The sequence below is a fragment of the Aegilops tauschii genome, chromosome 7, assembly GCF_002575655.3.
Source record: "Aegilops tauschii subsp. strangulata cultivar AL8/78 chromosome 7, Aet v6.0, whole genome shotgun sequence".
NCBI lineage: Eukaryota > Viridiplantae > Streptophyta > Magnoliopsida > Poales > Poaceae > Aegilops > Aegilops tauschii.
Genome location: NC_053041.3, coordinates 186,555,106 through 186,627,194, shown reverse-complemented (window position 1 = coordinate 186,627,194; position 72,089 = coordinate 186,555,106). Strand labels below are relative to the sequence as shown.

The 72,089-nt window shown below is 45.9% G+C and overlaps 1 protein-coding gene, 1 long non-coding RNA gene and 1 pseudogene across 2 annotated transcripts; all 3 read left to right on the top strand.

Annotated features, from left to right (window-relative positions):
• Positions 1 to 23,034: 23,034 nt before the first annotated feature.
• On the top strand, positions 23,035 to 24,291 carry LOC120969966 (uncharacterized). Its single transcript, XR_005764654.3, has 2 exons — positions 23,035 to 23,906; positions 24,016 to 24,291. It is a non-coding gene; the product is annotated as an uncharacterized lncRNA (long non-coding RNA).
• Positions 24,292 to 24,669: 378 nt separating this feature from the next.
• Positions 24,670 to 30,409, top strand: LOC109753879 (uncharacterized; annotated as a pseudogene).
• A 22,764-nt stretch (positions 30,410 to 53,173) lies between these two features.
• Positions 53,174 to 53,683, top strand: LOC109753873 (uncharacterized). Its single transcript, XM_020312796.1, has one exon. It carries the CDS (start codon positions 53,174 to 53,176, stop codon positions 53,681 to 53,683), a length of 510 nt encoding a protein of 169 aa, XP_020168385.1.
• Positions 53,684 to 72,089: the final 18,406 nt, after the last annotated feature.

Below are 72,089 nucleotides of genomic sequence, written 5' to 3'. Positions count from 1 at the left end.
ACAAAGAGGTGTCAGACTTTGAAGGAACAAAACCAAGTGTTTGCATTTTGTGATAGAGACAGGAGTACCATGCTCTTGGCGCCTGTTTCAAGCCATAGAGTGCTTTGTCCAACTTGCAGACGTAAGAGGATGCACCAGAGCGGCTGTTGGAGCTGCCGCCGCCACTGTTGCCGCCACCACCGTGTCCTCCAGACCTCCCCTTGTTGCGGGAAGAGCCATGGTCACGTGAGCCACCACCACGGCTGCGGACCGCGGCGTTGGCAGAGGAGCGGAAGCCGCCGCCCGAGTGGTTGAACTGAGCCATGCACTTGTCGAAGTTGCTGAGCATGGCATAGAGCTTGTCGAGTGAGACCGGCGTGACGCGGGCGTCGAGGGCGGAGACGAGGGGCTGGTAGTCAACGTCGAGCCCGTGGATGATGTAGGAGATGAACTCGTCGTCTTGGATGGCCTTTCGCGCAGCAGCAAGCTCATCGGCGAGGCCGCGGAGAAAGCCGAAGTAGGCAGCAACCATCTGGTTGCCCTTCTGTGCGTTGATGAGCGCCATCCTGATATTGTTCACACGGCTCATGGACTGCGACGAGAACATACCTGCCAACGTGGTCCAGAGCGCGTGCGCCGTGGTGACCGTGGTCACCGTGACGAGCACCTCCTTGGAGAGGGTGCTGAGCAAGTAGCCCAACACCTGCTAATCCTCCCTGACCTAGATTGGCTGGAGAGGGTTGGGCGTAGAGCTTTCTTTGCCATCCTTGTCCTTGGTGACATGAAACCTGGCCGGCTCCGGCGTGGTGCCGTCGACGTAGCCGAAGACACTGGCGCCACGCAGATGGGGAGTGACTTGCGTGCGCCACAGCACGTAGTTCGTGCGCGTTAGCTTCTCGGTGACCTGTCCATGGATGGTAGGTTGGGAGGCGCCGGAGGAGGAGGAGGAAGACATGGCTAGGCTCGGATAGATGGGATCTCAGTAGATGGGAAGAGATGGGGCTCTGATTACCATGTGCGAACTAGCGGAATGTCTTGCCTCGCTCAGGCCGACGGGTTCGTGTTAAATAGATGGGGCGCACCTCCCATAACAGCGCATATATGTGGTTTGGATTACAAGCTTGGAGATAAAGAAAGGAGATAGAGATAAGAGGTTACATGAGATAAACATGATACTCTAACAACCTAACTATCTCAACTATCTCCTATGAGATGCGTCGGTCACATAACGTGACATGTGCATGTTTAACACCCTTCCTTAATCACAACTGCATTAAGTTGAGATTATACTTGAAGTTTTCAAAGCTCTTGACAGGCGATGCCTTTGTGAACCCATCTGCAATTTGGTCACGGGAATGCACAAAACGAATGTTAAGTTGCTTTAGAGCAACTCTTTCTCTAACAAAATGAAAGTCTATCTCAATGTGTTTAGTCCTGGCATGAACCACTGGATTAGCTGAAAGATAGGTAGCACCAAGGTTATCACACCACAGACAAGGAGCTTGTTTACTCTTTATACCAAGTTCCTTTAGCATGGACTGAACCCATATAATTTCAGCTATGGCATTTGCCAGAGCCTTATATTCTGCCTCTGTACTGGATCTGGAGACTGTAGCTTGTTTGCGAGCACACCATGATATCAAGTTGGATCCAAAGGAAATAGCAAAACCACCAGTGGATCGTCTATCATCAAGACAGCCTGCCCAATCAGAATCACAGAAGGCACCGACAAGTGTAGAAGATGATTTGCTGAAATTAAGACCCATGCTTAATGTGTTTTTGACATATCGAACTATCCGTTTGGCAGCAGTTAAATGGACAGTTGTAGGTGCATGAAGGAACTGGCATACTTTGTTGACAGCAAAAGAAATATCAGGCCTGGTAAGTAGAGTGAGGTATTGAAGAGCTCCTACCAAGCTCATGTATTTTGTGTTGTCCTCTTGAGTCAAGAGAGTTCCTTGTGTTAGACATAATTTTTCTGAGATTGATAGTGGAGTAGGTGTAGGTTTACAACCTTGCAGACCAGCTTTCCTTACCAAGTCAGCTGCATACTTTTCTTGAGAGAGATGAATTCCATCCTTGTGCCTCTTTACTTCAATCCCAAGAAAGTAATGCAAGTCTCCAGGATCCTTCAAGGCAAAATCTGCACTCAAATCTTTCAAAAGTCCTGTGATGGCTTCATCAGATGAGCTTGTCACAATAATATCATCAACATATACTAGGAAAAATATGCATGTATTGGACTTGTTGTAGATGAACAGAGAGGTGTCAGACTTTGAATTAACAAAACCAAGTGTTTGCATTTTGTGATAGAGACATGAGTACCATGCTCTTGGCGCCTGTTTCAAGCCATAGAGTGCTTTGTCCAACTTGCAGACATAAGAGGGTGCACTTTTACTTATAAACCCAGGAGGTTGTTTCATATATACCTCCTCTTCCAGAACACCATGAAGAAGCGCGTTATGTACATCAAGTTGTCTGAGACTCCATCCCCTGGAAACAGCAATAGACAAAACAAGACGGATAGTGGCAGCTTTAACAACTGGACTAAACGTGTCCTCATTGTCTATGCCATACCATTGTTTAAAACCCTTTGCAACGAGGCTAGCTTTATAGCAATCAATAGTTCCATCAGATTTACTTTTGATTCTGAATACCCACTTGCAATCAATTAAATTTTTACCTTGCTGTGGGGGAACTAAATGCGAAGTTTTATTTTTCTTAAGTGCCATGTATTCTTCGTTCATGGCATTCTTCCACTTTTCATCACCAAGTGCTTCCTCAAGTGTATGTGGTTCACCTGGTTCACCTGTAGAACAAACCATACCATATTTGGTTATGTGTTTATAATTAACAGGATGTATTACCCCATGTTGTAGTCGTGTACGTCGTGACGGTGCGGCAGCAGGATCACCAGCCACAGAGAATCCTGGGGCAGGAACTCCTGTAGCAGAATCTGCTCCCGCCGGATCTTCTGTGACGATTTGGTCGTGTGCAGCTTCTCCGGTCGGCGCAGAGGATCCCGGGGCCTCATCATTGGCTGATGATGGCGTATCCACCTCGAGTCGGACGCCGGTCGGGAGCGTGGGCGCGCTGGAGTCCGCGCCGGATCCTGCGTCAAGCCTGGGCCCCGCGCAGGTTGTTTAACCAGGTCACGCCGCTTGTACACAAGCGGTTGTCTTGACGAGCCGCGTGTTGCCGCGTGCCGGGTGAGGATTGGCACGGAGGGGGACTCTGGCCGCCGCCACTAGAGAGGCGACGCGTGTCGCGCGCTGGGCTAGAGACAGCGACGCGGTCGGCGGGCGCTGTCGCTCTGCTGGGCCTGCCAGTGCGGATCCCGAGGGGGGTCGACTGGGCTGCTGCTGCGGGGCCGACCCCCGAGGAGGATTTGCCTCCCAGAAGCGGACACATGAGATATGGAACTGCCGGCGCGTTTTTTTCACTGATTTCTGCATCGTTTTTGCTGTTTTCTCTTGTAGCATCATCAGAAAACTCATGCACACCATTAGTAGCAAAATTAGTCAACAATTGATCATCATAATTCAGACCCCCTTGATCAATACTGGTGAGATGAGTGGGTAGGAGGAGAATTTCTTCTCGAAGGCGAGCGCCGGTGTTTGGATGTAGAGTTGCGAATGGAAACTTTTTTTCGTCAAAAACAACGTCACGAGATATATAAACGCGACCAGTGGATATATCTAAGCACTTGACACCTTTGTGTTGAGGGCTATACCCTATAAAAACACTGCTTGGAGCGGAGCATGAGTTTGCGTTTGTTGTATGGGCGAAGATTGGGCCAACAAGCACACCCAAAAACACGAAGAGATTTGTAGTCTGGTTTTGTGTGAAGAAGTCTTTCTACCGGAGTTTCATTGTTGATGACTCGACTAGGGAGCATATTGATGATATGAACAGCGGTGAGAAAAGCCTCATGCCAAAACTTGAGAGGCATGGAGGCCCCTGCCAGGAGGGCTAGCCCAACCTCAACTATGTGCATGTGCTTTCGTTCAGCAGAGCCATTCTGTTGATGAGCATGAAGGCATGAAACATGGTGTGATATGCCAAGTGTTTGGAAGAAGGAGTTTAGTTTTTCATACTCCCCCCTCCCCAGTCCGATTGCACTGCAATAATTTTGCTAGCAATTTTCGTTCAACCAAGGCTTGAAAGTTTTGAAAAACTTGAAAGACATCGGATCTCTTTTTGAGGAGGTAAATCCATACAAATTTGCTATAGTCATCTATGAAGCTCACATAATACTCGTGTCTACCAACAGAAGTAGGGGCAGGACCCCACACATCAGAGAAAATTAATTGAAGTGGTTTGGTAGAAACGCTAGTAGATATTGGATATGGTAATTGATGAATTTTGGCACACTAACAGAAATCACAAATAGTTTTGACATTTCGCTCACCAACAAAAGAGAGTTTATTTTTGAGGTAATAACACTAGTGATGCCTAAACTTGCCATCGATGTTCACTTTGGTGCCTAAACTTGAAAAATACACCAAAGTGGTTCTATAACTTGGCAGTATGGTTCAAATACGGTCCAATCACGTCTAGATGTGTATGTATTGCTGACTAGACATGCCAGTATGGCGTGAGGCCCACTTGCAGTGCCGGGACAGACTGCCATGAAGAGTGTGCGTCTCAATGACCATCGGGTCCCACCTGTCAGTGCACAACTGAAATAAACTAAAAAGTTGCAAAGCTGAGATTTGAACCGGCAAACTGTGCGCGGCGCAGGACATGCACCAACCAACTCCCCCATGTAATTCTGCTGTCTTTTAAGCACTGCAACGTTTTATACATCCAATACAGCCGTGGAGTTAAATGTGCTGCAGCTATTGCACCAATTTTCCACATGTTAGTTTTTTTTTATTTTAGAAATTACAGAATATTCAGGTAGTATATGAAGGGTCCATGCTTTTAGGAAATGTATCTCTAGTTGTAAAAAGTGTTCACTTGTTTTAAAAAAGTATATGTGTTTGTGAAAAGATATATTTTCGAATAAAAATAAATATTACAATATGTGTGAAAAAAATAAACAATGGCCTAGTGTTCCCCCGGGATTTTATACATTCATATATTTAAATTAGCAAATTTTAAACTATACATACATTTATCTAGTTAAAAGAACATTTTAATCACCTGCATTCATAATAATACGTAAATATTTTTTAATTACATTAACATGTTTTAACATAAAAAATTATGCATATTATTTCTAAGACAAGTAGATACTAGCTTTATTTTATTACCATTACAATAATTTGCATAAGTTTTAGAATTAATAAAAACAAAAAAGAAACCCACACGTCGAAGGGTCACGTACAAAAGGAAAAAGAACTAGTATGTAAACAAATGACCACATGATATGTTTTTAAAATATGAAGATTTTGAAAATTAGATTAACATTTCAAAAATGTATAACTTTAAAAAATTCCAAATTTATTTTATTATATGTGTGAATTCTTACAAATATTATGAAACCCTTTTGTTAATTATTTTTTATTATTTCAATTTTGTGGATATTTAAATTTGCATTAACATTTTTTGAGGGGTCATTAACTATTAATTCAATATTGTGACTATAGTTTGAATATTTTTCTAAAAAACGAAAAATAACTAGCATGTGGAAAATTGGCCGCACTGATTGCACTCTAGTTAGCTACATAAAGGTTAGTGATGCATAATAGTCAACTAACTTTCCCTGGTGATATGGTTTGCGCCGGTCCTTCACAACGCACAGGTCGCCGATTCAAATCACAGTCTTTTTTCGCGAATACGCAAAACTTGCGTATCATTGCATTGATAGAAGGAATAGAATGAGTACAGAGGGGGTACAACACATAACACGAACGCAGACATGCATGAAATGGTGCCTGGAGCAGAAGGAGAGGGGTGCTCGGCCCAAGCAAAAAAGGAACAACACAGCTAGAACCAACCCAACCCGAACCAAGACCGACAATGCCGAACCAGCGATAAGCCTCAACATCGCCAAGCCAACACTGGGGACACCACGAGCGAGCAAGATAGCGCCTTCAAGAAGGAACACGACGCTGAGACGTCTTCGCCATCCGGTCCGGAGCAACCGAACCTAGAGTTTCCCCCGAGCTCGAAGAGGGACGCAGCTGAAGGCCATGACAGCGCCTTTAAGAAGGAAAACGCGGGTACGAGGCCGCCGGGGCCGGAGCAGCACCAGGAAGGACCCATCGCGAGGAGCCCCGTGCCTACCAGTACCACTGACGCCTCGCCACCGCCGCACCAGAGCCATCACGTCCGCACGAGGGGAAGGAGGTGCCGCCGGAGGAGGGGATGGGGCGCCTGCACGGGGCAGGCCGCACGCATCCCACAACCCGGCGCAAGTCCCACGCCCAGCCGCGGACGGCAGCAGCACCAGGCCGCGCCGCCGGTGGGAGGGGGAGCTGCAGGGATGGATGCCCATGGCCGCGGCCATGGCACCACGCATCCACCACCGGACCGGCAGGGGGCGGGGGCAGCAGCTGGATGGGAGGAGGTGGGGGCGCCCGCGACTGCTATGGAGGAGCTCGGCGACGGGGGGAAGCGCGGCAGGCCCGAGCCGCGCGGAGGGGAAGGCCGACGAGGGGAGGCCGGATCCGGCCGCCCGGCACAGCCAGGGCTCACCTGCAGCCCCGCCGGACCAGCAGATAGCCGCGTAGGGGGGTCGGGGGGGCGAGGTGGAGCGCGCGGGAGGCCAGATCCGCCCCGCCGCCTCCTTCATGGGGTCCGGCGCGGCTTCGCCGTCCGGCCCTCTGGCGGCGGCGATGCGGGGGAGGGCGGCGGATGTTACCTCTAGCGGCGGCGGCGGCTACGGTTCCCCCGTGTCGCCAGAGCAGGGCGACGCGGGGGGGGGGGAGGGGGTCCAACTAACGAGCCTCCATTCAAATCACAGTCGTGCTTCATTTTTTTCCGGTTGTGCACTGACAGGTGGGCCCCGATGGTCATTTAGACGCACTATTTCCATGTCGGTCTGTCTCGGCACTGCAAGTGGGCTCCGTGCCACGCTGGCATGTTTAGTCAACAATAGATACATATCTGGACGTGATTTGAACCGTATTTGAACCATAACGCCAAGTTATAGAACCAGTTCGATGTATTTTTCAAGTTTAGGCATCAAAGTGAACATCGGTGGCAAGTTTAGGCACCGCTGGTGTTATTACCTCTTTATTTTTCCTAAGTAATCTTTCAACTAAAGAAAAAGCAGCATGCCCTAATCGATCGTGCCACCGTGTTGACGAGACTTTGACAACACCATTGGCTTGTTTATTGAGTCTCCTAAGGTTCGGAATCAACGGGTAAAGGCCTCGAACACATCTACCTCGATAGAGAACCTTCTTCGTTGCCTGGTCCTTGATCAAAAAGAAGTATGGATGAAATTCGAGGAAAACATGATTATCAAGGGCAATTCTATGAACAGAGAGAAGACTTTTAGCAGCTCTAGGGACATGCAAGATTTTCTTAAGATGAATTGGATGATGAGGGGTACGAAAAATAGAATGACCAATGTGACAAATCTGCATACCTTCTCCACTTGCCGTGTGGATGTGATCTTTGCCACGGTACTTTTCCTTCATCGTGACCTTCTCAAGCTCATTGGTTATGTGATTAGTGGCACCAGTATCAACATACCAATTTGTGTCGACGTCGTAGGATCCATCAGCCGCGGCGGCCACCTTTTCTTCATCTTGGGAGTCATCGTCATCTTCATCGTAACGATACCAGCAATCCTTCGCAGTGTGCCCTGGCTTACCACAAATTTGGCAGCGGGGCGTCTCTGATCGGACACGATTTGGACCGCCACCACGGCGACCGTGGGATGCACCGGAGCGGCCGTTGGAGCTGCCGCCGCCGCTGTTGCCGCCACCGCCGTGTCCTCCAGACCTCCCCTTGTTGCGGGAAGAGCCACGGCCGCGTGAGCCACCACCACGGACGCGGACCGCGGCGTTGGCAGAGGAGCGGAAGCCGCCGCCCGAGTGGTTGAACTGAGCCATGCGCTAGTCAAAGTTGCAGAGCATGGCGTAGAGCTCGTCGAGGGAGACCGGCGTGACGCGGGCGTCGAGGGCGGAGACGAGGGGCTGGTAGTCGACGTCGAGCCCGTGGATGATGTAGGAGATGAACTCGTCGTCTTGGATGGCCTTCCCCGCAGTAGCAAGCTCGTCGGCGAGGCCGCGGAGAGAGGCGAAGTAGGCGGCAACCGTCTGGTTGCCCTTCTATGCGTTGATGAGCGCTGTCCTGATATTGTTCACACGGCTCATGGACTGCGACGAGAACATACCTGCCAACGTGGTCCAGAGCGCGTGCGCCGTGGTGACCGTGGTCACTGTGACGAGCACCTCCTTGGAGAGGGTGCTGAGCAAGTAGCCCAACACCTGCTGATCCTCCCTGACCCAGATTGGGTGGAGAGGGTTGGGCGCAGAGCTTTCTTTGCCATCCTTGTCCTTGGTGACATGAAGCCTGGCTGGCTCCGGCGTGGTGCCGTCGACGTAGCGAAGACACTGGCGCCACGCAGATGGGGAGTGACTTGCGTGTGCCACAGCACGTAGTTCGTGCGCGTTAGCTTCTCGGTGACCTGTCCATTGAGGGTAGGTTGGGAGGCGCCGGAGGAGGAGGAGGAAGACATGGCTAGGCTCGGGTAGATGGGATCTCAGTAGATGGAAAGAGATGGGGCTCTGATTACCATGTGCGAACTAGCGGAACGTCTTGCCTCGCTCAGGCCGACGGGTTCGTGTTAAATAGATGGGGCGCACCTCTCATAACAGCGCATACATGTGGTTTGGAATACAAGCTTGGAGATAAAGAAAGGAGATAGAGATAAGAGGTTACATGAGATAAACATGATACTTTAACAATCTAACTATCTCAACTATCTCCTATGAGATGCGCCGGTCACATAACGTGACATGTTGCATGTTTAACATATGCTTCTTGCGGCACGCTTGGTGGAGAAGTTACGCAGCCAAGCCCAGTGGAATGAGCGGTTGTTTGGATGGAGTCTTATAGGAAGCTTCTCTCTCAGGCAGCAATCCTGACCTCGGGCCTCCAAAATCCAACGCCCGAGAATGGTGCCTGAGACAGGCATCTTTTTGTGAAAGCCAACCAAACAGCCATGAGTCTGAAGATTTCTAGTGACTCCATCAGCAATGGCTACCGACTTTGAGCATTTCAATCGCTCTCCTTGTCGAGGTATGCCGCTCATTCCTATCGTAATGAAAACAGAGCGGTTGAATTGAGTAAAGTGCATCGGTGGTTACTGAACTTATACTTATAGCTCACTTTAGTCATCGTACTTAATAATATGGTCAATACAGTCATTATATACGCATGTTGGTGATTATATGGTCACTGACTCACCGTATAGCTTCGTGTTTTGTCCGGTTGACCTGTCAAACAGTCCAAGTACGCCTCATCAGTCATCAGCTCCTTTTCTCTCTCTGCCTATGCGGGTCCCACATGTTAGTGGAGGTAAAAAAAAGTGTTGTCTCTGCCTATGTGAACTAGCCGGTTGAGCGCACAACCTTTTTCTGTGTAAAAAAAATGATTGATAGTCTATAGTATGAATCACCCACGACGCACACTGCACACAGGACGTGAACACTACTACCTACAGTACATTGTACGCACGCACGCTAGCACACAACAGGCACGCACACAACAAACACCCAGCACAATACTCGCACTAGTACATGCATGTTGTCTCGCGGACGGGTTGGGGCCGGTTGGACGTGCATACAAATAATGGATTTGATCGATGGATTGAACACACACTGGCTAGTGTCGACCAGCTCGGCTGCAGCCGCCGCGCGACGGTACTGTTCGACGGGCGACATACGTACGCCGCCAAGTCCGCGGCCACGCGCGCTCGGCGTCGACGCCGAGGGCCAGGGCAGGCGATGAGCTCGCCGCTGCGCCATGAGCAAGACACCGAGAGGTGATGTGCATGCATAGGTGTGCGCGCGCGTTCTTGCACGATTGTGTTGCCTGTGCGCACGTGCATGCGTGCTGAGTATATGTTGTCCGTGCGTTGTATACGAGTAACAGGAGGTTGATCTAATTTTGCATCACAAAGGTTTTCGCGCTCAATTTGCTGGCGCGTCTGGGTTGCTCCGAGAGGTCTCGACTCGCCTAACGGACATAATTTTAGTTTTTTCTATTTATTTCTTTATCCCACTGACATGTGGGACCTGAGCTGATGAGGCACCACTTCAACAGTTTGACCGGTCAACTGAAAAAAATACGAAGCTATACACGGTGAGGCAGTGACCATATAATCATTAACATTCGTATATGTATATAATGACTGTATTGACCGTATTTTTAAGCACGATGACTAACAAGCACTAGTAGAAAACAGGGCTTTGGTTGGGGCCTGGCCAGCCCATTAGTCCCGGTTTAGTCACGAACCAGGATCCATGGGGGCATACGTCCCGGTTCGTGAGCCCAGGGGGGCGGCCGGGGCCTCGTGGGCATTGGTCCCGGTTCGTCTGGACCCATTTGTCCTGGTTCCTGGCACGAATCGGGACCAATGGACCTCGCTCCTGGCCCACATACATTGGTCCCGGTTCGTGGCCCGAACCGGGACAGAAGAGGGAGCTTTAGTGCTGGTTCTAGCCATGAACGGGGACAAATGAGTTGCCTATATATACCCCCTCGCCGCAGCAGAGCACTCCACAGTGCTCTGTTTTTTCTGGCCGGCGAGGGGGGCATTTGGGTGCTCTAGCTCACCTCCTATGCACATGAGGTGTTCGATGAAATGCCCGAGCCACACTAGTTAAGCTTTCTCCTCTCGAAGCTCGACCTCCAAGTTCCATTTTCCCCGAGATTTGCATAGGTTTAGCGGTCCGTCACGTCCTGTCCCCGTCTGCATCGTCGTCGATCGCCCGCGCCGATCTCGTCGCCGGCACCACCGTGGTGAGCCTATTGTTCTTATCTTCTTTCTGAAAGAAAAGAATTCTTACTTTAGATAGATACTTGTCTAATTATATATAATGCATGCAGATGAACCGGCAATGGATGTATGATGACAGACACATCTCCGAGTACGTTAAGGGCATGCATAATTTTCTCGAAGTGGCTGAGGCAAACAAGCAGAATGGTTTTATGTGTTGTCCATGCCCTAGTTGTGGGAATACGAAGTCTTACTCTGACCGGAAAATCCTTCACACCCACCTGCTTTATAAGGGTTTCATGCCACACTATAATGTTTGGACGAGGTACGGAGAAATAGGGGTTATGATGGAAGACAACGAAGAAGAAGAGGACGATGACAACTATGTGCCCCCTGAATACGGTGATGCTGCAACGGGGGAAGCTGCTGAAAATCAAGATCAGGAACCAGACGATGTGCCCGATGATGATGATCTCCGTCGGGTCATTGTTGATGCAAGGACACAGTGTGAAAGTCAAAAGGAGAAGCTGAAGTTCGATCGCATGTTAGAGGATCACAAAAAAGGGTTGTGCCCCAATTGCGAAGATGGCAACACAAAGCTCGGTATCGTACTAGAATTGCTGCAGTGGAAGGCAGAGAATGATGTGCCTGACAAAGGATTTGAGAAGCTACTGAAAATATTAAAGAAGAAGCTTCCAAAGGATAACGAATTGCCCGACAGTACGTACGCAACAAAGAAGGTCGTATGCCCTCTAGGATTGGAGGTGCAGAAGATACATGCATGCCCTAATGACTGCATCCTCTACCGCGGTGCGTACGAGGATTTGAACGCATGCCCGGTATGCGGTGCATTGCGGTATAAGATCAGACGAGATGACCCTGGTGATGTTGATGGCAAGCCCCCCAGGAAGAGGGTTCCTGCGAAGGTAATGTGGTATGCTCCTATAATACCACGGTTGAAACGTCTGTTCAGAAACGAAGAGCATGCCAAGTTGATGCGATGGCACAGAGAGGGCCGTAAGAAAGACGGGAAGTTGAGAGCACCCGCTGACGGGTCATAATGGAGAAAAATTGAGAGAAAGTACTGGGCTGAGTTTGCAGGTGATCCAACGAACGTATGGTTTGGTTTAAGCGTGAATGGCATTAATCCTTTCGGGGAGCAGAGCAGCAATCACAGCACCTGGCCCGTGACTCTATGTATGTATAACCTTCCTCCTTGGATGTGCATGAAGCGGAAGTTCATTATGATGCCAGTTCTCATCCAAGGCCCTAAGCAACCCGGCAACGGCATTGATGTGTACCTAAGGCCATTAGTTGAAAAACTTTTACAGCTGTGGAATGGAAACGGTGTACGTGTATGGGATGAGCACAAACAGGAGGAATTTAACCTGCACGCGTTGTTGTTTGTAACCATCAACGATTGGCCCGCTCTCAGTAACCTTTTAGAACAGACAAACAAGGGATACCACGCATGCATGCACTGTTTAGCTGACACCGAAAGTATATACCTGGACAAATGCAGGAAGAATGTGTACCTGGGCCATCGTCGATTTCTTCCGACCAACCATCAATGTCGAAAGAAAAGCAAGCATCTCAAAGGCGAGGCAGATCGCCGGAAGAAGCCCGCCATGCGTACCGGTGATCACGTACTTGCTATGGTCAATGATTTACACGTAATCTTTGGAAAGGCTCCCGGCGGACTAGCTATTCCGAATGACGCTGAGGGACGCGCACCCATGTGGAAGAAGAAATCTATATTTTGGGACATACCCTACTGGAAAGACCTAGAGGTCCGCTCTTCAATCGACGTGATGCACGTGACGAAGAACCTTTGCGTGAACCTGCTAGGCTTCTTGGGCGTGTATGGGAAGACAAAAGATACACCTGAGGCACGGGAGGACCTGCAACGTTTGCACGAAAAAGACGGCATGCCTACAAAGCAGTATGAAGGTCCTGCCAGCTACGTGCTACCTCTTGAGCACTGCGTTGGTTTTCCCTTGAAGAGGAAAGGGTGATGCAGCAAAGTAGCGTAAGTATTTCCCTCAATTTTTGAGAACCAAGGTATCAATCCAGTAGGAGGCCACGCGCGAGTCCCTCGCACCTACACAAACAAATAAATCCTCGCAACCAACGCGATAAGGGGTTGTCAATCCCTACACGGTCACTTACGAGAGTGAGATCTGATAGATATGATAAGATAATATTTTTGGTATTTTTATAATAAAGATGCAAAGTAAAATAAAAGCAACGGAAATAACTATGTGTTGGAAGGTTAATATGATGGAAGATAGACCCGGGGCCATAGGTTTCACTAGTGGCTTCTCTCAAGAGCATAAGTATTTTACGGTGGGTGAACAAATTACTGTTGGGCAATTGACAGAATTGAGCATAGTTATGAGAATATCTAGGTATGATCATGTATATAGGCATCACGTCCGAGACAAGTAGACCGACTCCTGCCTGCATCTACTACTATTACTCCACACATCGACCGCTATCCAGCATGCATCTAGAGTATTAAGTTCATAAGAACAGAGTAACGCTTTAAGCAAGATGACATGATGTAGAGGGATAAATTCATGCAATATGATAAAAACCCCATCTTGTTATCCTCGATGGCAACAATACAATACGTGCCTTGCTGCCCCTACTGTCACTGGGAAAGGACACCGCAAGATTGAACCCAAAGCTAAGCACTTCTCCCATTGCAAGAAAGATCAATCTAGTAGGCCAAACCAAACTGATAATTCGAAGAGACTTGCAAACATAACCAATCATACATAAAAGAATTCAGAGAAGATTCAAATATTGATCATAGATAAACTTGATCATAAACCCACAATTCATCGGTCTCAACAAACACACTGCAAAAGAAGATTACATCGAATAGATCTCCACGAGAGAGGGGGAGAACATTGTATTGAGATCCAAAAAGAGAGAGGAAGCCATCTAGCTAATAAATATGGACCCGAAGGTCTGAGGTAAACTACTCACACTTCATCGGAGAGGCTATGGTGTTGATGTACAAACACACTGCAAAAGAAGATTACATCGAATAGATCTCCACGAGAGAGGGGGAGAACATTGTATTGAGATCCAAAAAGAGAGAGGAAGCCATCTAGCTAATAAATATGGACCCGAAGGTCTGAGGTAAACTACTCACACTTCATCGGAGAGGCTATGGTGTTGATGTAGGAGCCCTCCGTGATCGATGCCCCCTCCGACGGAGCTCCGGAACAGGCCCCAAGATGGGATCTCGTGGGTACAGAAGGTTGCGTCGGTGGAATTAGGTTTTTGGCTCCGTATCTGATCGTTTGGGGGTACGTAGGTATATATAGGAGGAAGGAGTACGTCGGTGGAGCAACGTGGGGCCCACGAGGGTGGAGGGCGCGCCTGGGGGGGTAGGCGCGCCCCCTACCTCGTGGCTTCCTGCTTGATTTCTTGACATAGGGTCCAAGTCCTCTGGATCATGTTCGTTCCGAAAATCACGTTCCCGAAGGTTTCATTCCGTTTGGACTCCGTTTGATATTCTTTTTCTGCGAAACTCTGAAATAGGCAAAAAAACAGCAATTCTGGGCTGGGCCTCCAGTTAATAGGTTAGTCCCAAAAATAATATAAAAGTGAATAATAAAGCCTAATAATGTCCAAAACAGAAGATAATATAGCATGGAGCAATAAAAAATTATAGATACGTTGGAGACGTATCAAGCATCCCCAAGCATAATTCCTGCTCATCCTCGAGTAGGTAAATGATAAAAACAGAATTTTTGATGTGGAATGCTACTTGGCATAATTTCAATATAATTCTTCCTAATTTTGGTATGAATATTCAGATTCGAAAGATTCAAGATAAAAGTTCAATATTGACATAAAAATAATAATACTTCAAGCATACTAACTAAGCAATTATGTCCTCTCAAAATAACATGGCCAAAGAAAGTTCATCCCTACAAAATCATATAGTTTAGTCATGCTCCATTTTCGTCACACAAGAATGCTCTCATCATGCAAAACCCCGATGACAAGCCAAGCAATTGTTTCATACTTTAGTAATCTTAAACTTTTTCAACCTTCACGCAATACATGAGCGTGAGCCATGGATATAGCACTATGGGTGGAATAGAATATGATGATGGGGTTATGTGGAGAAGACAAAAAAGGAGAAAGTCTCACATCAACGAGGCTAATCAATGAGCTATGGAGATGCCCATCGATTGATGTTAATGCAAGGAGTAGGGATTGCCATGCAACAGATGCACTAGAGCTATAAATATATGAAAGCTCAACAAAAGAAACTAAGTGGGTGTGCATCCAACTTGCTTGCTCACGAAGACCTAGGGCACTTGAGGAGGCCCATTGTTGGAATATACAAGCCAAGTTCTATAATGAAAAATTCCCACTAGTATATGAAAGTGACAAAACAAGAGACTCTCTATTATGAAGATTATGGTGCTACTTTGAAGCACAAGTGTGGTAAAAGGATAGTAACATTGTCCCTTCTCTCTTTTTCTCTCATTTTTTGGGCCTTCTCTTTTTTTTATGGCCTTTCTCTCTTTTTTTTATTCCTCACTTGGGACAATGCTCTAGAAAAATGATCATCACACTTATATTTATTTACAACTCAATGATTACAACTCGATACTAGAACAAAGTATGACTCTATATGAATGCCTCCGGCGGTGTACCGGGATATGCAATGAACTAAGAGTGACATGTATGAAAGAATTATGAACGGTGGCTTTGCCACAAATACTATGTCAACTACATGATCATGCAAAGCAATATGACAATGATGAACGTGTCATGATAAACGGGATGGTGGAAAGTTGCATGGGAATATATCTCGGAATGGCTATGAAAATGCCATAATAGGTAGGTATGGTGGCTGTTTTGAGGAAGATATAAGGAGGTTTATGTGTGAAAGAGTGTATCATATCACGGGGTTTGGATGCACCGGCGAAGTTTGCACCAACTCTCAATGTGAGAAAGGGCAATGCACGGTACCGAAGAGGCTAGCAATGATGGAAAGGTGAGAGTGCGTATAATCCATGGACTCAACATTAGTCATAAAGAACTCACATACTTATTGCAAAAATCTACAAGTCATAAAAAACCAAGCACTACGCGCATGCTCCTAGGGGGATAGATTGGTAGGAAAAGACCATCGCTCGTCCCCGACCGCCACTCATAAGGAGGACAATCAAAGAACACCTCATGTTTCAAATTTGTTACACAACGTTTACCATACGTGCATGCTACGAGACTTGCAAACTTCAACACAAGTATTTCTCAAATTCACAACTACTCAACTAGCACAACTTTGATATCACTACCTCCATGTCTCAAAACAATCATCAAGCATCAAACTTCTCTTAGTATTCAACACACTCATAAGAAAGTTTTTACTATTCTTGAATACCTAGCATTTTAGGATTATTTAAGCAAATTACCATGCTATTTAAGACTCTCAAAATAATCTAAGTGAAGCATGAGAGATCAATAGTTTCTATAAAACAAATCCACCACCGTGCTCTAAAAGATATAAGTGAAGTACTAGAGCAAAAACTATATAACTCAAAAGATATAAGTGAAGCACATAGAGTATTCTAATAATTTCCTAATCATGTTTGTCTCTCTCAAAAGATGTGTAAATCAAGGATGATTGTGGTAAACTAAAAGCAAAGACTCAAATCATACAAGACGCTCCAAGCAAAACACATATCATGTGGTGAATAAAAATATAGCTCCAAGTAAAGTTACCGATGGAAGTAGACGAAAGAGGGGATGCCTTCCGGGGCATCCCCAAGCTTTGGCTTTTAGGTGTCCTTAGATTATCTTGGGGGTGCCATGGGCATACCCAAGCTTAGGCTCTTGCCACTCCTTGTTCCATAATCCATCAAATCTTTCACCCAAAACTTGAAAACTTCACAACACAAAACTCAGCAGAAAATCTCGTGAGCTCCGTTAGCGAAAGAAAACAAAAGACCACTTTAAGGTACTGTAATGAACTCATTATTTATTTATATTGGTGTTAAACCTACTGTATTCCAACTTCTCTATGGTTTATAAACTCTTTTACTAGCCATAGATTCATCAAAATAAGCAAACAACACACGAAAAACAGAATCTGTCAAAAACAGAACAGTCTGTAGTAATCTGTAACTAACGCAAACTTCTGGAACTCCAAAACATCAGCCAAAATAGGAAGACCTAGAGAATTTTTTTATTGATCAGCAGCAATTGGAATCAATATTTTATCACGTTCTGGTGATTTTTAACAATTATTTTCGTGAACAGAAAGTTTCTGGAAATTACAGCAAGATCAAATAACTATCATCCAAGAAGATCCTATAGGTTTAACTTGGCACATACACTAATTAAAACATAAAAACACATCTAAACAGAGGCTAGATCAAATATTTATTCAATAACAGCAAGGAAAAATATTGGGTTGTCTCCCAACAAGCGCTTTTCTTTAAAGCCTTTTATCTAGGCATTGATAATTTTAATGATGCTGACATGAAAGACAAGAATTAAAGCACAAAGAGAGCATCATAAAACACGTGACAAACACATATAAGTCTAACATACTTCCTATGAATAGGCATCTTATAGAAAAGTAAATTATCATAGCAAGCAAAAACTAGCATATGCAAGGAAGCGGAAAGGAACAATAGCAATCTCAACATAACGAGAGGTAATTTAGTAACATGAAAATTTCTATAACCGTATTTTCCTCTCTCATAATAATTACATGTAGGATCATAAGAAAATTCAACAATATAGCTATCACATAACATATTCTCAACACGATCCACATGCATGCGAAGTTGACACTCTTCCAAAATAGTGGGATTATCATTAACTAAAGTCATGATTTCTCCAAGCCCACTTTTATCAAAAATTTCATAAGATTGAATATTATCCAAATATGTGGGATCTAAAGTTGACACTCTTCCAAACACACTTTCAATACTATTGCAAACACTTTTATCAATCTTATATTCATCATGGGGCTTAAATAAATTTTCAAGATCATAAGAAGAATCTCCCCAATCATGATTACTGCAACAGGTAGTGGACATAGCAAAACTAGCATCCCCAAGCTTAGGGTTTTGCATATTATTAGCATAATTTACATCAGTAGAATTTATAATAAAATCATTGCAATCATGCTTTTTATTCAAAGATCTATCATGAATCACTTCATAAAGCACTTCATCAAAATTTTCAGATTCACGGATTTCAAGCAAAACCTTATAAAGATAATCTAGTGCATCCAAATCACTAGGAATTGGTTCGTCATAATTGGATCTCTTAAAAAGATTGGCAAGCGGATGAGGATCCATAGATATTAGCTTCTCTGTTTAGGAATAAATACTCAACTATTTCAACCAAACGAGCAAACGAGCCAAGTAAGACATCAAGGCAAACGAAAAGACGAATGGGAAAAGGGCGAATAAAACAGCAAGGGTGAAGTGGGGGAGAGGAAAACGAGAGGTAAATGGCAAATAATGTAATGCGGGAGATAAGGGTTTGTGATGGGTACTTGGTATGTTGACTTTTGCGAAGACCTCCCCGGCAACGGCGCCAGAAATCCTTCTTGCTACCTCTTGAGCACTGCGTTGGTTTTCCCTTGAAGAGGAAAGGGTGATGCAGCAAAGTAGCGTAAGTATTTCCCTCAGTTTTTGAGAACCAAGGTATCAATCCAGTAGGAGGCTACGCGCGAGTCCCTCGCACCTACACAAACAAATAAATCCTCGCAACCAACACGATAAGGGTTTGTCAATCCCTACACGGTCACTTACGAGAGTGAGATCTGATAGATATGATAAGATAATATTTTTGGTATTTTTATAATAAAGATGCAAAGTAAAATAAAAGCAACGGAAATAACTAAGTGTTGGAAGATTAATATGATGGAAGATAGACCTGGGGGCCATAGGTTTCACTAGTGGCTTCTCTCAAGAGCATAAGTATTTTACGATGGGTGAACAAATTACTGTTGAGCAATTGACAGAATTGAGCATAGTTATGAGAATATCTAGGTATGATAATGTATATAGGCATCACGTCCGAGACAAGTAGACCGACTCCTGCCTGCATCTACTACTATTACTCCACACATCGACCGCTATCCAGCATGCATCTAGAGTATTAAGTTCATAAGAACAGAGTAACGCTTTAAGCAAGATGACATGATGTAGAGGGATAAATTCATGCAATATGATAAAAAACCCCATCTTGTTATCCTCGATGGCAACAATACAATACGTGCCTTGTTGCCCCTACTGTCACTGGGAAAGGACACCGCAAGAACCCAAAGCTAAGCACTTCTCCCATTGCAAGAAAGATCAATCTAGTAGGCCAAACCAAACCGATAATTCGAAGAGACTTGCAAAGAAAACCAATCATACATAAAAGAATTCAGAGAAGATTCAAATATTGTTCATAGATAAACTTGATCATAAACCCACAATTCATCGGTCTCAACAAACACACCGCAAAAGAAGATTACATCGAATAGATCTCCACGAGAGAGGGGGAGAACATTGTATTGAGATCCAAAAAGAGAGAGGAAGCCATCTAGCTAATAAATATGGACCCGAAGGTCTGAGGTAAACTACTCACACTTCATCGGAGAGGCTATGGTGTTGATGTAGGAGCCCTCCGTGATCGATGCCCCCTCCGACGGAGCTCCGGAACAGGCCCCAAGATGGGATCTCGTGGGTACAGAAGGTTGCGGCGGTGGAATTAGGTTTTTGGCTCCGTATCTGATCGTTTGGGGATACGTAGGTATATATTGGAGGAAGGAGTACGTCGGTGGAGCAATGTGGGGCCCACGAGGGTGGAGGGGCTGGGCCTCCGGTTAATAGGTTAGCCCCAAAAATAATATAAAAGTGAATAATAAAGCCTAATAATGTCCAAAACAGAAGATAATATAGCATGGAGCAATCAAAAATTATAGATACGTTGGAGACGTATCACTACGCTCTTACCAAAGAAGAGAAGGAAATCTTCTTTGAATGCCTGCTCAGTATGAAGGTCCCGACTGGCTTCTCGTTGAATATAAAGGGAATAATAAATATGCCAGAGAAAAAGTTCCAGAACCTAAAGTCTCATGACTGCCACGTGATTATGATGCAACTGCTTCCGGTTGCATTGAGGGGGCTTCTACCGGAAAACGTCCGATTAGCCATTGTGAAGCTATGTGCATTGCTCAATGCAATCTCTCAGAAGGTGATCGATCCAGAAATCATACCAAGGCTAAGGAGTGATGTGGCGCAATGTCTTGTCTGTTTCGAGCTGGTGTTCCCACCATCCGTCTTCAATATCATGACGCACGTCCTAGTTCATCTAGTCGACGAGATTGTCATTCTGGGCCCCGTATTTCTACACAATATGTTCCCCTTTGAGAGGTTCATGGGAGTCCTAAAGAAATATGTCCGTAACGACAGTCGCAAATGTCAGAGAGGAATCAGTGAGGGATAGTCTCCACCATATATATATGAGAGGACGAAGAATCCGACTGTTGTCGTGGGGGTAGCTTCTCCTTCATTCCCGTGTGCTAGACAACTTGGTGTAATGCACTCGGGAATGAAAGGAGGAGCTACCATCACCAACGGTCGAATATGTACACCATGTGAGCTGAGATTTTTCAAGAAAAGACTCGACATACTGATAGTTAACCCATGATGAATAATAATGATCTAATTTAGGTTTTTTAGTACATATATTTAATTGTACAAGTTTAATATTTGAATTATGAACATAGGAAATGTCGTACTCGGACGACGAAAGTCTCCCGGGGGAGTGCGACTGGTGCCACGAGGACCGAGGTCTGTGCGACAGGCCTCACCTGGACGAAGATCGGTGCTTCAGCATTAAGTTGGAGGAGACCTTCGATGTTGAAACGGTACGCAACGACGACAAGTGTTATTTTTTCGTAATTAAGCACGACTTCAACTATTTCAACGTGTAATTTTCATCTTTTACAATTCGACTAGCTTATCCCATGCCATGCAAGACGCTATGTCTTGGAGAGGATGGGTTTTGAAGACCATGAAAGTATGGAAACAAAGAAAATTCACCTAAGGACCCATCATGATATGGATTTTGAAGTAAATCTGTATAATTCTAAGAGCGTAACCCATTTTGGTTGCAAAAATTGAGAAGCACTTTGCAAGATGTATGATTTTGATGAGAGTATGCTTGTCACCATGGATCTTGATGATCTTGACATCGACCAAGACAATATGGACATTTGAGTCCTTGTTGATACGCCTCCAATTCTACCGCTATGTGAGTTTCTCAAACATAGTTATTAACTAATTTATATTGTTCATTTCAAAATAGTTGACAGCTTATTTTGATTGTTCAAACAATGTGCGGAACATGGTAGACAGAACCTACTACACTGATGGCTCTGAGTTAACTTATAAGGAGAAAAATCATATGGTCGCATTTTGCACCGATCTTGAGAATTACAATATCTATTGTAAAACTCCTCCACATTATGGTCAATACATGCCGCTAGTGCACGTGTTGAACTACGGTAACATCCATGGAGATGCCATGGTAAGATTTTTTAGTATTACGACATCCATGCATCTTTTGCATAAATTCTTTTAAAACTTAACTACATTGCTAACACGAAGTTATTACTATATGTTTTTCAACAGGAAATCCCGAATGATTGTGTGCCTCATCTGATGTATCAGAGTGGTTGCCTTGATGTTTTGAACATACGGCCAGGTCATCCTACGAATCTCAACTATCCATACCGGATTTATAAAAGAAGTGAAGACATGAAAATCAAGGAATGAAAAAAATGTATGGACAGTCGTAAGGAGGTTCTTCGAAGCAAAAGGAAGCGAAGCGCAAGAATTGGAGACAGGATGATCTCCATTCTCCATAATGGAGAGTCAGGGTCTATAATGTTTTATGCTATTTTACCTTAAAGAGGGTATTTAGGTCCTACCTAATACTGATGATCATGTGCTAAGAACAATTAAGTAGGGTTGGTTCGATGACTATGAGGATGATGATCGTATGACTTGTTATTAATAACGAGTAGAAGTTGTATGATGATGATTAGTAGGACTTATTATTATGATGATGCATGATGCGAGCATGAAGAGTTATTATATATCAGTGGGTGAAATGAACATGGATTGGATTAAAGTGAAGGCAACATGCATGTGGTGCATGTCGAAAGTAGTACTAATCCAAACTTGATCAGGTTAGGATTAGTATTACTTTCGACATGCACCACATGTTGCCTTCACTTTAATCTAAGCCATGTTTAGGCATAGCAGTAGCGTTGGTAAACCAAGCACGGAGATAAGAGAGGACACTTCTCTCTATTAGCTAGTTAACACACCCTAAATTACCCCCTAAACCACCCCCTTTCAGAAAAAAAACAAAAACCTCAGCTCTTGCCAGCTGCTGACGCGTGGATGCCTATTGGTCCCGGTTGGTGCCACCAACCGGGACCAAAGGCCCTCCTGCCTAGGCTCGCAGCACCGGCCACGTGGAGGTCCATCTGTCCCGGTTCGTGTAAGAACCGGAACTAAAGGCCTAGGGCTTTAGTAACGACCCTTTAGTCCCGGTTCAAAAATGGGGACAAATGGGCCTTACAGACCGGGACAATAGGCCCTTTTTCTACTAGTGAAGTTCAGTGACCACCAATGCATTTTGCTCGGTTGAATTTATATTTTAAACCCCAACAAGATATGAACAACAACCTCTATGTTGTAGTCCTACCATGTCGTGTGTTTCTGCTACAGTTCTTCGCTGTCGAGGAAATCTTTGTGCGGCTCTTATTATTCTTGCTTTTCGTCCGGTATCTTATTCAAAATGAAGTGGCCCTGTGATGTTTCAGTAAGTTGGGGTAGCAATCAATCATGTATGTATGCCTTGTTTCTCATCATCTGTCTGCTGGGTCCAGCCCTTGTTTGTCTTTGTCCTTTACAAGTTCGCAGCTCGCATCCAACTTGTTAAAGCCACTCGAGCGTGTCAATACTTCATTAGAACATAAAACATGGTTATTATTGCTGTGGGGCAGTCAAGCAACCCGGGCCCCACACTCTTTCTGTGTTTCCCTTTTTATTTTTGATGGTTTTTTCTTTCTTTCTGTGCTTCTCGTTTGAGCATTGACCTCACGGTCTTCTCCTGTATACTACTTACTCCGTCTCATAATATAAGAACGTTTTTGACACCCCTTCGTCTCATAATATAAGAACGTTTTTACCATCACACTAGTGTCAAAAATATTCTTATATTATGGGACGGAGGGAGTACCATTCTCATATCCACTATTCTTTCCTTTCACACTTCACACTGCACCAGCCCCCTGGCATATTCTTGTCTCCTGAAAGTATGTTGGGTTGTTCAGTTGTCCATCACTCCTCATGCTATGGTTGATCGGTACAAAATGCTTAACTTACTGAATGTATTTCATAAGTACTCCCTAGGTCTCAAAATAAGTATCTCAACTTTGTACTAACCTGTTACATGTTTTTTTAATACTGAAAATTGTTACAAGTGGGTCTGGTAATTGTATTGGCACTGTATCCTCTATCATGGAGTAATTATAGCCTGTTCGTTTATCTAGGTTTCTTTTACTCCACCCACCGCATCGAGACAAAACCACCAGAAAATGGCCAGGAGGCGATAGACGGGGAGAACTTCGGGTCTCGTCGACGTCGACGTCGACGGAATCCCGAGCGAGCACGGGGACGTGGAATCGCTGGTTGGTGCTGGGGCATTGGGGCTTGCGCGACCTAGCGTACGCTATCGGCGCCGCAGGGGTGGTACCCCACCCTGTGCAATCGAGGTGCTCGACGAAATGTCGAACCGAACCTTGACGCTCCAGGCTCAGCAGTGCACGCTCCACAGGTGATCGACACAATGCCTGAGTGGAGCAGCTGTCTCTGGAGTCGACTGCTCGGGCGTGCCCGGTATGCTGCTGCGCTAGTACTAACCATCTTTGAGCACTGCGATCTCTTCCCGTGTCCAGGTATGGTGTCTCTTTTGGCAATCAAAACTTAGTGCTCGAATGTCATCTTTCACTGTCGAGGAGACGTCTGTGCCGCTCTTACTTTTTCATGCCTGTCGCTTTTGGCAAGGTACGCATTGTATTCCAAATGAAGTACTCCCATGATGTGATGCTTCTGCAAATATGGGTACCAATCATGTATCTTCGGATTCCTCAAAAAAATCATGTATCTTTGGGTCCTCTTCTCATCATCGACCAGGTCCAGCTTTTGTTTGTACAAGGTTGCAGCTCGCACCCAACTCCTTAAAGCCACTTGAGCATGTAGATAAACGTGACCTGATCAGCGGGCCCCATGATCTTTCTGTATTTCCTTTTCTTCTTAAATAAAAGTTTTCATGCTGTGCTTCTTGTTTGGAGTCTCCACTGCACTTCTTGTTCACACCAAACAACCATTCTCATCTCTATGCAATAGCTACGAAACCGCAGCCCAGCTTGATACCCGAGAATTTAACAGTTGAGGCGCGTGTTTTTTTTTTGTCGTAGTCCTCCAGGGAGGACTAAGTTGAGGCGCGTGTTTGTTCATTACTTTCGTTGTATTAGGTTCTCTTCTGACTCCAAAGTGCTCCCGAGGAGATCATATATTCATATTAATCTGGATGCGCACTGTTTCTGCATATCACATATGACTGGGTCGAAGCTAATAAGCTATCAGATGATAGCCTGATACATTGTTCTGGGGTCTTACCTTGTTTCTTTCCTCTCCTTAACTGACTTCACCCCCCCCCCCCCCCCCCCCCCCCCCCCCCTTGTTCACTGTCCAACTCAGCTATCTTTGAAGCACACAAGGTGTCCCTCAGTAGTCTGAGCAGCAGCCGTCGCTCTGGATACAAGCTCAAAGCTGCAACCTCAGCTAGGCCAACGGGGCAGCTATTCCGAGTGAGCAACTGAGCATTGCGAAGCTTTCCCATGTCAGGTACGATTCTTACTTGCTCTTCCTGGGCTTTCAACATGGATACATAGCTTCCATTGCCAATAGTCTGCCACTTTTCCGCTTGCAGGCAATTTTACTAGTTACATCTGGGTACAAGCTCAAACCTGCAAGCTCGGCTAGGGGCTGATGTGTATGATAGCTAATGAGGGCAGCCATTCCTGTGACCATGTCTATCTGACAACCATTGCATTGCTTTCTCATTCCAGGTATGATTCTTAGTTTATTATTTCAGGGTGATGATTCTTAGTTTCTCTTCTGTGCTCGGTTATTAGACATGGATGCATTATTTCCAGGGGCGGATCTAGTAGGGGTTCCATGGGTGCCATGGCACCCCCTCGGTAAAATGCAAAATAATTTATCTCATATACTTAATACGTACTAGTTTTTAAAATTTTAAATCATGTTTTGTGACTATTTGTTAAACTTATGATGATATCCAGATTAAAATACAATTTCTAGTGTATTTTTCACAAATTTTGAACGGATGTGTTAAAGTTATGTTGTTCATACATTATAGACGTAATCTTTGCACCCCCCCCCCCCCCCCCCCCCAACAGTACGATCTTAGGGCCGCCACTGATTATTTCCATCGCCTGTTGAACCTCTCTACTTGCAGTTAGTCTTACTAGTTACCAAATATAATCTGGCATCTAAAAAAACCAAGCAGCTGCTAGTTCTTCGACGAACATACACTTATTTATATGTGTGTGTTTTCTGGTGATAGCAATCAGACCTAGGTACCCAGAGAAAACAAAGGGAAATATCTGGACCGCTATTTTGGTTATCGCTCTGGATACAAGCTCACTTGCAACCGTATATGGCTAACGAGGGCACCCTTCCCTTTTGGCTGTGAGCATTGCAATGCTTTCCATGCCAGGTATAATCTTTTACTTTCTCTTCGTGTGTTTGGCTGTTAGGCTTTGATGTGTGTAACCTACCATTGAATGCAATTAATTTTACTAGTTACCCTGTAGAATCTGCTAGTGTCTCCACTAACAAGTATTACTACTTGTCTTATGTGTGTTCGGTGGTAATAGCAGTTGGAAGAAAAACAAAGGGAAAGATCTAGATCACTTATTTTGGTGGGGTCAGATTACAACGGTAAAGTTCAATCATGTATATGATGTTATTGTTGAAGGAGAAACACAACTAATTTCCAATCATAAACATTCAAATTGTATAACTAATAGAACTCTATGGTCAAACATGATCATCTGTATTGTAATATGTAGAATCACACAGGAAATTCATCTAGTTACAGTATATACAATGGGATTGATCCTTTTTAAGATTTTAATAAAATGACAATATGCTTTCGTCTTTTAACACCAACCCAGTGTGGACTCTGATAGTTGGTTGGGGCCAACTTAGTACAACATTAACTACCTTTTTTCTGGAGAAGTCTATGAACATGAGCTGATAATTTGCATGCTGGTTACTGTTTGAAAAAATAATTCGTATTGTGGGGTCTAACAGGCAAGTTAGCCTTTGATGCGCTCTCTTTTGTGTTGTTTTCGTTTGGGACAGACTTCACCAAGTCCGTCGTTCTAGCAACATTCTTTGTTTTTTCTTGTCCATAACCATCCTTGAATTATCCTTGAATCCTTCAGATATCTTCTCCATCCAAGAAACTCTTACCTGATGCTCCAGATGGAGGCATAGAGAGCAACCTGAGCCTTGCAATTTCAGTCAGAGAGCAACCACATGGCAGACAGCGGGCAGTTCGTGGTCACCATTGGTCTGACAAACATCAACACCACGAGGCAAGATCCCATCAATGTCGCGTCCAGCAGAAATTTGTTACCCTCTAGCCATGTATCCAGCTCCAGCAACAATGATGATTTTGAGCTATTGTGGAGACATCGTAAATATTTGGTACTTCTTGGAGTCCTAGCAGTTAGTGTGACATACAATGCTGGATTAACACCACCAGGGGGATCGTGGACACTAAACAAGGATGGTCATCATGCTGGTGACCCTGTCATGCATGATGGCTTTTCTGAACGATATGAGGTGTTCTTTTACTGCAATGCAGCAGCCTTCGCTGCATCTCTTGTCTTAATCTCTTGCTTCTCAGTAAGAGTGTGACAAGGAAGAGGATGTGGCTCCACTCAATGCAATTAACCATGATATTAGACCTATTCAGCCTGCTGGGGGCTTATGCTGCCGGAAGTTTCAGGGCACTCAAATCATCCATTTACATCTGGGTTCTAGTCCTTGCTGTTATCATATATGTTGGGATCCATACCCTAGTATCCACAAGGTTTATTCCAAGAAAATTGAGACGAATCTGCAGAACATGATAAATACAGTTCTAATCAAACAGGGTTTCCTTGTGAGGCAAGTGAGCATCCCTTTAGAGAACGTTGAGGAGGCTCGCAAGTTCATTTTGATGCTTGTAACTTTTGCTGCTACTATCACATACCAAGCAGGATTGAATCCACCGGGCGGCTTTTGGGCTGAAAATGACAGTGGTTCTAATAAGCTGCATTTGGCCCTTCCTCTTTACAATCATCATCCGGCTACTTCTGTTCTCCAGAGTAACTACCTTCGTCGTTATAATATATTTATCACTTCCAATTCAACTTCCTTCGTGACATCTTTGGTCATAATCATACTACTTCTGAGCCCAAAATTGAGTGGACATGGAATAAGGACCAAAGCAATGATTGTATGTGTGGTAGTGGACCTATTGTGCCTAATTGTTGCATATGCTGCAGGATGTTGTAGAGAGGTAGCAACATCATTCTATGTGGTGTTTATCATCGTCATAGTTTGGATCTCCTTTGCAATTTTAGCTGGATTCTTTGTTACCAGGCCTGTAGCAAATTGGCTAAAAAATGTCAAATCAAGCAGCCTGTGGTGTGTGAGAAAATTGGGCCGTGCACTTTCATTGAGCTTTCGTGGCCACAAATCGCGCAATGCAGAGCAGGACAATTCTTACGCAAGCAATCATCAATCTTCAGTCCGTTCAACTGATGCACCTGCAGAAGATAATACTGCTGAACCACAAGACCAGACTGCAGAGGAACTTCCAAATATCAGAGAGGATGTCTCCTATAAGGAGCATGCACCTGTAGAAGAAAGAAATCAAATTTCAGATGATAAAGAGGCTGTGAATAACTCACAGCATCTGTCAGGGAACAGCCAGCAATCAGCAAATATCCAGGATGTTGCGTCCAACACAGAGTGCCATTCTCCAGATGTCCAGAACGTTGCAGAAATGGATGAGGATGTGTCCAGCTCACCACATCCTGCTGGGAACTGTCAACGATCAGAACATGGCATGGGTGTCGTGTCTAACATGCAGTACGGGTCTACAGAAGGCAAGCAAGATGCAAATATGGAGGCAGCTAAATCTAGCACCGAGCAAGAGTATGACCCATTACTAAGCCACCAGCAAATTGAAAATAGCATGTGCGGTATGTCAGCTAACCAGAAAGTTGCAAGTATGGGGAAGCAATCTTCACCTGATGAAGGGCTCTCTGCACCTGTGGAAGCCACTGGCAGTGCGGACTCTGCTGAACAAAACAATCTGGTTGAAGATAATAACCCAGTACTGAGATTCTTTGCAGTGATGACCATCCTATACATTCTGAGAATGTACATACTGACAGCAATCAAGTACCCAATCAAAATGCTGATGACATTCGAACTGAGAAGCATCTGAAGAAGACCCGCACATGTATGCTGCTTCTTGCCATTCTTGCAGTATCTCTGGCATACCAATCAGGCCTGAATCCACCAGGTGGATTTTGGTCAAGAAGTACAGATCATCATTCAGCTGCTGATCGCATCCTTGAGGACACCCACCATCGCCGGTTCATTGCATTCTTCTATCTCAATGCAATCGCCTTTGTGGCATCCATTGTCATGATCACTTTGCTCTTGAACAAGATGGCGAGCGACAAGGTTACCAAACGGCGTGCATTGCCAATAACGATGATAGTGGTCCTACTTTCCCTAACCAGAGGTTTTGCTCTAGGGAACTGCAGGGAGGCAAAGAAGACTATTTTCATATCAGTGCTCGTATGTAGTGTACTTGCTTATGTTCTCATTCATGTCTTGATAGCAATACATATAATTCCTCCAGAATGGAGAAGGCAGGTGGCGGAGATGCTAGAGCACTCAGTTAGTCATTTTTGCTCAGTGCCGTGTCAATTTGGCCACAACCATACTGGGGGTGATACTAGTGAGGAGTTGGGAAGGCGGCGTAATCTGCTATTGACCATTGCTATTTTGGCTGTGACTGTCACATACCAAGCTGGCATGAACCCTCCAGGAGGTGTCTGGTCTGATGCCACGGGAACTCCGGGCAATCCAATCCTTCAGGATACCCATCCAAAACGCTATGATGTGTTCTACTACTCAAATTCAGTTTCATTTGTGTCTTCTGTGGTCGTCACAATATTACTTGTGAATAAGGAATCCTGTGAGTATGGAATCAAGTCATATGCACTGCGAGTGTGTTTGGTGGCGGGCTTGCTTGGCCTCCTCATTGCGTATGTTGCAGGAAGTTGCAGAAATATTAAACAGTCCATATATCTGAGCACCATTGCTATGGGAGTTCTAGTCTCCCTTCTGATTCAAGTTCTGCTCTCTTCGATGCATGATACACTAGGAAAACCATTGGCTAAGTGTCTAGGATTTCTACACGATCTTCTCTTCCATGCAGAGGGTGAACAAGTAAACACTCCTGTGAGTCCAGAAGCTTCAGTTGACGTGAGGTCAGAAGCTTCAGTTGAGGTGAGGCCAGAAGCTTCAGTTGTCGAAGAAGAAAAGGTGGGAAAGAGACACAAGTATCTGATGCTTCTTGCAATTTTAGCAGCATCGATCGCATACCAAGCTGGTCTGAACCCACCTGGTGGATTTTGGTCTGATGATAAGGGCCATGTACCAGGCAATCCCGTCCTTCGTGATATTAATCACCGACGGTTCAAGATCTTCTTCTGGTTCAATTCTTTCGCATTCATGGCATCAATTGTCGTGATCATGCTGCTGCTGAGTAAATCTATCAGGAAGAAGGCTGTGCCAATTGGGGTATTGCACTTGATCATGATACTGGATATGTTGGCTCTCATGACAGCTTTTGCTGCGGGGAGCTGCCGCAAATTGAGGACTTCAGTGTATGTCTATGCACTAGTTGGCTGTGTTGTAGTAATCCTGCTGCTCCTAATTATTGTGACAAGTGCAATTGCAAAATATCGGAAGCCAAGAGAGGGAAGTGGGATTAACTCCCCGAGACGTCCTGAACCTGTTTTAGGAGCAAACACACCGGCACGACCTGAAGTTTGATGCTCCCTTTTTACAAGAACCCTATTCATCTAGGAATCTATATTTCTGTATTATCTGCGAACAATTTGTGTGTCTCGTATCAGCATTTTTCTTCATGTTCAGATTTGACTTGAACACCGGTGTAGCTGCCTGTTGTATGTTCTTGGAAATTATTTTAGCATGCTTGAAATTTGAACTCGAGCCTTCGTCATGTAATGGAGCTACAAGCAGGCAATGAGGGTTATCTTCATTATCGTCATGCGATGAGCAAATTCTCGGAGCAACTTAGTATTTTCATCATTTTATACTCGCTATATGCCGAGGAAGTTGCTCTTAAAATTTGGAGCTTTATTCCGCTACTCCACCACGAAAGATGGTAGGAGTACCACATTAGGCGCAGGTGGCCTTCCATCTTTCTGGCTTGTTCAATATTCTTGCACTTTATGTTCTCTAACATCAGCTTGAGCTGTTATGTTCAGCCATATGTGGGATGATCCCATGTTCTCATCTAAAACAAGTTTGACCACCAGGCTTATTTTGTAGCTGTCTGACAGTCTTTTTCGCTTCTTTGATAATTTTGTTAATGTAATAAAGGGAGTAGTAGTACAAACTGGCACACCAAGGCTTTGCAATTCCTTGTAGCATTATGAAGTAACCCTTGCTTATTTAGAGTGTTGCTGAAGCTGTCTTTTATGATGAAATGTTTCCCAAGAATCAACACTGGAAGGCGAAGTGCGGGACCTGAATTGTATACATGGGGTGCTACTGCCAATGTTGTGGAAGCAGTTCTTTTGACTGGGTTACATACCTCTGCTTTTATGCATGTTATTAGTTCACTTTGTCCTGGGCTGATATCTACTGCGAAAAGGAACATTGTCTGGCTAAAAAATATGCTCGAGCTTAATGACCTAGCCCGAACATTGTTTGGCTAGGCATTACTCCCTCCATTTGAAATTATAAGGTGAGTTATATATTTTTGTAAATATAAGCGTGTTTCTGCTTCATTTTCCGGTGCAAAGTGTTTAATTCCCTCTGTACCCCTAATGCTTTGCTTGTTAGCTTAGTCTTTCCAATGTTCGCTTAGTCTCAATGCAAGGCAACTGTATATATTCAAATAGTGAAAAAAATAGTGTACTTCCCCTGCTGCAAAATATAAGTCGAATGTACATATGTTTGACCAGGTTTATAAATAGAAAAATCTTCGACAACAGCAGAGTAGATAGTCATGGCTTAATACGTACGTAGTCAAGCACGATATTTTCCTAGTCCTATTTGATTGCTCGGTTTTCTCGTTTTCTCTCTACCACTGAACCAAGAGAAAACCACCGGAAAACAAATGCCACGAGGCGATCGACGACGAGGAGAAGTCCGAGACGACGTCGACGTCGACGGGACTCCGAGCCCGACCCCATCGAGCACGGAGACCGCTGGTTGGTGGTGGGGCTTGGGCGACCCAGCCTACGCCCTCGGCAGTGCAGTGCACCCACGCTGTTGGACGAAATGTCAAAGCCAGCCTTGACGCTCTCAGGCTCAGCAGTGCAGTGCACCCTTCAGAGGTGACCGTCGCGATGTCTGCGCTGGGCGCCGGCGCCGGTCGCTCGATCCTGACCTGCAATCGGGCGTGCCTGGAATCTGCTGCAGTAGTGATGCTTCCTGCGGCGCGGTCGATGGAGAAGTCAGGCTGGCAGCCAAGCCCAATGGACGGCGTATGAAAAATGACGCGGCCATGGAATGAGTCTGAAGATTTCCAGTGACTCCAGCAGCGATGGCAACCGACTTTGAGCATTGCACACTCTCTTCCCTTCCCCTGTCCAGGTATGGCGCTCCTTCCTCTGGCAATCAAAACTGAGCGCTTGAATTTATTTAAACTCAACAAGATATGAACGGCAGGAGTGTGGCATTTTGGTGGCCGAGCTACCTGGAGGCCAAAATCTGTGCCATCTAGTATAGCGCTGTGATGTATGCTGATTTGTTTTCTCCTATATATACGCTGGCTATTAAATTGCAATACAATGATGGCATGGCTGCGGTGCTGCAATTGTACATGGGCCTTGGGTACATAACGTTATGCATGCACGTCATGTGCCTGCTGGGCTGTTTTGAAACTTGCACATGTGGCGCTGCAGATATCTTTACTTCCACGCAGTTGCTATCCTTAAAAAATAAAAATACTTCCACACAGTGCTTAGTACCCCTAAAAAGACGCAGTGCTTAGTTTTTTTTGCCTGGTCAGACCATTCATCACCTTCGCGTGTAGTGGCTGGGCGGGTGACGATTTGCCATCGATGGCCTGGAGTTCATCTTTGAGGAAGCGGATTCAGGGTAAAATACTGTCGAGTCTCGCAATCTATGTTCCCCCTTGCAATGCTTTCCAACAAAAAATGTGTCTAGCTTTGTATTTGCAGCCATTCTTTGTCTACTTCGTCTGCACCTTATTGTTGGATCTGATTCTGATGAGATGATAATCTAGGATGTGTTGCAGTTTGGCTCCTAGGGTGGATGCCGGTGATCTTTTTTTGGGGGGGGGGGGGGGGGCTGCTGTGGAGTTCGTTGTTGCTTATGTCCACGAATCTCGTTCGTCCTATATTGATATTCAGGATCAAGAGATACTAGATTCAAGAACCTCTCCCCCGCAAAAAAAAAAAAAAGATTCAAGAACCTCTCCAAAACACCATTTTTCGGTTTGATGGGTTTAAAAAAAAACTAGCTGAATTATGGATAATCCAAATTGTTCTCTTCACTACTCGGAATAACCTTTGCCCTCCCTTTTTTACGCATGCATAGTGTACCTGATTTCTCATTATTTTCTGATCACATTTCAATATATATTTTTGGTTTGACAGATTTAAAAAATGCCTTCAAATTGTTTGATTTTTATATTAGCGATTTGAAAAACAATCATCCCCTAGTAGTAAGAATTCCTTACCAATTGAACGATGCATCCTCGTTATGTTCTTCGATGTCATATCATCAGTGTCTCTCATGTCAACACCATGCTATTTTGAGTGTACTAATCGGTGTTTTCCAGAGGTGAAAACCCAAAGGAACTCTAATAGCTAAAAAAACCAATTACCGGATACTCGCCAGACACAAGATAAATCACGCATACGGAATGATATCCTTTTTTTTTGTACCAAAGGTTTGCAATCCGTATGACTATAAGTACCCTTCAATTCTTAAACCAGCCACGCTTACTAACGGAGTGTTTCTTAATCAGCACAAATAAGGTGCACGCTAGTATTTTATGATGACATTTTTCAAAAAATATGTAAAAAGGAATACTACCCTACCCGACGCCATCCATTTTTTTTTATATATAAATCGATTACACGCATCAGCTAACTCATTTGACTTTATTTTATCAAGCACCGTGCTATGTTGTTCAGAGATTTGCACCAGAACCCGGCCGTTTGTGTGCTTCGTATCATCACTCTAGCTGTCCAAGAGCATCACGTACTAGCACCTGCATGCATGGCCTCATCGGCGTGAACCCTTTCCTTGCGCTCACGCCGCAGTAGTACGTGAGCCGGGGATGGCAAGTGTGCCCGCACTGCTGTGCCGACTCGTGTACGTGAGCTGTCGATGTTTATTTGCCAGCAAATACGGGCACTGTGCAACAGCCACAACTGAAAATACGGTACCTCATACCCGCTTGGCGCTGATCACGACGAGTACTGAGGGATGTGATAACGGCCTCCAGGTAGCTCGGCCACCAAAGCGCATTTCCGTGAACGGCAGCCTCTATGTTGTACTTCCTCCGTCCCAAAATAAGTAACTCGACATTGTACTAACTTTGCAATGTCGAGTCACTTATTTTGAGACGGAGGGAGTAATTCTATAGTGCCGCCCGTTTCTGCTTCACCTCTTCACCGTCGAAGAAATGTTTGCGCCGCTCTCACGTTGCCACCATTCCTGCTTTTCGTCCGGTATCTTATTCCGAACGAAGTGGTCCTGTGATGTTTCAGTAAGTTAGGGTAGCAATCAATCAATCATGTATGTGTGCCTTGGTTCTCATCATCTACTGGTCCAGCCTTTGTTTGTCTCTGTCCTTTACAAGTTCGCAGCTCGCACCCAACTTCTTAAAGCCCACTTGAGCATGCCAATATTTCATCAGAACATAAACGTGGCTATTGCTGTGGGGCCGTCAAGCAACCCGGGCCCCACGCTCTTTCTGTATTCCCCTTTTTATTCTTGATGAATTTTCCTTTCTTTCTGTGCTTCTCGTTTGGGCATTGACTTCACGGGTCTTCTCTTCTCCCGTGTGCCATTCTTATATCCATTATTCTTTCCTTCCGCACTTCACACTACACCAGCCTTGGGGTATCTTCGGCTCCTGAAAGTATGTTGGGTTGTTCAGCTGGTCGTGCTTCTGGCCGTCACTCCTCATGCTATGGTTGATTGGTACGAAATGGCTACAAAATGCTTAATTTACTCAATGTATTTCATTCACATATTTTTAGAGCGAATTGCAGAAAACCACCACATTGAAGCGTAGGCTCGCAGAAAACAATCTTCTACAAATTTGTTGCAAAAAACAACGATTCTGGGCTTAATCATTTACAGAAAGTACTGACTCGTCTGTTTGGGCATTTTATCCCCGATTATGATAGGTGGGGCTCGATTTCGGTGACGTAGTATAACGGACGCGATCAACCGCCGCCTGACGGCGCTACAGTGACATCGGACGCGTCGGCTCGGCCAAAACCGGTTCCAATCGGGACTGGGTCGCCCTCTCTCACTCTCTGTTCTTCTCCCCCGTCGCCACCCCTACCATCGGCCGCTGCCCCGCCGCGCCATGGTGTCGTGGAATGACGGCGAGACCAGTAGGGATTCAATCGATAACGTCACCTCCTCCTGCCACGGCATCATCAAGGTAAGTTATGTATAGCCAGAGCTAGGGTTTGTGAAATGGGGATTTTGGGAATGAGCTTGATCTGAAGCTAGGGCTTGCTTTGTTTGCTCCTGCAGTTGCCTACTACCATGCACGATCCAAATTTCAGCGACATTGACGCAGATGTTAGTGTGTTGTGCGAACATGGCAAGCCGGCAGAGCGCTTTGTTGCATTTGAAGCGATGCACACTGGCAGGAGGTTTCTTGGGTGTGGTGAGAAGGTATGCGTCGGAACCTGTTTAGTGTAAGGTGCTCATTGGCTTTGTTTACTACTTGCTGCTCATTGTTTAACCTAGTTAGTGCTTAATGCTTTGTTTAGCATGTTGTTTAGCTGTGTTCAGTGCTTGATCTATGTTTAGCTCTGTGTTGTCATTAGTGCATGGTACTTATTGTTTATTGTGACAAGTGCTTAATGCCTTGTTTACTGAACTTTGTTTGCTCCTACTTAATTAAAAAGTTGATGCCAGTGCTCATTGTTTACTGAACTTTGCAAGTGGTGATTGTTTATTTATTAATAATGGATATGTCATGTGCTTGGTGTATAGAACCCTTCCTGAACCTCTTTAATAAACATGTTGATGTTAGTGGTCATTGTTTACTATAAAAACCTCTTTATACTACTATTAGTGGGTATATCATGTACTTGGTGTACTGAACCTCTTTTATTAGTTTGTAGATCCCACTCACTTAGCTTATTCCTCTGTTTATTGTTTGTTTTACAGGAAGGCATAAACTATGGAGTAGTTCATGTTGGAAATATGCCCTAGAGGCAATAATAAATGGTTATTATTATATTTCTTTGTTCATGATAATTGTCTATTGTTCATGCTATAATTGTGTTATCCGGAAATCGTAATACATGTGTGAATATATAGACCACAACGTGTCCCTAGTAAGCCTCTAGTTGACTAGCTCGTTGATCAACAGATAGTCATGGTTTCCTGACTATGGACATTGGATGTCATTGATAATGGGATCACATCATTAGGAGAATGATGTGATGGACAAGACCCAATCCTAAGCATAGCATAAAAGATCGTGTAGTTCGTTTGCTAGAGCTTTTCCAATGTCAAGTATCTTTTCCTTAGACCATGAGATCGTGTAACTCCCGGATGCCGTAGGAGTGCTTTGGGTGTACCCAACGTCACAACGTAACTGGGTGACTATAAAGGTACACTACGGGTATCTCTGAAAGTGTCTGTTGGGTTGACACGGATCGAGACTGGGATTTGTCACTCCGTATGACGGAGAGGTATTTCTGGGCCCACTCGGTAATGCATCATCATAATGAGCTCAATGTGACTAAGGAGTTAGCCACGGGATCATGCATTACGGTACGAGTAAAGTGACTTGCCGGTAACGAGATTGAACAAGGTATTGGGATACCGACGATCGAATCTCGGGCAAGTAACGTACCGATTGACAAAGGGAATTGTATACGGGATTGATTGAATCCTCGACATCGTGGTTCATCCGATGAGATCATCGTGGAACGTGTGGGAGCCAACATGGGTATACAGATCCCGCTGTTGGTTATTGACCGGAGAGGCGTCTCGGTCATGTCTGCATGTCTCCCGAACCCATAGGGTCTACACACTTAAGGTTCGGTGACGCTAGGGTTGTAGAGATATTAGTATGCGGAAACCCGAAAGTTGTTCGGAGTCCCGGATGAGATCCCGGACGTCATGAGGAGTTCCGGAATGGTCCGGAGGTGAAGAATTATATATAGGAAGTCCAGTTTCGGCCACCGGGAAAGTTTCGGGGGTTATCGGTATTGTACCGGGACCACCGGAAGGGTCCCGGGGGTCCATCGGGTGGGGCCACCTATCGCGGAGGGCCCCATGGGCTGAAGTGGGAAGGGAACCAGCCCTTAGTGGGCTGGGGCGCCCCCCATGGGCCTCCCCCTGCGCCTAGGGTTGGAAACCCTGGGGGTGGGGGGCGCCCCACTTGACTTGGGGGGGAAGTTTCCCCCCTGGCCGCCGCCCCCCCTTGTAGATGGGTTCCAGGGCCGGCGCCCCCCCTCCAGGGGGCCTATATATAGTGGGGGGGGAGGGCAGCAGCAACACAGCCCCTGGCGCCTCCCTCCCCCCCTGCAACACCTCTCCCTCTCGCAGAAGCTTGGCGAAGCCCTGCCGAGATCCCCGCTACTTCCACCACCACGCCGTCGTGCTGCTGGACTCCATCAACCTCTCCTTCCCTCTTTCTGGATCAAGAAGGAGGAGACGTCGCTGCTCCGTACGTGTGTTGAACGCGGAGGTGCCGTCCGTTCGGCACTCGGTCATCGGTGATTTGGATCACGGCGAGTACGACTCCATCAACCCCGTTCATTAGAACGCTTCCGCTCGCGATCTACAAGGGTATGTAGATGCACTCCTTTCCCCTCGTTGCTAGTATACTCCATAGATGGATCTTGGTGATGCGTAGGAAATTTTAAAATTCTGCTACGATCCCCAACAGTGGCATCATGAGCCAGGCCTATGCGTAGTTACTATGCACGAGTAGAACACAAAGCAGTTGTGGGCGTAGATGTTGCCAATTCTTCTTGCCGCTACTAGTCTTATCTTGTTTCGGCGGTATTGTGGGATGAAGCGGCCCGGACGGACCTTACACGTACGCTTACGTGAGACAGGTTCCACCGACTGACATGCACTAGTTGCATAAGGTGGCTAGCGGGCGTCTGTCTCTCCCACTTTAGTCGGAACGGATTCGATGAAAAGGGTCCTTATGAAGGGTAAATAGAAATTGGCATATCACGTTGTGGTTGTACGTAGGTAAGAAACGTTCTTGCTAGAAACCTATACAAGCCACGTAAAAAAAACTTGCAACAACAATTAGAGGACGTCTAACTTGTTTTTGCAGCATGTGCTATGTGATGTGATATGGCCAGAAGATGTGATGAATGATATATGTGATGTATGAGATTGATCATATTCTTGTAATAGGAATCACGACTTGCATGTCGATGAGTATGACAACCGGCAGGAGCCATAGGAGTTGTCTTTATTTTTGTATGACCTGCGTGTCATTGAATAACGCCATGTAAATTACTTTACTTTATTGCTAAACGCGTTAGCCATAGAAGTAGAAGTAATCGTTGGCGTGACAACTTCATGAAGACACAATGATGGAGATCATGATGATGGAGATCATGATGATGGAGATCATGATGATGGAGATCATGGTGTCATGCCGGTGACGAAGATGATCATGGTGCCCCGAAGATGGAGATCAAAGGAGCAAAATGATATTGGCCATATCATGTCACTATTTGATTGCATGTGATGTTTATCATGTTTTGCATCTTATTTGCTTAGAACGACGGTAGTAAGTAAGATGATCCCTTATAATAATTTCAAGAAAGTGTTCCCCCTAACTGTGCACCGTTGCGAAGGTTCGTTGTTTCGAAGCACCACGTGATGATCGGGTGTGATAGATTCTAATGTTCGCATACAACGGGTGTTGACGAGCCTAGCATGTACAGACATGGCCTCGGAACACACGCAATACACTTAGGTTGACTTGACGAGCCTAGCATGTACAAACATGGCCTCGGAACACGGAGGACCGAAAGGTCGAGCATGAGTCGTATAGAAGATACGATCAACATGGAGATGTTCACCGATCTTGACTAGTCCGTCTCACGTGATGATCGGACACGGGCCTAGTTAACTCGGATCATGTTTCACTTAGATGACTAGAGGGATGTCTATCTGAGTGGGAGTTCATTGAATAATTTGATTATATGAACTTAATTATCATGAACTTAGTCTAAAATCTTTACTATATGTCTTGTAGATCAAATGGCCCACGTTGTCCTCAACTTCAACGCGTTCCTAGAGAAAACCAAGCTGAAAGATGATGGCAGCAACTATACGGACTGGGTCCGGAACCTGAGGATCATCCTCATAGCTGCCAAGAAAGATTATGTCCTAGACGCACCGCTAGGTGAAGCACCAATCCCAGAGAACCAAGACGTTATGAACGCTTGGCAATCACGTGCTGATGATTACTCCCTCGTTCAGTGCGGCATGCTTTACTGCTTAGAACCGGGTCTCCAAAAGCGTTTTGAGAAACATGGAGCATATGAGATGTTCGAAGAGCTGAAAATGGTTTTCCAAGCTCATGCCCGGGTCGAGAGATATGAAGTCTCCGACAAGTTCTTCAGCTGTAAAATGGAGGAAAATAGTTCTGTTAGTGAGCACATACTCAGAATGTCTGGGTTACACAACCGCTTGTCTCAGCTGGGAGTTAATCTCCCGGATGACGCGGTCATTGACAGAATCCTTCAGTCGCTTCCACCGAGCTACAAGAGCTTTGTGATGAACTTCAATATGCAGGGGATGGAAAAGACCATTCCTGAGGTATATTCAATGCTGAAATCAGCGGAGGTGGAGATCAGAAAGGAACATCAAGTGTTGATGGTGAATAAAACCACTAAGTTCAAGAAAGGCAAGGGTAAGAAGAACTTCAAGAAGGACGGCAAGGGAGTTGCCGCGCCCGGTAAGCCAGTTGCCGGGAAGAAGTCGAAGAATGGACCCAAGCCTGAGACTGAATGCTTTTATTGCAAGGGAAGTGGTCACTGGAAGCGGAACTGCCCCAAATACTTAGCGGACAAGAAGGCCGGCAACACCAAAGGTATATGTGATATACATGTAATTGATGTGTACCTTACCAGTACTCGTAGTAGCTCCTGGGTATTTGATACCGGTGCGGTTGCTCATATTTGTAACTCAAAACAGGAACTGCGGAATAAGCGGAGACTGGCAAAGGACGAGGTGACGATGCGCGTCGGGAATGGTTCCAAGGTTGATGTGATCGCCGTCGGCACGCTGCCTCTACATTTACCTACGGGATTAGTTTTAAACCTCAATAATTGTTATTTAGTGCCAGCTTTGAGCATGAACATTGTATCTGGATCTCGTTTAATTCGAGATGGCTACTCATTTAAATCCGAGAATAATGGTTGTTCTATTTATTTGAGAGATATGTTTTATGGTCATGCCCCGCTGCTCAATGGTTTATTCTTGATGAATCTCGAACGTGATGTTACACATATTCATAGTGTGAATACCAAAAGATGTAAAGTTGATAACGATAGTCCCACATACTTGTGGCACTCCCGCCTTGGTCACATTGGTGTCAAGCGCATGAAGAAGCTCCATGCAGATAGACTTTTGGAGTCTCTTGATTACGAATCATTTGACACGTACGAACCATGCCTCATGGGTAAGATGACCAAGACTCCGTTCTCCGGAACAATGGAGCGAGCAACCAACTTATTGGAAATCATACATACCGATGTGTGCGGTCCAATGAGTGTTGAGGCTCGCGGAGGATATCGTTATGTTCTCACTCTCACTGATGACTTAAGTAGATATGGGTATTGTTGGAAATATGCCCTAGAGGCAATAATAAATAGGTTATTATTATATTTCCTTGTTCGTGATAATCGTTTATTATCCATGCTAGAATTGTATTGATAGGAAACTCAGATACATGTGTGGATACATAGACAACACCATGTCCCTAGTAAGCCTCTAGTTGACTAGCTCGTTGATCAATAGATGGTTACGGTTTCTTGACCATGGACATTGGATGTCGTTGATAACGGGATCACATCATTAGGAGAATGATGTGATGGACAAGACCCAATCCTAAGCCTAGCACAAGATCGTGTAGTTCGTTTGCTCAGAGCTTTTCTAATGTCAAGTATCAGTTCCTTAGACCATGAGATTGTGCAACTCCCGGATACCGTAGGAATGCTTTGGGTGTACCAAACGTCACAACGTAACTGGGTGGCTATAAAGGTGCACTACGGGTATCTCCGAAAGTGTCTGTTGGGTTGGCACGAATCGAGACTGGGATTTGTCACTCCCTGTAAACGGAGAGGTATCTCTGGGCCCACTCGGTAGGACATCATCATAATGTGCACAATGTGACCAAGGAGTTTATCACGGGATGATGTGAGTTACGGAACGAGTAAAGAGACTTGCCGGTAACGAGATTGAACAAGGTATAGGATACCGACGATCGAATCTCGGGCAAGTAACATGCCGATAGACAAAGGGAATTGTATACGAGATTGATTGAATCCTCGACATCGTGGTTCATCCGATGAGATCATCGAGGAGCATGTGGGAGCCAACATGGGTATCCAGATCCCGCTGTTGGTTATTGACCGGAGAGTCGTCTCGGTCATGTCTGCATGTCTCCCGAACCCGTAGGGTCTACACACTTAAGGTTCGGTGACGCTAGGGTTATAGAGATATTAGTATGCGGTAACCCGAAGGTTGTTCGGAGTCCCGGATGAGATCCCGGACGTCACGAGGAGTTCCGGAATGGTCCGGAGGTAAAGATTTATATACGGGAAGTCTTATTTTGGTCGCCGGAAAAGTTTCGCACTTTATCGGTATTGTACCGGGAGTGCCGAAAGGGGTCCGGGGGTCCACCAAGGGGGTCCACCAGCCCTGGGGGGCCACATGGGCTGTAGGGGGTGCGCCTTGGCCTATATGGGCCAAGGGCACCAGCCCCAAGAGGCCCATGCGCCAAGAGATAAGGAAAAGGGAGAGTCCTAAAGGGGGAAGGCACCTCCGAGGTGCCTTGGGGGGGAAGGACTCCTCCCTGGCCGCACCCTTCCTTGGAGGAAGGGCCAAGGTTGCTCCCCCTCTCCCTTGGCCCTATATATAGTGGGGGGGAGGGAGGGCAACAATATATAAGCCCTGGCGCCTCCCTCTCCCTCCCGTGACACACCTCCCTCCTCCCGCAGCGCTTGGCGAAGCCCTGTTGGAATCCCGCTACTTCCACCACCACGCCGTCGTGCTGCTGGATCTCCATCAACCTCTCCTCCCCCTTGCTTGATCAAGAAGTAGGAGATGTCGCTGCTCTGTACGTGTGTTGATCGCGGAGGTGCCGTCCGTTCGGCGCTAGGATCATCGGTGATTTGGATCACGACGAGTACGACTCCATCAACCCCGTTCTCTTGAACGCTTCTGCTCGCGATCTACAAGGGTATGTAGATGCACTCCCCTTCCCCTCGTTGCTAGATTACTCCATAGATTGATCTTGGTGATGCGTAGAAAATTTTGAATTTTTGCTACGTTCCCCAATAGTGGCATCATGAGCTAGGTCTATGCGTAGTTTCTATGCACGAGTAGAACACAAAGTAGTTGTGGGCGTCGATGTTGTCAATTCTTCTTGCCGCTACTAGTCTTATCTTGTTTCGGCGGCATTGTGGGATGAAGCGGCCCGGACCGACCTTACACGTACGCTTACGTGAGACAGGTTCCACCGACTGACATGCACTAGTTGCATAAGGTGGCTAGCGGGTGTCTGTCTCTCCCACTTTAGTCGGAACGGATTCGATGAAAAGGGTCCTTATGAAGGGTAAATAGAAATTGGCATATCACGTTGTGGTTGTACGTAGGTAAGAAACGTTCTTGCTAGAAACCTATCCAAGCCACGTAAAAACTTGCAACAACAATTAGAGGACGTCTAACTTGTTTTTGCAGCATGTGCTATGTGATGTGATATGGCCAGAAGATGTGATGAATGATATATGTGATGTATGAGATTGATCATATTCTTGTAATAGGAATCACGACTTGCATGTCGATGAGTATGACAACCGGCAGGAGCCATAGGAGTTGTCTTTATTTTTGCATGACCTGCGTGTCATTGAATAACGCCATGTAAATTACTTTACTTTATTGCTAAGCGCGTTAGCCATAGAAGTAGAAGTAATCGTTGGCGTGACAACTTCATAAAGACACAATGATGGAGATCATGATGATGGAGATCATGGTGTCATGCCGGTGACGAAGATGATCATGGTGCCCCGAAGATGGAGATCAAAGGAGCAAAATGATATTGGCCATATCATGTCACTATTTGATTGCATGTGATGTTTGTCATGTTATGCATCTTATTTGCTTAGAACGGCGGTAGTAAGTAAGATGATCCCTCACTAAAATTTCAAGAGAAGTGTTCCCCCTAACTATGCACCGTTGCGAAGGTTCGTTGTTTCGAAGCACCACGTGATGATCGGGTGTGATAGATTCTAACGTTCGAATACAACGGGTGTTGACGAGCCTAGCATGTACAGACATGGCCTCGGAACACATGCGAAACACTTAGGTTGAATTGACGAGCCTAGCATGTACAGACATGGCCTCGGAACACAAGAGACCGAAAGGTCGAACATGAGTCGTATAGCAGATACGATCAACATGGAGATGTTCACCGATGATGACTAGTCCGTCTCACGTGATGATCGGACACGGCCTAGTTTGACTCGGATCATGTATCACTTAGATGACTAGAGGGATGTCTATCTGAGTGGCAGTTCTATAATCAGATGAACTTCATTATCATGAACATAGTCAAAAGGTCTTTGCAAATTATGTCATAGCTTGCGCTTTAGTTCTACTGTTTAAGATATGTTCCTAGAGAAAATTTAGTTGAAAGTTGGTAGTAGCAATTATGCGGACTGGGTCCGTAAACTGAGGATTGTCCTCATTGCTGCACAGAAGGCTTATGTCCTTAATGCACCGCTCGGTGTGCTGAACCTCAGCGTCGTCTGTAGATGTTACGGAACATCTAACATACACGTTTTGATGACTACATGATAGTTCAGTGCGTAATGCTAACGATTTAGAATTGTGGCACCAAATACGGTTTTGAAACGTCGCAGAACATATGAGATGTTCCGAAGACTGAAATTGGGATTTCAGACTAGTGCCCACGTCAAGAGGTATGAGACCTCTGACAAGTTTCTTAAACCTGCAAACTAAGGGAGAAAAGCTCAGTCGTTGAGCATGTGCTCAGATTGTCTGAGTACCACAATCGCTTGAATCGAGTGGGAGTTAGTTTCCCAGATGAGATAGTGATGGTTCTCCATAGTCACTGCCACCAAGCTAGTAGAGCTTCGTGATGAACTATAACATATCAGGGATAGTTATGATGATCCTTGAGCTATTCGCGATTTTTGACACCGCGAAAGTAGAAATCAAGAAGGAGCATCAATTGTTGATGGTTAGTAAAACCACTAGTTTAAGAAGGGCAAGGGCAAAAGGGATACTTCATGAAACAGCAAGTCATTTGCTGCTCTAGTGAAGAATCCCAAGGTTGAACCCAAACCCGAGACTAAGTGCTTCTGTGATGAGAGGAACGGTCACTGAAGCAGTACTACCCTAGATACTTGGTAGATGAGAAGGCAGGCAAGGTCGACTGAAGTATATTGGATATACGTTATATGAATGTGTACTTTACTAGTACTCCTAGCAGCACCAGGGTATTAGATACCGGTTCAGTTGCTAAGTGTTAGTAACTCAAAATAAAAGCTGCGGAATAAACGGAGACTAGATAAAGGTGAGATGACGATATGTGTTGGAAGTGTTTCCAAGGTTGATGTGATCAAGCATCGCATGCTCCCTCTACCATCGAGATTTGGTGTTTGCGTTGAGCATGATTGGATTATGTTTATCGCAATACGGTTATTCATTTAAGGAGAATAATGGTTACTCTGTTTATTTGAATAATACCTTCAATGGTCTTGCACCTAAAATGGATCTCGATCGTAGTGATACACATGTTCGTGCCAAAAGATATAAAATAGTAATGATAGTTCCACATACTTGTGGCACTTGAGTCATATTGGTATAAAACGCATGAAGAAGCTCCATGTAGATGGATCTTTGGACTCAGTCGTTTTGAAAAGATTGAGACATGCGAACCATGTCTATTGGTATATATGCATGAAGAATTCCGTGCAGATGGATCGTTTGGACTCACTTGATTTTGAATCACTTGAGACATGCAAATCATACCACATGGGCAAGATGACTGAAAGGCCTCGTTTTCAATAAGATGGAACAAGAGAGCAACTTAGTGGAAGTAATACATTTTGATGTATGCAGTCCAATGAGTGCTGAGGCATGCAGTGGATATCGTTATGTTCTTACTTCACAGATGATTTGGGTAGATGCTGAGTGTATTTACTTGATGAAACACAAGTCTGAATTATTGAAAGGTTCAAGTAATTTCAGAGTGAAGTTGAAGATCGTCGTGACAAGAGGATAAGATGTCTGTGATATGATCATAGAGATGAGTATCTGAGTTACGAGTTTGGCACCCAATTAAGACATTGTGGAAAGTGTTTCACAAGTAATACCGCCTGGAACACCATAGTGTGATGGTGTGTCCGAACATCATAACTGCACCCTATTGGATATGGTGCATACCATGATGTCTCTTATCGAATTACCACTATCGTTTATGGGTTAGGCATTAGAGACAACCGCATTTACTTTAAATAGGGCACCACGCAATTCCGTTGAGACGACACCGTTTAGAGAAACCTAAGTTGTCGTTTCTTAAAAGTTTGGGGCTGCGATGCTTATGTGAAAAAGTTTCAGGCTGATAAGCTCAAACCCAAAGCGGATAAATGCATCTTCATAGAATACCCAAAACAGTTGGGTATACCTCCTATTTCAGATCTGGAAGCAAAAGTAATTGCTTCTAGAAACGGGTCCTTTCTCGAGGAAAAGTTTCTCTCGAAAGAATTGAGTGGGAGGATGGTGGAGACTTGATGAGGTTATTGAACCATAACTTCAACTAGTGTGTAGCAAGGCACAGGAAGTTGTTCCTGTGGCACCTACACCAATTGAAGTGGAAGCTTATGATAGTGCTCATGAAACTTCGGATCAAGTCACTACCAAACCTCGTAGGACGACGAGGATGCGTACTACTTCAGAGTAATGCGTGATCCTGTCTTGGAAGTCATGTTGCTAGACAACAATGAACCTACGAGCTATGGAGAAGCGATGGTGGGCCCATATTCCGACAAATGGTTAGAAGCCACGAAATCCGAGATAGGATCCATGTATCAGAACAAAGCATGGACTTTGGTGAACTTGCCCGATGATCGGCAAGCCATTGAGATAAATGGATCTTTAAGAAGAAGACGGACGTGGACGGTAAGGTTACCGTCTATGAAGCTCGACTTGTAGCAAAGAGTATTTTCACAAGTTCAAGGAGTTGACTACGATGAGATTTTCTCATCCGTAGCGATACTTAAGTCCGTCGGAATCATGTTAGCATTAGCTGCATTTGTGAAATCTGGCAGATGGATGTCAAAACAAGTTTCCTTACCAGTTTTCGTAAGGAAAGGTTGTATGTGATACAATCAGAAAGGTTTTGTCGATCCTAAGGATGCTAAAAGGTATGCTAGCTCCAGCGATCCTTCCATGGACTAGAGCAAGCATCTCGGAGTCAGAATATACGCTTTGATGGAGTGATCAAAGTTTTTGGGTTTATACAAAGTTTGTTAGAAACTTGTATTTACAATAAAGTGAGTGGGAGCGCTACAACATTTCTGATAAGTATATGTGAATGACATATTGTTGATCCGAAATGATGTAAAATTTCTGGAAAGCATAAAGGGTTGTTTGAAAGGAGTTTTTCAAAGGAAGACCTGGATAAAGCTGCTTACATATTGGGCATCAAGATCTATAGAGATAGATCAAGACGCCTGATGATACTTTCAAAGAACGCACACCTTGACATGATTTTGAAAGAGTTCAAAATAGATCAGCAAAGAAGGAGTTCTTGGCTGTGTTACAAAGTGTGAGTATTGAGTAAGACTCAAGACCTGACCACAGCAGAAGAGAGAGAAAGGACGAAGGTCGTCCCCTATGCTTTAGACGTAGGCTCTACAGTATGCTATGTTGTGTACCGCACATGAAGTGTCCCTTGCCATGAGTTGGTCAAGAGGGTACAATAGTGATCCGGGAATGGATCACATGACAGCGGTCGAATTTATCCTTAGTATGTAGTGGACTAAGGAATTTTCTCGATTATGGAGGTGAAAAGGAGTTCGTCGTAAAGGGTTACGTCGATGCGAACTTTGACACTAATCCGGATGACTCTGAGTAGTAAACCGGATTCGTATAGTAGAGCAGTTATTTGAAATGGCTCCAAATAGCGCGTGGTAGCATCCACAAGATGACATAGATATTCGTAAAGCACACACGGATCTGAAAGGTTCAGACCCGTTGACTAAATAACCTCTCTCACAAGCATAACATGATCAAACCAGAACTCATTGAGTGTTAATCACATAGTGATGTGAACTAGATTGTTGACTCTAGTAAACTCTTTGGATGTTGGTCACATGGTGATGTGACCTGTCAGTGTTAATCACATGGTGATGTGAACTAGATTATTGACTCTAGTGCAAGTGGGAGACTGTTGGAAATATGCCCTAGAGGCAATAATAAATAGGTTATTATTATATTTCCTTGTTCGTGATAATCGTTTATTATCCGTGCTAGAATTGTATTGATAGGAAACTCAGATAATCGTTTATTGTCCCTAGTAAGCCTGTAGTTGACTAGCTCGTTGATCAATAGATGGTTACGGTTTCCTGACCATGGACATTGGATGTCGTTGATAACGGGATCACATCATTAGGAGAATGATGTGATGGACAAGACCCAATCCTAAGCCTAGCACAAGATCGTGTAGTTCGTTTTCTCAGAGCTTTTCTAATGTCAAGTATCAGTTCCTTAGACCATGAGATTGTGCAACTCCCGGATACCGTAGGAATGCTTTGGGTGTACCAAACGTCACAACGTAACTGGGTGGCTATAAAGGTGCACTACGGGTATCTCCGAAAGTGTCTGTTGGGTTGGCACGAATCGAGACTGGGATTTGTCACTCCGTGTAAACGGAGAGGTATCTCTGGGCCCACTCGGTAGGACATCATCATAATGTGCACAATGTGACCAAGGAGTTGATCACGGGATGATGTGAGTTACGGAACGTGTAAAGAGACTTGCCGGTAACGAGATTGAACAAGGTATAGGATACCGACGATCGAATCTCGGGCAAGTAACATGCCGATAGACAAAGGGAATTGTATACGGGATTGATTGAATCCTCGACATCGTGGTTCATCCGATGAGATCATCGAGGAGCATGTGGGAGCCAACATGGGTATCCAGATCCCGCTGTTGGTTATTGACCGGAGAGTCGTCTCGGTCATGTCTGCCTGTCTCCCGAACCCGTAGGGTCTACACACTTAAGGTTCGGTGACGCTAGGGTTATAGAGATATTAGTATGCGGTAACCCGAAGGTTGTTCGGAGTCCCGGATGAGATCCCGGACGTCACGAGGAGTTCCGGAATGGTCCGGAGGTAAAGATTTATATACGGGAAGTCTTATTTTGGTCGCCGGAAAAGTTTCGCACTTTATCGGTATTGTACCGGGAGTGCCGAAAGGGGTCCGGGGGTCCACCAAGGGGGTCCACCAGCCCTGGGGGGCCACATGGGCTGTAGGGGGTGCGCCTTGGCCTATATGGGCCAAGGGCACCAGCCCCAAGAGGCCCATGCGCCAAGAGATAAGGAAAAGGGAGAGTCCTAAAGGGGGAAGGCACCTCCGAGGTGCCTTGGGGGGGAAGGACTCCTCCCTGGCCGCACCCTTCCTTGGAGGAAGGGCCAAGGCTGCGCCCCCTCTCCCTTGGCCCTATATATAGTGGGGGGGAGGGAGGGCAACAATATATAAGCCCTGGCGCCTCCCTCTCCCTCCCGTGACACACCTCCCTCCTCCCGCAGCGCTTGGCGAAGCCCTGTTGGAATCCCGCTACTTCCACCACCATGCCGTCGTGCTGCTGGATCTCCATCAACCTCTCCTCCCCCCTTGCTGGATCAAGAAGGAGGAGACGTCGCTGCTCCGTACGTGTGTTGAACGCGGAGGTGCCGTCCGTTCGGCGCTAGGATCATCGGTGATTTGGATCACGACGAGTACGACTGCATCAACCCCGTTCTCTTGAACACTTTCGCTCGCGATCTACAAGGGTATGTAGATGCACTCCCCTTCCCCTCGTTGCTAGATTACTCCATAGATTGATCTTGGTGATGCGTAGAAAATTTTGAATTTCTGCTACGTTCCCCAACAGGTATGTCTACCTAATGAAACACAAGTCTGAAACCTTTGAAAAGTTCAAGGAATTTCAGAGTGAGGTTGAGAATCAACGTGACAGGAAAATAAAGTTCTTACGATCAGATCGTGGTGGAGAATATTGAAGTCATGAATTTGGTACGCACTTAAGGAAATGTGGAATCGTTTCACAACTCACGCCGCCTGGAACACCTCAGCGAAACGGTGTGTCCGAACGTCGTAATCGCACTCTATTGGATATGGTGCGATCTATGATGTCTCTTACCGATCTACCGCTCTCATTTTGGGGCTATGCTTTAGAGACTGCCGCATTCACTTTAAATAGGGCTCCGTCGAAGTCCGTTGAGACGACACCGTATGAATTATGGTTTGGGAAGAAACCTAAGCTGTCGTTTCTAAAAGTTTGGGGATGCGATGCTTATGTCAAGAAACTTCAACCTGAAAAGCTCGAACCCAAGTCGGAAAAATGCGTCTTCATAGGATACCCTAAGGAAACTATTGGGTATACCTTCTACCTCAGATCCGAAGGCAAGATCTTTGTTGCCAAGAATGGGTCCTTTCTGGAGAAAGAGTTTCTCTCGAAAGAATTAAGTGGGAGGAAAGTGGAACTTGATGAGGTGATAGTCACCCCTTCCGAACCGGAAAGTAGCGCAGCGCGGGAAGATGTTCCTGTGGTGCCTACACCGACTGGGGAGGAAGTTAATGATGATGATCATGAAGCTTCGGATCAAGTTACTGCTGAACTTCGTAGGTCCACAAGGACACGTTCCGCACCAGAGTGGTACGGCAACCCTGACCTGGAAATCATGTTGTTAGACAACGGTGAACCTTCGAACTATGAAGAAGCGATGGCGGGCCCGGATTTCGACAAATGGCTAGAAGCCATGAAATCCGAGATAGGATCCATGTATGAAAATGAAGTATGGACTTTGACTGACTTGCCCGATGATCGGCGAGCCATAGAAAATAAATGGATCTTTAAGAAGAAGACAGACGCGGATGGTAATGTGACCATATATAAGGCTCGACTTGTCGCTAAGGGTTATCGACAAGTTCAAGGGGTTGACTACTATGAGACTTTCTCACCCGTAGCAAAGCTGAAGTCCGTCTGAATCATGTTAGCAATTGCCGCATACTATGATTATGAGATATGGCAGATGGACGTCAAAACGGCATTCCTTAACGGCTTCCTTAAGGAAGAATTGTATATGATGCAGCCGGAAGGTTTTGTCGATCCTAAGAATGCTGACAAAGTATGCAAGCTCCAGCGCTCAATCTATGGGCTGGTGCAAGCATCTCGGAGTTGGAACATTCGCTTTGATGAGATGATCAAAGCGTTTGGGTTTACACAGACTTATGGAGAAGCCTGTGTTTACAAGAAAGTGAGTGGGAGCTCTGTAGCATTTCTCTTATTATATGTCGATGACATACTATTGATGGGAAATGATATAGAATTCTTGGAAAGTATAAAGGCCTATTTGAATAAGTGTTTTTCAATGAAGGACCTTGGAGAAGCTGCTTATATATTAGGCATCAAGATCTATAAAGATAGATCAAGACGCCTCATTGGTCTTTCACAGAGTACGTACCTTGACAAGATATTGAAGAAGTTCAATATGGATCAGTCCAAGAAGAGGTTCTTGCCTGTATCGCAAGGTGTGCAATTGAGCACGGCTTAATGCCCGACCACGGCAGAAGATAGAGAAAAGATGAGTGTCATCCCCTATGCCTTGGCCATAGGGTCTATTATGTATGCCATGCTGTGTACCAGACCTGATGTAAACCTTGCCGTAAGTTTGGTAGGAAGGTACCAAAGTAATCCCGGCATGGAACACTGGACAGCGGTCAAGAATATCCTGAAGTACCTGAAGAGGACTAAGGATATATTTCTCGTTTATGGAGGTGACGAAGAGCTCGTCGTAAAGGGTTACGTCGATGCTAGCTTCGACACAGATCTGGATGACTCGAAGTCACAAACCGGATACGTGTATATTTTGAATGGAGGAGCAGTAAGCTGGTGCAGTTGCAAGCAAAGCGTCGTGGCGGGATCTACATGTGAAGCGGAGTACATGGCAGCCTCAGAGGCAGCGCAAGAAGCAGTCTGGATGAAGGAGTTCATTACCGACCTAGTGGTGATTCCCAATGCGTCGGGTCCGATGACTCTCTTCTGTGACAACACTGGAGCTATTGCCCTTGCCAAGGAGCCCAGGTTTCACAGGAAGACCAGGCATATCAAGCGTCGCTTCAACTCCATTCGTGAAAGTGTTCAAAATGGAGACATAGATATTTGTAAAGTCCATACGGACCTGAATGTAGTAGATCCGTTGACTAAACCTCTCCCTAGAGCAAAACATGATCAACACCAGGACGCTATGGGTGTTCGATTCATCACAATGTAACTAGATTATTGACTCTAGTAGAAGTGGGAGACTGTTGGAAATATGCCCTAGAGGCAATCATAAATGGTTATTATTATATTCTTTGTTCATGATAATTGTCTATTGTTCATGCTATAATTGTGTTATCCAGAAATCGTAATACATGTGTGAATATATAGACCACAACGTTTCCCTGGTAAGCCTCTAGTTGACTAGCTCGTTGATCAACAGATAGTCATGGTTTCCTGACTATGGACATTGGATGTCATTGATAACGGGATCACATCATTAGGAGAATGATGTGATGGACAAGACCCAATCCTAAGCATAGCATAAAAGATCGTGTAGTTCGTTTGCTAGAGCTTTTCCAATGTCAAGTATCTTTTCCTTAGACCATGAGATCGTGTAACTCCCGGATGCCGTAGGAGTGCTTTGGGTGTACCCAACGTCACAACGTAACTGGGTGACTATAAAGGTACACTACGGGTATCTCTGAAAGTGTCTGTTGGGTTGACACGGATCGAGACTGGAATTTGTCACTCCGTATGACGGAGAGGTATCTCTGGGCCCACTCGGTAATGCATCATCATAATGAGCTCAATGTGACTAAGGAGTTAGCCACGGGATCATGCATTACGGTACGAGTAAAGTGACTTGCCGGTAACGAGATTGAACAAGGTATTAGGATACCGACGATCGAATCTCGGGCAAGTAACGTACCGATTGACAAAGGGAATTGTATACGGGATTGATTGAATCCTCGACATCGTGGTTCATCCGATGAGATCATCATGGAACGTGTGGGAGCCAACATGGGTATCCAGATCCCGCTCTTGGTTATTGACCGGAGAGGCGTCTCGGTCATGTCTGCATGTCTCCCGAACCCGTAGGGTCTACACACTTAAGGTTCGGTGACGCTAGGGTTGTAGAGATATTAGTATGCGGAAACCCGAAAGTTGTTCGGAGTCCCGGATGAGATCCCGGACGTCACGAGGAGTTCCGGAATGGTCCGGAGGTGAAGAATTATATATAGGAAGTCTAGTTTCGGCCACCGGGAAAGTTTCGGGGGTTATCGGTATTGTACCGGGACCACCGGAAGGGTCCCAGGGGTCCACCGGGTGGGGCCACCTATCGCGGAGGGCCCCATGGGCTGAAGTGGGAAGGGAACCAGCCCTTAGTGGGCTGGGGCGCCCCCCATGGGCCTCCCCCTGCGCCTAGGGTTGGAAACCCTGGGGGTGGGGGGCGCCCCACTTGACTTGGGGGGGGGGGAGTTTCCCCCCCTGGCCGCCGCCCCCCTTGTAGATGGGTTCCAGGGCCGGCGCCCCCCCTCCAGGGGGCCTATATATAGTGGGGGGGAGGGAGGGCAGCAGCAACACAGCCCCTGGCGCCTCCCTCTCCCCCTGCAACACCTCTCCCTCTCGCAGAAGCTTGGCGAAGCCCTGCCGAGATCCCCGCTACTTCCACCACCACGCCGTCGTGCTGCTGGATCTCCATCAACCTCTCCTTCCCTCTTGCTGGATCAAGAAGGAGGAGACGTCGCTGCTCCGTACGTGTGTTGAACGCGGAGGTGCCGTCCGTTCGGCACTCGGTCATCGGTGATTTGGATCACGGCGAGTACGGCTCCATCAACCCCGTTCATTAGAACGCTTCCGCTCGCGATCTACAAGGGTATGTAGATGCACTCCTTCCCCCTCGTTGCTAGTATACTCCATAGATGGGTCTTGGTGATGCGTAGGAAATTTTAAAATTCTGCTACGATCCCCAACAGTTCAGTGGATTGATTTTGAATGGCAGACTCAATGAAGAAGGCATTGGCCAAGTTATGGGATATGTATGAGGAGAGTAAGGCAGCTAGGACTAATGACAATCTTCAGAGTTCCTTTACAATTCACAACCTGACAGAAGAGAAGAAGAAACTACAGGATAACTATGAGAAGTTTGTTGCTGATGTGAATGTTCTCCTGGATGCCCTGGAGCAGAGGGATGTGGAGTTAAGCTATCAGCAGGAGCAAAAGCACAATGTATGTGTGAAGATTGTTGAGCTAGACAATTCAGTGGGTAACTTGAAGGCAGAGTTATCAAAGAAAGAGGGGGAGAATGATAAGCTACAAGAAAAGTATGACACTCTTAAGCACCTCATAGGTGCTCAAGCCAATGTGATTATGAACCTAAAGTTCAATCATTTGAAGGAGAAGGAAAGGCTGACAGAAGAGAGGCATAAATTGCAGTATCACATTTTTGAGCTTCAAAAGTATGAGCAAAAGATAAAGTTGAAGCTTCAGGGGGTGAAGGTCATCTTAGATGATTAGGGTGCTTCTAGTATGCATTGGCGAACTATGTTGTTTGATCCAGCAGTGTGGTAATGTAGATGATAATTATCTATCCAGTGCTCTTGTTTGAATTTGTGAACCAAGTACTTTAAGTATGTATTTTGTGAACTATGGTGTTGGATCCAGTTCTGAACCTTGATGAATGATGAATGTGAGTCCAATTTGATGTTATGTGGTGCATGTGCTTAGTATAATCTGATTTATATGTTTAGGCAATTAGATCGAACTGATGTTTATTATTGTTAAAGTGTCACCTACACGACAATATGACCCTAGGGTCACCTTAACCCTTGATTCGTCGACAAAATGACCCTAGGGGCACCTTGGACCCTCATTTCATTGGTTCATCGACAAAACGACCATAGGGTCACCTTAACCTTCATTTCATCGATTCATCGACAAAATGGCCCTAGGGTCACCATGGACCCTCAATTCATCGATCTCATATACAGTGGTCTCTCCAACATGGCATATAATATCCTCTTCTTCCTCTAAGTCAGAGTCATCTTCAGTTGGTAGAACAGGAAGTTTTCTTTTAAGTGTTTGCACCCTCTCAACAGTTTTCTGATGCTTCTTAAAGCTCTGAAGTTTAGTCATCCTCCTAAGCTCCATAGTTCTTTCCAACTTCTCTTGCTCCAAATCAACATCTCCTGCATTTTGCCTAAATAGATGTGTGCTCTGTTGTGTGGAGAAAAGCTGGATTGGTTGTGTTCCTGCTCCTCAACTTGTGCAGTTCTCTTTGGTTTTTTTGGATGGTTACCTGTACACCACACCATGATCACTAACCTCATATACAGTGGTCTTTGCAACATTGCCTATAGTAACCTGGTGCTCACAAACATAACCTATGTTTAAATGTGCAAGTCTAGGCTCACTACCCCTAACTAAAGTCAAGTTTACTATTTTCTGATCTCTGTTGGCAATGTGGTCTAACATCTCATCAACCTTCTCATCATCATAAATCTCTTCCAAACCTACTATTCCCAACCCAGCATCCCTCACAAAATACATGTAGTCTTACATCCATATCATGTTGTATCTATGAGTGCTAGAAGATTGAGAAATGTAATGTTTGAAACACACATGGTCTTTCCAAATTATCCCTATCATGAAAGTGGAGTCTAACTTCCCAAACATCATTAGACAAACTACAAAACAAAGACAATATACATTAATTAAACATTCCATAACAACTACTTAAATTTCTAATAATTAATAGCAGTGCATAAATTTCTAATAATTACTACAAACAAAAACAGTGAACAACTTAATTATACTATCTAATTGACAAAGTACACTTTGTAATTATACTGTCTAAATTACATTGTCTAATTGACAAGGTACACGGTGTATTTCACATTATAATGTCCATTAAATATCTTCAGATTAACAAGAAATATGTCTGTAAATAGAAAAGCCTAATAATCAAATAAAATCTCACATCATTGGGATGGCAGCAAAATGCCGGTTTTGGACTAATACATAACCCTAACCCTACAGTTCATTCGAATCTAACATCAGTATGCTGGTAGCATAATCCCAAATTGTTTAAGAACAATCCTAGAATCGACAGGAAAGGGGGGATCTTACTCCACACCGCTAAATCCAGATGCCCACTGGTGGCTTCCCGTCGGAGTGGCCTGCATGCACAGCATGGGCGACAACGTAGGCAGCGCGGTACTCGAGCGACGATGATGACGCTCTCATCTGCGGGACCTGACTATGGTTAGAGCTGCCACACTCCTCCTCCACTCGCTTTGGATCCCCGCCGCCATGCAACCCTCATCCGGCATCTCCGAAGGCACCATCCACTCCGCCGCCATCATCAGGGCTCATCGTAGCCATGGATGACACGTAGAGACGGAGGAGGGTGGGGAAATGGGGGAAATGAAAAGATGAGGTGGAGAAGGAAACCCAAGCTGGTTATGCCCTACCTACGCTGTTAGACGGCGTCAGACCGCGCCCATTATGCCATGTCACCAAAACCGGGCCCCACCTCTCATAATCGGGGTTAAAATGCCCAAACAGACGGGTCAGTGCTTTCTGCAAATGATTAAGCTCAGAATTAGTGTTTTCTGCAACAAATTTTGTAGAAAAGTGTTTTCTGCAACCCTACGCTTCAATGTGGTGGTTTTCGACAATTCACTCTATTTTTTAATACTGGAATGTTTTTACTGGTGATGTGTGGTAATTGTATCGGCAAAAAACTGTATCCTTTTGGACTCGTCTGTTTACGTCAATGGTATTACCTCCTCTCCCCGAAAAAGCTTAGGGTTCATCCGCTTCCTGCCAATGCCTCGTCTCCGGTGACCTTAGTGCCATGGGGGTGCGGTGAATCCCGGCCCTTGCCAGCGGAAGGGCTCTGTTTTTAGATTATTTTTTTACGTTTTGTTAGGTTTGTGTCCTGCTCAGGAAGGCGAGACAAGGGCGGCTCCCTGAAGATGGAATAAGTTTCTCCCGCCTAAGCCCACGTTTTGATGGTGCGTCTAGTATGGTCGGTGAGCGTATGGAGTTGTCTCTCCGATAGATCTATTCAGATCTGGTCGCCGTTCTTCTATGTTCATGTGCTTTTAGATTGGATCCTTCGAATCTATACTATTCTTCATCAGTGACGGTTGCTATTCTGGTGCGCTGATCTTATGTGGCCTTAGCACGACGACTTTCTGATTGTTTACTATAAAAAGTTTTACGCTGCTCCGATGAGTGAGCGATGATAGTGATGCATTTTTCGCTCGTTCCAGTGCTTGTAATCGTCACTAGGTGATCTACGGATTTAAATTTTATTTTTATTTTTTATGTGCGTTATACTGCCATGATTGAAGATCGAAGATGAATAGATCAAAAGTTAGAAAACTGTATCATTTTTCTAGGTTTTATTTTACTCCACCCATCGCATTGAGACAAAACCACCAGAAAATGGCCAGGAGGCGATGGACGGGGAGAACTTCGGGTCCCGTCCACGTCGACATCGACGGAATCCCGAGCGTGACCAGATCGAGCACGGGGACGGGGGAAATCGCTGGTTGGTGCTGGGGCAGTGGGGCTTGCGCGATACGCTTTCAGCGCCGCGGGGCCGCAAGGTGGCACCCCACCCTGTGCAATCGAGGTGCTCGACGAAATGCGGGACCGAACCTTGACGCTCCAGGCTCAGCGGTGCACGCTCCAGATGATCGACAGAACACAATGTCTGAGTGGAGCAGCCGTCTTTGGCGTCGGCTGATCGGGCGTGCCCGGTATGCTGCTGCACTAGTACTAGCCCTAGAGTGTTCGTTGCTCCGCTGTCGGCTTCCTGTGGCGGCAGCCATTTCCGTGCTGGGAGCGCCGGAGACGGGAGATGTTTGTTGCAGGTGTGGCGCGCTTGGTGGAGAAGACAGGTAGCCATCCCAGTGGACGGTGGATTGAGAGTGAGGCGATCATGGAGCATCTCTGATGATTCCAGTGACTTACTCTTGAGCAGCGATGGTGACACAGGCTGTGATCTACGGATCAAGATATACATTGCTCCAGGCTGAACCATCTTTGAGCACCGCAATCTCTTCCCGTGTCCAGGTATGGCGTCCCTTTTGGGAATCAAAACTTAGTGCTGGACTGTCATCTCTCACCGTCGATGAGATGTCCGTGCCGCTCTTACTTTTTCATACCTGTCGCTTTTGGCACAGTACGCATTGTATTCCAAATTAAGCGGCCCTGTAATGTGATGCACTGATGCTTCTGCAAATAGGGGCACCAATCATGTATCTTTGGGTCCTCTTTCTCATAATAGTCTGGGTCCAGCTTTTGTTTGTCCTTTATATACAAGTTTGCAGCTCGCACCCAACTCGTCAAAGCCACTTGAGCATGTAGTAGATGCTGCTTCGGATTTCATCAGAACATAAACGTGGTTATTGCTGTGGGGTCGTCAGGCGACCTGATCAGCATTCCCTCGGCCCCACGCTCTTTCTGTGTTTCCCTTTTCTTATTAAAGTTCTCATGCTGTGATTCTTGTTTTGAGTCTTTCGACATTGACTTCACCGGTCTTCGCACGTGTACCATTCTCATATCCACTGCACCTCTTCTTGTTCACACCAAACAGCCAAGATATCCTTGGCCGCTGGGACTATGTTGGGTTGTTCGGTTGGCTGTGCTGTCCATCACTCCTCATGCCATGTTATTTCTGGTGTGTTAGAGCATCTACAATCAAAACTGCCTAATATGAGTCCCTATATATTCATGGGCGCGGCCCGACACGTCCGCTGCCAGTGACTGGACAGTGCCCATTTTTCGTTGTTCATAACGATAGTCTCCATGTTCCCGCACCAAATCCATTCAATGCATGCAACAACATAAACAAAACAATGTATGTCAACATCGAACAAAATATTTAGAAGATAGTTCATTGGACAGCATCGGACCCAAAAGACATTGTTCATCGGATTTATACTACAAACAAATAAAAGTAGACAATGCGGGGGCGGACGGAATTCACCGCTTCTTGGCCAGGCCCTTGCCCTTGCAGTCGGTGGCGTGGCGGTCCATCTCCTCCGTGTACGCGTCCGCGGAGGGAGGGTCGTCGTCTGTGTTGGTTGTGCGGCTCTCGGATGGCGGCGGGGGAGGCGTTGCTGCTCCTTCACTTGGCGGGCGGCCTTGGCGGCGGCGGACTCCTTGTCCCTCGTGAGGTGTTTGGATGCCTTGAGCCCGAGGCGGAGCTTCGTCCCGTTCTTGCACCGGAGGCGCCTTGCGCCGGACTCTGCCATGGTTAGCGAGCACCACATGACCTTGCGGAGGCGCGGTCGACGGGGATGGAGCATGCGCGCTGGCGGGAAGTACAGGCTCTGCCATGGCCATCGCCCGCTGCTCTCACACTGGGCCGCCTTCGCCTCCGACTCTGGCATGCACATCCGCACAAGAGCCGAGGGCACGAGCACTCATCGCTGCCCGGGCGATGCTGGCACCGAAGGGGAAGGGGAGACACCCGCCCTGCTCCGGATCTAAAGCGGCGTGGAGCGGGACGGGCGACTATGCTCCGCATTCCGCCGGCGGGATGTGAAGGAGCTGCAGAGGACACGACGTAGCTCGAGCTCCCGCCGGTGTCCAGGCGCGAGCGCTAGATGGCGATGCGGAGCGCGACCTCCTCCTCGTCCGGCGCGTCGTTGCTAGATCATCATCCTCCTCCTTCACGAGACCATCCTAGTCCATGGGATCGGGCTCGCTGCCGGAGTCCTGACCGTACTTGGCCAGGGCGGAGGGGACGAGATGGATTTTTGAGGAAGCAGAAAGGATGAGCGGACTAAAAGAAGTGAAGGGTTTGACTAGCAATACTGCAGGATGCTGCTAATGCGACACTATGATCAGAGACCCTTTGACGAAACTGTGTGTGATGCATTAATCGCAAACGGTGATGTAAAAAAACCGTCAAAAAATATGCAAAACGTTTGTGATGAATGATACATCAAACATGGTTCAGATTTTAGTTGCGTGTGCGATGAGGGGCATACGGTTGATCTATACGAACTGTTTGCGATGAGACAGAACAACAGAAACCGGCAGTCAGATCAAGGTGTGTGCGATATACGGCATACAGTTCACTCCGATGAACCGTTTGCGATGAGTGAGGTGAACACAAACGATTCGGCGTAACAAGATGTGTGTGATACCCGGCAAATAGGTCGGTAATCAGAATTGTGTGCGATCATTATAGACAGCCCATACGGTCTTTTTTGTGAATTGTGTGCTCGTCAGGGCACACAGTTCAACAAACCAACCTGTTCGCGATAATGTAGAAGATCTCTGTCAAATACATATTACTAACCGTCTGCGATGAGATTGACAGGATAAACAGAGATATATACAGTCTGCTTAATTTAGTCCTTCTTCTTCTTGTTGTTCTTGTTGGATGGCCCCGCGACATCGTCTTGGCGAGGATGCTTCTTGCTGCTGACCGTTGGCTTTTCATCGCCGCCGCCGTCGTCATCGTCGTTGCTGTCATCGTCGCCCTCCTCCTCGTTCAACCATTCCTCCTCCTCCTCATCATCATCGTCCTCTTCTTCGTCCTCCGACGGCTCCTCGTCCGTCTGGTTGTCGTCTGACGACTCGGGAGGCGGCGTCCCTTCCATGAACCGGATATAATTGAGGTCTGGGCTCGACGTCGGACTCATGGAAGACGAGCGGGATGATTCCGATGTTGACCTATCATCGGGCGCCAGACTGCTGGCCGAACTGTCGTCCTCGCTGTCGCTCGACATGGCTGCAGAGTGTGTGCCAGTGTGTAGCGTGGCCTGCTGGGGACTGAAGGAAATATGCCCTAGAGGCAATAATAATTTGTTATTTATATTTCCTTATATCATGATAAATGTTTATTATTCATGCTAGAATTGTATTAACCGGAAACTTAGTACATGTGTGAATACATAGACAAAACAAAGTGTCACTAGTATGCCTCTACTTGACTAGCTCGTTGAATCAAAGATGGTTAAAGTTTCCTAGCCATAGACATGAGTTGTCATTTGATTAACGGGATCACATCATTAGAGAATGATGTGATTGACTTGACTCATTCCGTTGGCTTAGCACTTGATCGTTTAGTTTGTTGCTACTGCTTTCTTCATGACTTATACATGTTCCTATGACTATGAGATTATGCAACTGCCGAATACCGGAGGAACACTTAATGTGCTATCAAACATCACAACGTAACTGGGTGATTATAAAGATGCTCTATAGGTGTCTCTGATAGTGTTTGTTGAGTTGGCATAGATCGAGATTAGGATTTGTCACTCCGATTGTCGGAGAGGTATCTCTGGGCCCTCTCAGTAATGCACATCACTATAAGCCTTGCAAGCAATGTGACTAATGAGTTAGTTGCGGGGTGATGCACTACAGAACGAGTAAAGAGACTTGCCGGTAACGAGATTGAACTAGGTATAGTGATACTGACGATCGAATCTCGGGCAAGTAACATACCGATGACAACGGGAAGAATGTATGTTGTTATGCGGTTTGACCGATAAAGATCTTCGTAGAATATGTAGGAACCAATATGAGCATCCAGGTTCCTCTATTGGTTATTGACCGGAGATGAGTCTCGGTTATGTCTACATAGTTCTCGAACCCGTAGGGTCCGCACACTTAACATTCGGTGACGATCGGTATTATGAGTTTATGTGTTTTGATGAACTGAAGGTTGTTCGGAGTCCCGGATGTGATCACAAACATGACGAGGAGTCTCGAAATGGTCGAGATATAAAGATCGATATATTGGATGGCTATGTTTGGACATCAGAATGGTCCCGGGTGAGTTCGGGCATTTACCGGAGTACCGGGAGGTTACCGGAACCCCCCGGGGAGTATATGGGCCTTATTGGGCCTTAGTGGGAGAGAGGAGGAGGCGGCCAAGGTGGGGGCGCCCCCCAAGCCCAATCCGAATTGGGGTGGGGGGGGGGGGGGGCGGCCCCCCTTTCCTTCTCCCTCTCTACTCCTTCCTTCCTCTCCTACTCCAACTAGGGAAAGGGGGGAATCCTACTCCCGGTGGGAGTAGGACTCCCCCTTGGGCGCGCCATAGAGAGGGCCGGCCCTCCACTCCTTTATATACGGGGGAGGGGGGCACCCCATAGACACACAAGTTGATTGTTTAGCCGTGTGCGGTGCCCCCTCCACAGATTTCCACCTCGGTCATATCGTTGTAGTGCTTAGGCGAAGCCCTGCATCGGTAACTTCTTCATCACGCCGTCGTGCTGACGAAGCTCTCCCTCGACCTCAGCTGGATCTAGAGTTTGTGGGACGTCACCGAGCTGAACGTGTGCAGATCGCGGAGGTGCCGTACTTTCGGTACTAGCATCGGTCGGATCGTGAAGACGTACGACTACATCAACCGCGATATCATAATGCTTCCGCTTTCGTTCTACGACGGTACGTGGACAACACTCTCCCCTCTCGTTGCTATGCATCACCTAGATGGATCTTGCGTGTGCGTAGGATTTTTTTTGAAATTACTGCGTTCCCCAATAGTGGCATCCGAGCCAGGTCTATGCGTAGATGTTATATGCACGAGTAGAACACAAAGAGTTCACTACAAAAAAATACACTTCCGTGATGATACGTGTTTGTCACAGTAGGTCACGTTTTCTGTCATGCATGTACATCCATGACAAATTTATGACAGAATCAAGATAGTCATACCTGTGCTGTCGTAGAAGTGTTCCATGACATTACCAAAATTATCATCACGGAAGTGTCCACTTCCATGACGATAAATCGCGCATCACAGAAGTGCTTTCGTCAAGGGTGACTGACACGTGGCATCCACCGTAACGGAACGCCATTAAGCTATCGGGTTCGGTTTGGATCCGATAACCCGTTAATAGCCCCGACCAATGGGGATTTTCCACGTGTAAAATCATCATTGGCTGGAGAAAACACGTGTCGGCTCACCGTTGGGACAGATGTCATCCACTCATTGGACCCAAAGCGCCTATGATACGTCGACACGTGGCACGGCCCAACAGAGGCCCATTCCTGTGAAAAGGCCGACCCGTTTGACTTGGTCAAAAGGTGGTGGGCCGGCCCACGGCAAGCCTGTGAACGGCCTGTTCGCATATAGCCCATTTACAGCCCGCTAACCCAGGGCCCGTTTACGGCCTATCCGAATTAGGCCCAGTAGCGTCATCTGGGCCGTCCAATATAATTCCAGCCTGTTTTAACTTCCGGCCCATGTATGGCCCATGACGTCTTTCGGCCCATATGAGGCCCTTATTACTCTCTGCCCATTAACGGCCTGTGGTAAAATCGGCCCGTAATGAACAGTGTATCACTTTATACCCATTAACGGCACGCGGTGAAACTGGCCCGTAATGAACAGTGTATCACTTTATACCCATTAACAGCCCATTATTCCGTTGGGCCATTTCCAGCCCATGTTATCTTTCGGCCTTCTCGAGGCCCATTTATTCTTGGGCTCATTTCCACATTCGCTTACTTACGACCCGTTACTGTCATTTTCTGCTTGTGGGCCAAATTCAGCCCGTGGTTACAGTCGGCCCGTTTGTGGCCCGTTAATACGTTGGGCCGTTTTCATAGCGTCATCAAAATACGGCCGATTAACAACGGCCCGTTATGGTCGGCCCATGAACGAACGATTTCAACTCTAGCCCATTTACGGCCATAATGTGGTCTGTTATTGGCCCATCTTTGGCCAACCGATCATACGGCCTGTAGAAGGCCCATTGATGATACGGCCCATAGAAGGCCCATTGTGTCTATGGCCCGTATAAGGCCCATTGTTCCTACACCACGTAGAAGGCCCATTGTTTCTATGGCCGTTAGAAGGCCCATTGTTTCTACGGCCCGTAGGAGGCCCATGTTAACTACAGCCGGTGGGCATCAAAGTTCGCCACCAGTGCAAATATAGGGAACACCCTACACTATACAAAAATGGCTTGCTGTTTTCTTCAGCCGGTGGCTGCACGTTAAGAACAAATTCTGTATCGCACCAAAACAAATTACAACTATAAAACAAAAGGAAGGTTGGCATAAAATTTAACAGTATAGCAGATAAATGCACCACCAGAAGTTCAGAAGCTCGGTTCATTTGACCTGACTGTTACGTTTTCATGCTGTATTGTCCGATGGAGCACCATAACCTTCGCCTTCAGTTCTCCTAGGCTCCTGAATAACATAGCAAATGTCTGACAGTCTGGTTTCAAAACCATGCATATCTTGACAACATCGAACAATGTCTCTCCTTGTTTCACAAAGGGTCTCTGTTAGGGAATGGACTTGTGTCTGGAGCGTAGATACAACATTGTTTTGAGCTTGCATATCTTGATCATGAGGCAGTTTGGACGAGATTGCCTTAACAACCAAGTCAGTATTACGCAGGAACGTGCTTTTGGCACTGTTAGTGGACAGGTACTGACCCACTGCAGCAAGAGCTGACATTGCGGTTATAGTTGCCTCGCCACCTTCAGAAGGTGGCGGTTCCACCATTTTTTCCATAACTCGCTGAAAAGTTGAGGTTTTACATTAGTAGTACCAGAACAGAAGATATTAAGGAGGCAGCAAAACCAAACAAAATAGCTTTGGTCTATATACAGAACTTATTCGGGTGAACCCATGTAAAATAATAGTTGTATTTTATTGCAAAGTACATAATAAAACCAGGTTCCAAACATATGACCATGTACCATCGCTAATGTATTGTCTATTTCTTCACATTGTATTGAGGGCTAAGGATAAAGAGATGAAGTTTATAATACGGTAAGCATAGTATGACATCATTCATATCACAAAACAACTGAGAACAGACAAACAGGCAATTCTAACATTGTGTGGCAAGTCCAGCACGGAACTAGATTACAGGTCAAGATCAAAGGAACATCACTCCTCTCTTTTAAACCTTGTAAGGTGCAATGATACGCTAAGACAATTGTGTATAAAATTGAAAAGAGTAATAGACATTGGCTGCAAACTATGCAGTTCAAGGCACAAGTCAGAGTAAGTAGTAGTTAAATGGCATGCGGATTAAGGACTTACAATAGCGGCTTTGACTGGTGTAGTCATGCCCTTCTTCTTGCTGGTGTGACAGTCCTTGAAGATTTCCACAGCATTTGGTTCAGGTACTTTTTGGTCCTTGCGGGCTTTCCTCTGCATTTGGAATAAGTCAATATAGATCTGATAATGGTACAACGAAAAGAGTGAAACATCAGCTAATTACAAGAGCCTCGCAGTGTGCAATGTAGCTACGAGATCCTGTCGTCTGTTGGAATTTCACTTTCGTACGGTTGGCCTTGTTCTTTGAACAGTTCACCTATAAGAAGATAGATTTGTGTGGCACATGCGTAAATAGGACTTCAACATGTGATCTGATCACATATATATAATGTACCTGATACTTCGGATCGGACCAGTGTTTAACGAGGCCTCTCCAGTCTTCATCAGATATATTTTCCACTGGAGATGTTTGGGCAAGTTCACTGTTAGCCTTGCCTTCAAAGTGAGTTTTCCTCAAGTTATACCGATACTATCGCAGAGCAGACTTGAAAACATGGGTGCAAGCTTGTCTAGTTGCATCATCTTGGCTATCCAACTTGAACCTCATCTGTTGAAAATTATGGGCGTCTCATTATCAGCAACCTAGAAAGTATTGGACAGAGCAAGAAGATATTACTAGTTTCCATACATAACCATACTTACAGATAAATGGTCGAGGAAGGTGTTGAACTGGGTTTCGTCTTTGTCATTCCCGTACTGAATCCATATTGGGAGGATACGTACATGACACCTAACAGCAACCGCTGCCTCTGATACTAACTTGGCTGACTCTGTAGCATCACGTGGCCTTTTTAAACCTGCCTCAAAACGGATCTCCATTCTTCCTCCTCTAGATTTAGTTAACCTATCGAGCATTATCCCTGATGTTTGTTTCCTCTTGCGCCTAGGTGCTAGTCCAACAACAAACATAGGAAGTGTTAGTGTACATCGAACTGTGAGACTACATATAAAGAAGCATGCAACTGTAACTTGACTCCAGCAACTACCTTCTTGCTGTTGAAGCTCACAAAGTTCATCTGATCTTGCCAACTCATCTTGTGTCAAGAGTGCTTCGGAAGTAGTGTCAGGTGGCAAGGGAGCTTGGGAACGTGCTGCTAGCTGAGTTGACCAACGAGTAAATCGTGCAGCTGGTGGTACTATGGAAGGTGTTGCAACAACTAGGGTTGTCTCTGCTTGTTTGGTGGCAGCTATTTGTTTCTGTTTGGCTTGTTCTGCAGCTTGTTTAGCATGGGATACCCTGTCGGTACAATTTTCCGCTGGACTTTGACCTTCTATTGCACCATCAGTACCAGCAGAATCTGCAGGATTCTTCCGCTTCCCTTTCCCCGTCGTTCTGTCTTGCTTCCTCTTTCTCTGTGCCATGTTAAGTCAAGCCGACAAGAAAAATGAATAACAGTTTAGTTCTTTAGAACAAATTGATGCGTGATACAGACGAACTGAACTTTGATGTTAGACAACCACATGATAGGAGGATGTAATATGTAAGAAAAATAGGACGGCATGAGATAACCAGAACTATGATGTGTAAACTAAGCATAAGACATTTCACTAAATTAGAAGCAATGCAATGGAAGGTAGACACCATATGAAAGATGCTACAAATATTGCTCTGCCAAGTTAATAGTGTCTCATCATAAATTCCGTTTAAACAAATGTGAAGCAGTACAAGAAATAAATCATATGCAAGATGCAAACAACATCACACTATCAAGTTAAAGGTCTCTCGTCATTAGTGCCATTGCATATTCACAGCATTGCATATTCACAGCTTATGATGTGTAAACTAAGGAGAAGGCATTTCAACAAATTAGAAGCAACGAAAGCTAGACACCATATGAAAGATGCAACGAATATCACTCTACCAAGTTAAAACTGTCTCGTCATAAGTGCCATTTCAACAAATTAGTAGTACAAGCTAGAAAAGAATGCGAGATGTAACCTATATCACACTCCGAAGTCAAACGTGTCTTATGATAAGTGATTGTTGCAGGTTACACAACAGTAGTCATTTGATGTAAGAACATGGTGTGATAGACAGATATTGTATGTTGTAGAAACAGGAACACGTGTCTTATTCAAGTATAATGTGTAAAGTAAGCAGATGGAATTCAACAAAATTAGAAGCAATACAAGCTAGACATCACACATAACATGCAACCACATATAACAGTGCCAAGTTAGAGGGAGCACCGGTGATGGTGCACTAGGGGAGACGTGCTCATCATAAACACAGCTACGTTGAGTGTCTATGCATGTGTTGTCTGGGAAATCATCTTGGGGGGATGGAGGAGTAGAAACTGTAGAGGCCCTCCGTTTGGAAGGAGCACCTTTATCCGCTGCCTTGCTAACTTCCTTCCGCTTTATTGATTTTGAATTGTCAAGTAAAACCGACAAGAAAAAGCAATAAAATTCTCTCTTCAGAACTCATTCATGCATGATACTGACAATCACTACTTTGATGTAAGGCAAACACATGATACCAGGATGGAATATGTACGAAAAACAGGACGACATGGCATGTGCACAACTGTTTGTGTAAACTAAGCAGAAACCATTCCAACATATAAGAAGCAATGCAAGCTAGACACCACATGAAAGATGCAACCAATATGACTTTGCCAAGTTAAAAGCGTCACATCATAAATGGAATTTCAACAAATTAGAAGCAGCGCATGCAATAAATCATATGAAAGATGCAACTAATATCGCACTGCATATACTAAAGGTGTCTCGTCATATTGATTGATGCGGGATACAAAAAGACAATAGTTTTATGTAAGGACATGCTTAATAGACAGATGTACTATGTACTAAATACAGGAAGGCATGTCACATTAACAGTTATAATGTATAAGCTAAGCAGAATAGCACATGCAGTTTAACCAGATTGGAAGAATTACAATCTAGACACCATATGCAATATGCAACCACATATCACGCTGCCAAGTTAGAGCAAGCACCTGCGATGCTAGTGTAGGGGAAATGCGGTAATGAACTACAGAGCTACATTCACTATCTTCATCTAGCCTTGCTGTTTATTGAGAATCATGTCGGGAGGCTGACGCTACATTCTTTAAATGAGGAGTAGTCCACTTGCCTGACTGCGTCATCATAAGTGATTGATGAGGGATACACAAGAAGATTAGTTTGATGTAAGAACATGGTTAATACACAGATGTATGTACTAGTATGTACCAAAAACAGAAAGGCATGTCATATTCAAAGGTATAATGTGTAAGCTAAGTAGATGCAATTTAACCAAATTGGAAGCAATACAAGCTAGACATCCAGATGGAGTGGTGAGCATGATCATCTAGGACCTGAGAGCCTGGTGGGAGGCAAGCTGCTTCGCCACCATCGCGGCTTTTTAGTTGGCTTCTAGGTGATGCCTGTCTTTGCTGGGCTTGTCACTGGCTCGGCCAGTGCCCTGACTAGCTATTTGTCTTCTGGTGCTCACGGGATGGTGGTTCATGTAAAAAATATCTTTCCTTATCTTAATAAAGACCAACTTCGGCCTTTCGAGTACAAGCTAGACACCATATGGAACATACAACCACATATGACACCGCGAAGTTAAAGCAAGCACCTGGGATGGTGGTTCATTGGGAGCGAGGTCATCAACTCCAGAGCTACGTTTACCGTCTCCATCTGCTGACACTGCACCCTTTATAGCGCTGTAACGTGTCGTGCTTACCCGCGTAGAAAGCTGGAGCAACTTCTCTCTTTTCTTTTCTGCTTCTCTCGAGGCAAACTCTGAAATACCCTTGCATAAAAACACAATAGTGAGAGTATGGGTGAAGTGTGTGCAGAACTAGTGCACTGTAAAAGTAGCAGATAGCAGGTGGCTGAAAAATAAATGACAGGAGACATATGATAGCTCTACAACTTTGCATGGCAAACAAAATTAGATTCTACTCCGTATGATTTTGTAATATATGACCACAGGAAATGTAGGTACTCCTCCAGCACACCACCACATGTGGTCATATCAAGATAACAGTTGAGGGAGTCCTGGACTAAGGGGTCCTCGGGCGTCCGGCCTGTTATCCATTGGGCCGGACTGATGGGCTGTGAAGACATGAAGACCGGTAGACGGATACACATTACCATAGTCATACAGGATAGACTTCTAGGGTTTAGCCATTACGATCTCGTGGTAGATCAACTCTTGTAACACTCATATTCATCAAGATCAATCAAGCAGGAAGTAGGGTATTACCTCCATAGAGAGGGCCCGAACCTGGATAAACATCGTGTCCCCCATCTCCTGTTACCATCGATCCTAGACGCATAGTTCGGGACTCCCTACCCGAGATCCGCCGGTTTTGACACCGACAGCCGTCGCCGGAGAATAACAGCAGGTGTGGGTGAGTAGAGGGATGGCTAGGCCAGCGATGGGAGTACGGTGGGGCGGTGAGGCCTGCACGGCAGCACAGCCGGCCGCGGGGAGGAGAGAGCAGGCAGTCCCGCCGGCACTTGTTTGAGCGGCTGGAGCAGGAAGAGCAGAGATTGAAGAAGAACGACGGCCGTTGGATGGACATCCAATAGTCACTGCTTGTGCGTCAACCTTTACTTTAGGAAAGCCTCAAATCTGTGGAAAACATAATACAGCCCATCTGCCATTATTTCTAATAATTTACAGCCCATTTGCTAATTCCTAAGGTTTTTTGGAGCTCATATTCTTTTTGTTTGCATTACAGCCCAAACTGATTTTGCATATTTCGGTGCGGTCCGAACTGTTTTTAATCCTGAAATTTCGAGTCACATTCAAACTGATTTTAAAAATAAATGTATATCAATATAAAATCCAACAAATTGTCCACGCATAAAAATCAATGCAATTTAAAATCTTGAAATAAAAAAAAAGAAATTTGAAACTAATTGCCGGTTTGATGTGTTTTAAAAATGTAAAACCCATTTCTCATTACTGATAGGCCATTTTCTCGGCCAGCCAAATGAAGCTCTCCTCGTCTTGAAAGATTTGCAACCCAACAAGCCTGACAAAGCGACTTACTTGGCAAATCACAAAAAACTGGGTTGTGGCCGTGGACCCAGCTGCGGCCATGGACCCAGCTGTCAGCCTCTCCACGTACAGTACTCTTCCGATGGAAGTCGGTCATTGACCACATTGACCATGCCGCGCCAAGAGCACCAAGGCGATGGACGACGGCGAGGGCTAGGAAGGGGACGGCGCGGAGCCGGGGAAGACGCGGCACTGGATGCCGACGCGGAGAGGAGTACGAGGGTTCACTGGTTCAGCTGTGGTGTGAGGCTGCTGTCGCCGCAGAATAACAGGGGGTGTGGGTGAGTGGAGGGTTGGCCTGGCCAGCGGTGGGAGTAGTATGGGGGCGGTGAGGCCTCCGCAGCAGCACAGCCGGCCACAGGAGGCAGGAGCAGGCGGCACGACCGGCGCTGCTTTGGGCGGCTGGAGCAAGAAGACCAGAGGTTGAAGAAGCACTAAGGCAGTTGGATGGACATCGTACGGTCACTGGAGCTAGAATCGTTTATATTGACTAAGTTGACAAAGCCCTCCATCCCTGTCAACTTAGTAGGCCCACAAGTCAGCCTCCCACTGTGGTGGGTCCCAGCTAGCAGGGGGCTATTCATTTTTTGTGCGCAATAAGGAGGCACTTCCTTGCGTGCGAAGATATAGTTGGTGGGTCCGACTTGTCAGCGGAGGGAACTTTTTTTTCAGGAAATACAGAGGCCCTTCCAGCGGGTCCCAGATGTTAGGTGGAGGAATCATTACTTTGCGCGTAATAAGGAGGCATTTCCTTGTGTGCGGCCGTGGACGCAGCTGTCAACCTCTCCACGTACAGTCCACTTCCGATGGATGTCGTTCGTTGACCACGTTGACCACGCCGCGCCGAGAGCACCAGGGCGGTGGACGACGGCGAGGCCTACGAAGGGAACGACACGGAGCCGGGGAAGACACGGCAGTGGCTGCCCACGCGGTGGAGAGTACGAGGGTTGACTGGTTCGGCTGCCGTCGCCGGAAAATAACAGGAGGTGTGGGTGAGTAGAGGGATAGACAGGCCAGGGATGCAAGTATATGATGGGGCCGTGAGGCCTGCCCGGCAGCACAACCGGCCACGGGAGGCAGGAGCAGGCGGTTCCGACGGCGCTGGTTTGGGCGACTGGGGCAGGAAGATCAGAGACTGAAGAAGCACGATTGCCATTAGATTGACATCTAACGGTCTGACGCTGGTAGAGTCGATTGTTGACTAAGTTTCTTTTTTGATAAACCTTGTGTACGCATGAACTTAGTAGGCCCACAAGTCATCCTCCAAATCTGTGGCAGACAACATAGAGCCTTTTTCGTGAAATACAGAGGCCCTTCCGGCGGGTCCCAGATGTCAGGTGGAGGAATCATTATTTTGCGCGTAATAAGGAGGCATTTCCTTTAGTGCGGCTATGGACCCAGCTGTCAGCCTCTCCACATACAGTACTCTTCCGATGGTAGTCGGTCGTTGACCACATTGACCACGCCGCGCCGAGAGCACCAAGGCGGTGGACGACGGCGAGGCCTAGGAAGGGGACGACGCGGAAGTGGATGCCCACGCGGAGAGGAGTACGAGGTTCACTGGTTCGGCTGCGGTGTGAGGCTGCCGTCGCCGCAGAATAACAGGGGGTGTGGGTGAGTAGAGGGATGCCCTGGCCAACAGTGGGAGTAGTAGGGGGCAGTGAGGCCTCCACAGCATCATAACCGGCCATGGGAGGCAGGAGCACGCGGCACGACCGGCGCTGGTTTGGGCGGCTGGAGCAAGAAGACCAGAGGTTGAAGAAGCACTATTGCCGTTGGATGAACATCGTACGGTAACTGGAGCTAGAATCGTTCATATTGACTAAGTTGACAAAGCCCTCCGTCCTCGTCAACTTGGTAGGCCCACAAGTCATCCTCCCACTATGCTGGGTTCCAGCTGGCAGGGGGAGTATTCATTTTTTTGTGCGTAATAAGGAGGCACTTCCTTGCGTGCGAAGATATAGCTAGTGGGTCCGACCTGTCAGCGGGGGGCACGTTTTTTTCGCAAAATACAGAGGCCCTTCCGGCGGGTCCCAGATGTCAGGTGGAGGAATCAAAGACTTGAGAAGGCGTACAGAACAAGCTAGTGTACCAGTAAAGAGACGTTGCTGAGTTTTAGAAAAAAGAGAGACGTGCTCCTGTAGCTGGTTCGAATCCAAACCTAGACTATGACTATATATGGTGCTATGCTACTCTGCAAGTAATGAAACTGACATATCCAACATTCGCTTCTCCTCTTCTCTACTTACTCTGCCTAGCATCAGAAGCTCTGGCCGCAGCAACCATGTCCGCTGGCTGCTCGTCCACCTGCTCTTCAGCAGGCAACAACCAAATATGCGCCAAGTTGCCACCCGTACCATCACCTGTGGGTCTCATCACACCCCCGCCGGCACGCGCACCGCAGCCGGTTGCTCATCGCAACCCGCTGCCGTTGGTGTGGTGCCACTGCTGCAAATCACGCAGAGTCATCGATCGCGTCTCAACCACAATCCTCAACCCTGGCCGAGTCTTCTACAAATGCCCGAATCATGGGGTAATAATATGTTTAAGTGTTGTTCTGCTGCTTTCAGTTGCTGATTTTTTAATAGTTTGGTTAATGATCTTCCAATTTGATTCGTGCAGAAAAGGGAAGATTCGTGTGATTTGTATTTCTGGGAAGTTGCTGATGTGGGGGAGTGCAACTACGCTGATTATTTGGTTAGCCGAGGAATCCCAATACCAGCAGGTTGGGGTGTTGGACAAGTAACTGAAGGAACGACAGAAGAGGAAGATGCAGAGCAGAAGATTAAAGATGCAGTTCCTCTGATCATGGCCAAGCAACAGCTGCTGAACGGCCTT

What these genes read in the sequence shown, in the direction of transcription:
- LOC109753873 (XM_020312796.1), top strand. Translation starts at nt 53,174, where the DNA reads ATGAAGAAGGCATTGGCCAAGTTATGGGATATGTATGAGGAGAGTAAG.